The sequence below is a fragment of the Callionymus lyra genome, chromosome 18 (assembly GCF_982586985.1).
Source record: "Callionymus lyra chromosome 18, fCalLyr1.hap1.1, whole genome shotgun sequence".
Taxonomy (NCBI): Eukaryota; Metazoa; Chordata; class Actinopteri; order Syngnathiformes; family Callionymidae; genus Callionymus; species Callionymus lyra.
Genome location: NC_141835.1, coordinates 7,375,701 through 7,442,397, shown reverse-complemented (window position 1 = coordinate 7,442,397; position 66,697 = coordinate 7,375,701). Strand labels below are relative to the sequence as shown.

Sequence of the window (66,697 nt, the reverse complement as noted above, 5' to 3'; positions counted from 1 at the left end):
AGTGTGAATCACAGATCGATCCTCATCCTCTTCATCGTCTCGACCTCCAACTCTCAAGTGCCACTTCAGGAGGTCAAACCCTCTCTCCGCAAGGTCAACGACAGGATTAACCCCCACCACGTGACCTCGGCACTTCCTGCCCGGGAGGAACCCGGGCGGTCCGAGGGTCTCCCCCTTGCGCTGGAGGGTCCCGCGGAGCCCCTCGGTCACCGGAGCCACCTCTGGACTCGCAGCAATTACTGGTCAGCTGCAGTCGCCGCGGTCGGAGGTTGTGTTGAAGGTCGACTGGAGCGCGTGAATGATCCGCCGCACATTTCCATGTTAACACTCATGTGTCGCCCCCCGACACCCCCCTACCTAATTGCCACATCTCCCTCTCTCTCCATCTCCCTCTCGCTCTCGCTCCCCTTCTCTCATATTTGATGTGTTTCTCCTCCTAAAGTGTCTCATTAAAATTAATCACAGACTGATTCCATCGCAACCTGCAGAGAAAAGTGACAGATTTGCCGATTGCTGCCGTTCACTGGAGTGTGTGTGTCCGTGTGTGCGTTAGTACGTGTGTGTGTCTGTGTGTGCGTTAGTACGTGTGTGTCTGTGTGTGCGTTAGTACGTGTGTGTGTCTGTGTGTGCGTTAGTACGTGTGTGTCTGTGTGTGCGTTTGTACGTGTGTGTCCGTGTGTGCGTTAGTACGTGTGTGTCTGTGTGTGCGTTAGTACGTGTGTGTGTCCGTGTGTGCGTTAACACGTGTGTTTCTTCTTGTGAGTCTGTTTGTGTGTGTAAGTATGTTTGTGTCTCTTCTTGTGTGCGTTAGTATGTGTGTGTCTTTTCTTGTGTGTCTGAGTGTGCGTTAGTACACGTGTGTCTCTTCTTGTGTGTCTGTGTGTGCGTTAGTACGTGTGTGTCTTTCTTGTGTGTCTGTGTGTGCATTAGTATGTGTGTGTCTCTTCTTGTGTGTTTGTTTGTGCGTTAGTACGTGTGTCTCTTCTTGTGTGTCTGTTTATGTAAGTATGTGTGTCTCTTCTTGTGTGTCTGTTTATGTAAGTATGTGTGTCTCTTCTTGTGTGTCTGTTTGTGCGTTAGTACGTGTGTGTCTCTTCTTGTGTGTCTCTTCTTGTGTGTCTGTTTATGTTAGTATATGTATCTCTTCTTGTGTGTCTGTTTGTGCATTAATACGTGTGTGTCTCTTCTTGTGTGTCTGTTTGCGTTAGTACGTGTGTCTCTTCTTTTGTGTCTGTGTGTGCGTTAATACGAGTGTGTCTCTTCTTGTGTGTCTGTGTGTGCGTTAGTAAGTGTGTTCTCTTCTTGTGTGTCCGAGTGTGTGTTAGCAAGTATGTACTCTTCTTGTGTGTCTGTGTGTGCATATGTCACAGTGTGTGTGTATGTATCTCTTCTTGTGTGTCTATGTGTGCGTTTGTCAATGTGTGTGTATGTGCTTATGTACCTGTTTGTGTCTTCTTCTTTGTCTGTGTGTGCGTTTGTAAATGTGTGAGACTGTATGTGCTTATGTACGTGTGTGTCTTCTTGTGTATCTGTGTGTGTGTGTGTCTTCTTGTGTGTCTGTGTAGGCATTTGTCCATATGTGTGTCCCTCATTGTGAGTGCTAGTTTGTGTGCGTACGTGGCGTGGTTATGTAAGTCTGTGTCTCTTCTTGTGCTTGTGTGTTTTCAGGATGTGTGTGTGTGCGTCTGTGTGTCTCCATCGTGCCCTCCATTAATATACTTAGACAGAGGGTCACATGACCCTTCCTGTCACATGATCAAAAGTGAGCAGGAAGTGACATCAACATTTTGAGCTAAAAAACTTCCAACATGGGAGTTTGTTTTGCTTCTAAGTGCAGCAGCAGACAATACGGGCTGGTATTTGCACACAGCCGTCCAGACACACTCGCGCGCTCCTGGCGGCGCGGTAATGCGGTCGCGCAGTCGTTAGCATTGATTTCCTGCCGCTGGCTTTAATAAACGTCTTCCAGTGTGAAGAATGCTGAGCGGCATCGACCGCCTCAGTTCATCAAACACAATCTGCACTATTTACTGTGATCACATGATCAACCCCCGGGTCACATGACCACACTTTACCGAGCGAGGTTCCTGCCGTCCGGCTCGATGTGTGTGTGTGTGTGTGTGTGTGTGTGTGTGTGTGTACAAGTGTGGGAGCAAGTGTCTCACTGATCCTTGAAATCCTCACTCATGTAAATTGATACACACTTCTATTATACTCCCTGGCTGTGTGTGTGTGCGTGTGTGTGTGTTTGCGTGTGTGAGTCGGCATGTGTGTGTGGCCTGGGTAAGTCAAGTAGCTGCCTGTGTGACCTTTGACCTTACTTAACCACTGCAGATGTTGCCTCATAGCTGAAGATCCTGTAGGGCAGATCCTTGTTGGAATGAAGGAGCTGAACGACCTTGAGATTGACGACCTTGACAGGTGAGTTCGGCCGCTCCAGGTATGGAGGTTGTTTTTTCATCAAATAATAAAGTCTCAGAGGCGCCATCTTAGGGACACAAATATTCGATGGGGGGGATTGGAGATTTCTTTTTTTTGATATAATTGAATATCGCATTTGAATCAATGAAATCCCACGAGATCTGTGACTGAGGACGAGAGGATACAGTGACTCCAGCGGCTTTTGAAGCTGATGTTTGTACATATTCTTGTTTCAAAACCAATTTAAGTAGTTACGACTTCGTCAAGAGTCATGTGGTCTGTAAATTATGCAATGACTGAGGATGAGAGGATACAGTGGACTCCAGCAGCTTTTAAAGCTAATGTTTGTATATATTCTGGTTTCAAAACAATGAAAGTAGTAACGACTTAGTCAAGAGTCATGTGGTCTGTAAATTGTGCAATGACTGAGGATGAGAGGATACAGTCGACTCCGGCAGCTTTTAAAGCTGAAGTTTGGACATATTTTGGTTTCAAAACAAATTTAAGTAGTAACGACTTAGTCAAGAGTCATGTGGTCTGTAAATTATGCAATGACTGAGGACGAGAGGATACAGTCGACTCCGGCAGCTTTTAAAGCTGACGTTTGGACCTATTTGGGTTTCAAAACAAATCAAAGCTGTTATGACTTCGTCAAGAGTCATGTAGATACTGCAACACCAGAGTCAAGTACTCGACAATACTACCTACAGTATAAGTATCGTATCGTTGCCCCAGTATCTTGATACGTATCGTAATCACCTGATTCGTTTTGTCGTCCACCTCGTGTTTGGTGTCAGGAGTTCCGTGTGAGGATGAGGAAAGGAAACCAATGTAGAAAAGGTCACAAGTTTTGTTTGTTTAAGTCATAACAATAATTTTATTTCCGCTAATGCTTTCATGAAAAACAGCCTGTTTGCCTTTAAAAAGGTTGGGTCACCCGACCTTCTGATGAGTTGTGTCATCGTCTTAGCCACGCCCCCCCGCGACTCTCCGTCACATTAGTCGTAATTACTGCCTTGAAATGTCAGAGCGCCGCAGGGGCGCGCCGGACGGCGTGCTGGGCCAGAGAGCTAGCACATGCTAATGGTTAAACCACACGGTCCGAGGGCTGTTTGCAATTTGCCGCCATTAGGGTCGACGATGCGCTCGTGTCAGAGAGCGCCCGCCAGGCCTTCATTATCATCGCCTCGTTAGCACGTGGAAGCCCGACTCCAGTTCTGACAACAAACTAGTGGTCGCCGTGGTAACCCCCAGTTTCATCAGAAGAAAAGTTGCAGGACCTGGAGGAGCTAGGTGGAACTCAAAGGTTCCTCTTCACCTTCGCCACGGTGTTTGTGAAACCGGTAGGTTAGCTTTGAGCGAAGGGTCCGGCTCCCGCAGCCGGTCCTGATGCTGTAATGGTACCCACTCCGGTTCCCACCTGACGACGCGGTGATTACAGCCGAGGCCGAGTCACAACCCGGGGTAAGCTCTTCACTTGTCGCCACGATCTGAAAGTCAAATGTGTGTGTTTGCTAACAGGTGAGGAAGGGAAGACAGGAGCCGTCAGCGGTGCAGGTGCCTGAGTTTAAAGTGCCGTCTCCATGGCAACAGCAGGCGGCAGGATGAGCACGAACTTGCGGCGTGTACCAGGCCCCGGTGCATGCTGGGTAGCCATTAGTCTCTGCTAGTGCACCCTCTGGTGAAGTGTGCGTGTGCGTGCGGGTGTGTGTGCGTGTGTGTGAAGGTGACTAGCTCCACTTTGCATCAGGTGCGAACACTCAACACACATCCAGAGTATAACAAGTGTGTGTATGTGTGTGTGTGTGTGTGTGTGTGTGTGTCTGTGTGTGGACATGAACAGCAGAAGCGAGGTCTGACTGTGCAGTCACAAAAGAAATCAACGGTTCTGTTGCTCAATTTAGGGACCATGTGACCGTCTGAAGAGGGCGGAGCCTGCAGAGCCAGGTTAGGTGTGGACTGTACAACAGACGGGGGAGGAAGATGAAGATGAAGATGAAGATGCAGATGAAGATGAAGATGAAGATGAAGATGAAGATGAAGGTGAAGATGAAGATGAAGATGAAGATGAAGGTGAAGGTGAAGATGAAGATGAAGATGAAGATGAAGGTGAAGGTGAAGGTGAAGATGAAGATGAAGATGAAGATGAAGGTGAAGGTGAAGATGAAGATGAAGATGAAGATGAAGATGAAGATGAAGATGAAGGTGAAGGTGAAGATGAAGATGAAGATTGAAGATGAAGATGAAGATGGAGATGAAGATGAAGATGAAGATGAAGATGAAGATGAAGGTGAAGGTGAAGATGAAGATGAAGATGAAGATGAAGATGAAGATGAAGGTGAAGGTGAAGATGAAGATGAAGATGAAGATGAAGGTGAAGGTGAAGATGAAGATGAAGATGAAGGTGAAGATGAAGATGAAGATGAAGATGAAGATGAAGATGGAGATGAAGATGGAGATGAAGTTGAAAGTGAAGATGAAGATGAAGATGAAGATGAAGATGAAGATGAAGATTGAAGATGAAGATGAAGATGAAGATGGAGATGAAGATGAAGATGAAGATGAAGATGAAGATGAAGATGAAGGTGAAGGTGAAGATGAAGGTGAAGGTGAAGATGAAGATGAAGATGAAGATGAAGATGAAGGTGAAGGTGAAGGTGAAGGTGAAGGTGAAGATGAAGATGAAGATGAAGATGAAGATGAAGATGAAGATGAAGGTGAAGGTGAAGGTGAAGATGAAGATGAAGATGAAGATGAAGATGAAGATTGAATATGAAGATGAAGATGAAGATGAAGATGAAGATGAAGATGAAGATGAAGGTGAAGGTGAAGGTGAAGATGAAGATGAAGATGAAGATGAAGATGAAGGTGAAGGTGAAGGTGAAGGTGAAGATGAAGATGAAGATGAAGATGAAGATGAAGGTGAAGATGAAGGTGAAGGTGAAGATGAAGATGAAGATGAAGATGAAGATTGAATATGAAGATGAAGATGAAGATGAAGATGAAGATGAAGATGAAGATGAAGATGAAGGTGAAGATGAAGATGAAGATGAAGATGAAGATGAAGATTGAAGATGAGGTTAAAAAGAAGATGAAGATGAAGATGAAGACGAAGGTGAAGGTGAAGGTGAAGGTGAAGGTGAAGGTGAAGGTGAAGGTGAAGGTGAAGGTGAAGGTGAAGGTGAAGATCAAGATGAAGATGAAGACGAAGACGAAGGTGAAGGTGAAGGTGAAGGTGAAGGTGAAGATGAAGATGAAGATGAAGATGAAGATGAAGATGAAGATGACGATGAAGATGAAGATGAAGATTGAAGATGAGGTTAAAAAGAAGATGAAGATGAAGATGAAGATGAAGACGAAGGTGAAGGTGAAGGTGAAGGTGAAGATGAAGATGAAGACGAAGGTGAAGGTGAAGGTGAAGGTGAAGGTGAAGGTGAAGATCAAGATCAAGATCAAGATCAAGATCAAGATGAAGACGAAGGTGAAGACGATGATGATGATGATGATGATGATGATAAAAGTGAATTAATTCATTTGATTCATGAACAATTAATAAATATATTAATAAATAAAAAAATCACTGTACTACTTGCTACATATTTGTGCTTTTCTCCGACACATTTATTAACAATGTTACCCAAGATGTTTTGTTATTGTTAAGGCATTAAAGTTAATTTAATTTCTGTCAATCAACAGTTCTTCTGACGCTGCCGCTCTCTTGACTGACAGTGTTGATGGGAGGAGTCGAGCTCAGCTGCAGCGAGGAGCCTCAGAGGTCAAGGAGCAAAGTGGTGAGAAACTCGGGCAATACGACCAGAGTGTGAAGTGAAACTTAATTCCCGTGTTGACAAGTTGTTTCTGAACTGACAAGCGTCAACAGAGAAGCACTGTCGGGCGCTAACGTCTGTTAGCATGTAGCTAAGTGCTCCTCTGGTCTGTGCGTGTGTGGAAGACAAAAGCAATCAATTCTAGAAACATGAATCAATCTCCTATACCTTACATGTACCTTATGAAGAGAATTATCATCTTATTTTAAAGTCAATATTAAAGTAAATTACTGTAATCTTTTGTCTAAAACATCCTCACTTTAACTTTCAATAAATAATAAAGTGATTTTTCTGTTAACTGATTATTATGACTATTAATATGTGAGTGTCAGTGAGTATTGTCATTTATGTTTATATATATATATAGATATATATACAGTATATAGTGTTGGGGTGTGTCTTTGTTATGTATACATTTGACTTCGTAGAATGTGATTTAGGAAAATAAAGCCATGGTTTTACATTTAAAAAATAATTTAAATGTTGATAAAAGTTAATATTTTGTAGATCAAACTTCTTTAAGTAATCGCCGAATACAAATAAACCTCCTAAACAGATCAATTCCTTTTCAAACAAATGACTTGTTGACAAACATTTTTTTATGATTCCTTCAATCATAGCAATGGATAAAAAATAAAAATAAAGTACGGCGCCACATTTTGTTTTAAGCTAACATTGATTATTCTGACACTGAAGGTATTTTAAATAAAGTTTTTCTTCCAATAAAATGGAGCTGAAGCGTCACAAACCTTTTTTTGAAAAGAAAAACTTTATTGACAACCTGTACAGTGTCAAAGCAATTGTATTATACTGTGACCGTCTCCTAGCTTAGCTTAAGCTTAATTTCTAAATCACTTACAAGAGTCTTGTCTCATTTTTATTCACTAGTTGTGTCTCAAATACGTTCTCTTTGGCTGGAGGTGTGTCTGTGATGTTGTGTTGAAGACCCCCTCGAGTCCCCCCTTCTGGACTAGCTTGGCGGCGGCCATGTTGGAGACGTGGACACACACACACACATGTGAGTCGGCGAAGCTCACACTCCTCGGATCAGCGGGGCGACGTGTCACCTGGACATCACCTGATGGTGACGCCGGTACTCCCGCCTGCGTTTTTGTGCTTAAACCTGCCCGGGTGACACTTCACAACCACATGTGTCAGATGTGGTTGTGTGTCTATGTGTGTGTGTGTTTTTTTTTTTTCTTTCCCCCAATCAAATATTGGAAAACCTATTTGTGTAAAGGAGGCCTGCGAGTGTGTGTTGCTATTGTGTGTCGGTGAGTCACCGTGAGTGTGTTTTGTCTCTGTGTGGGTCAATGTGTGTGTTTGTGAGTCACTGTGTGTGTTTTCTCCATATTTATTTGACGCACGTCCATATTTGATCGTCTGCAGGCAAATGACGGTTTAAGCCTTTTTATATCGTCTGACTTGTGTGTGTGTGTGTGTGTACGTGTGTGTGTGTGTGTGTGTGTGTGTCTCTAAGTGTGAATTGAACAGAGCCAGGACCAGATGGGTTCTGTAGATCAGGTTACCTGTTTATAGAGCAGCATCTGTCCGCTCTGTCAATCAAACTGATGGATGTGTGTGAGTGTGTGTAGTGTGTGTGTGTGTGTCGGGCGGGCGGGGGGGTGCGGGGCGGTAGTGTTGGAGCTTGATTCTGTTTCTGATCATCATTTAACACTCCCCAGCCTCAAGTATTGACGTTTCAAAACAGGCCGGGCTAATGAGCAGGAACAGGTCACGGGGATGTTCTGGTGTCGACCCGGAACCGAAACCTCGGATCGATCCGGAGCAACTGGAACCCTCGTGGTCCTCCTCCTCATCGTCGGCTCCTTCATAGATATTTCTCAAACTTTACTTTTTTTTTTGGGCTGGACCTCATGGGGATGTCGGGGGGGTCGAAGAAGAAGAAGAACAAAAAAAAAACTCCACCTTTTTTATTAAACTTCCCTCCTCACACCCACTTCCTCCCGCCTCCCTCCCATCACACCTCTGATTGCTGCGTTTATCTTGTAATTGAAATAATGAGAGAAGATTACTCTGTGCTTCGAGTCATCTCGTCCTCTCCACCAATCAGCTGTGTGTGTGCGTGTGTGCGCGCGCGAGTGTGTGTGTGTGTGTTGTGGCCATGTTTGTTGCCCGCAGCAGTGTGTTTGTGTGTTCCATCTCTGTATTGATCGGAGCCTCGACAACAAACCTGCTGTTTGTGTGTTAAGAGTGTGTCGCTGACCTCGTGAGGACCGATCTGCCTTTCCCGTCCACTGTAAACACACACCAGTGCTGCACGAGTGTGTTCTCGGATCGGTTAAGACAATGATGACATCATCAGTAATGGCGGGGGGGTTCACTGGGCTGTGGGGTGGTGATGTGGGTGGGGGGGGGAAATCAACACCATTTAATATCGCAATAATATTTAACGAAACAGTATTTATAATTAACATCTTAATCATTTTCCTTTGGTTTTCAATTTTATTTATTTTATTGTCATATTTTAAATGACGATGACTGAGGACGAGGGGATACAGTGACTCCAGTAGCTTTTAAAGCTGATATTTGGACATATTTTAGTTTTAAAAACTAATAAAAGTAGTTACGACTTCGTCAAGAGTCATGTGGTCTGTAAATTCCATAACACCAGAGTCAAATACTCGGACAATACCACAAATATATCCTTGTTACTACAGTATCACAATATATTTTATAGTTGTCCCTCTATCACCTTTGGTTTTCAATTTTTTTCAATTTTATTGTCATATTTTAAATGACGATGACTGAGAACGAGAGGATACGGTTGACTCCAGCAGCTTTTAAAGCTGATATTTGGACATATTTTAGGTTTAAAAACTAATAAAAGTAGTTACAACTTCATCAAGAGTCATGTGGTCTGTAAATTCCGTAACACCAGAGTCAAATACTCGGACAATACCACAAATATATCCTTGTTACTACAGTATCACAATATATTTTATAGTTGCCCCTCTATCACCTTTGGTTTTCATTTTTTTTTATTTTATTGTCATATTTTAAATGACGATGACTGAGGACGAGAGGATACGGTTGACTCCAGCAGCTTTTAAAGCTGATATTTGGACATATTTTAGTTTTAAAAACTAATAAAAGTAGTTACAACTTCATCAAGAGTCATGTGGTCTGAAAATTCCGTAACACCAGAGTCAAACACTCGGACAATACTACAAATATATCCTTGTTACTACAGTATCACAATATATTTTATAGTTGTCCCTCTATCGCCTTTGGTTTTCATTTATTTTTATTTTATTGTCATATTTTAAATGACGATGACTGAGGACGAGAGGATACGGTTGACTCCAGCAGCTTTTAAAGCTGATATTTGGACATATTTTAGGTTTAAAAACGAATAAAAGTATTTTCGACTTCGTCAAGAGTCATGTGGTCTGTAAATTCCGTAACACCAGAGTAAAATATTTGTACAATACCACAAATATATCCTTGTTACTACAGTATCACAATATATTTTATAGTTGTCCCTCTATCGCCTTTGGTTTTCAATTTTTTTTTATTTTATTGTCATATTTAAATGACGTTGACTGAGGACGAGAGGATACAGTCGACTCCAGCAGCTTTTAAAGCTGATACTTGGACATATTTTAGTTTTAAAAACTAATAAAAGTAGCTACAACTTTGTCAAGAGTCATGTGGTCTGAAAATACCGTAACACCAGAGTCAAACACTCGGACAATACCACAAATATATCCTTCTTACTACAGTATCAAAATATATTTTATAGGGATTTGCTTTGGGGGGAGTGCATGGGTCAGACCAAGCAGGAAAAAAGGCGAACTTCGTCAGCAACTGTGACGATGTCTGAGAAGGAAAAACAACTCAAAGACCAAACTTGGACTTGGCTGTTGTGGAACACTTGGAGTCGTTGACTCTTCTTCCACGCGGTCCTGCTGAGACCCGGACGCCCGTCCCAGTGTCTTGTCCAGCCGGTACCGCGTCTCTCCGTCCACTCGCACAGCATGAGAAGCTTTTAGCCGTCGCAGATAACCAGCGCCGCGGCTGCTTCTCCGGATCCTCCCTTGTGCGGCCAAATGTCGCAACGCCACAAACGTATAATTAAGAGCTCTGAGTGAGGCGCATGAAAATGCGAAGCAATTTGGAACGAGGCAAGAGACCGGAGGAAGGGGGGGGGGGGCGAGTTTGAATCTATTTGCGCTATATCAATTAAGCTGCATTTGTGAAATGTCACATCCTGATGTGAAGCTAACAGCATCTTCCAGTCCTGACCTGACCACGCAGCCCACTCTCACCTGCAGGGGGCAGTGCCAGCAGACCGAGGGTGGGGCCGTGAATCTGTGAGCAACGGTGAAGACGACAATCGTACGAACAATCATCGTCCTCTGGGTCACGTTATAGGTCGGAAACTTTGAAAACTTTGAAACTAGCCACGAACATGCCTGTATTCTGGATGGTTCCAGGTGAGAACCATGGCTTCAGAGCTCGAGGAGCTGATTTGACCACATTTGTATTGGACAATGTTTGGAGGAAAATGTAACTTTTCAAGTAAAGTTAAAGTTATTGATGCATAAATAGATGGAAAGTAAAAAAAAAATTGTTTTAAGTAATATTGAATAGAGTCAAAATTGCATATTGAGCAAAAACTCTCTTGAATCTAAAAAAAATGTCATAAGTGAAAAGATGTTTAGAAGTCAAAAAGTTGTTTACAGGTCAAATGTTGTTCAAAAGTCCAAAGTTGTTAAGAAGTTTAAAAGTCAAAGATTTGTTTATAATACAAACGTTTTTTAAAAGTAAAAAAAAAAAGTCAAAGTCAAAGGTTGTTTGGAAGACAATAGTTGTTTACAAGGAGAAGTTGGTTAGAAGTCAAAAGTTATTTAAATTTCAAAAGTTGTTTACAAGACAAACGTTGTTTACAAGACTGAGGTGTTTAAAAGTCAAATGTTCTTTAAGAGTTCAAGGTTGTTTAGAAGACAAAGTGGTTTAGAAGTCAAAAGTTATTTAGAAGTCAAAAGTTGTTTACAAGACAAAAGTTGTTTACAAGAAAAAGTTGTTTACAAGTTCAAGGTTCTTTACGAGTTCAAGGTTGTTTACAAGTTCAAGGTTGTTTACAAGTTCAAGGTTGTTTAGAAGACAAGGTTGTTTACAAGTTCAAGGTTGTTTACAAGTTCAAGGTTGTTTAGAAGACAAGGTTGTTTACGAGAAAAGTAAAAACGTGTTTACAGGACAACATTTGTTTACAAAGACAAAAGTTGTTTAAAGTTGTTGATAAGTCAAAAGATGTTTAAAAGTCAAAGTTTTTTTACGAGTTCAAGGTTGTTTACAAGAAAAGTAAAAACGTGTTTACAGGACAACATTTGTTTACAAAGACAAAAGTTGTTTAAAGTTGTTGATAAGTCAAAAGTAGTTTAAAAGTCAAAGGTTTTTTACGAGTTCAAGGTTGTTTAGAGGACAAGGTTGTTTACAAGGAAAGTTATGTACATGTAAATATGTGGTTAGAGGACAACAATAGTTAACAAGATAAAAGGTGTTTAAAGTTGTTGATAATTCAAAAGTAGTTTAAAATGCGAAGGTTGTTTAGAAGGCGAAGTTGTTTCCAAGACAAAAAATATGTACAAGTCTTCATGCCAGTTTAAAGCGTTTGTGTAATCCGTTCGGAATATCTGATGAGATGGATCAGATTTGTATCAAATGAGATTGATTGCGTCAGTGTTCTGATCCAGTTGGGGAGTGGGCGGGCCCTCCTGACACAGTACACTGACTCAAATGGGAAGTGACATCACAGGAGGGGGAGTCTCGCGTCCACATTCCTGGACCCGAAGAGACGATTTGTGCGAGTCAAATGTCAAAGTGCTTCAGCGGGTGTTTGCTAAACACTTGTGAGCGTCAAAACGGCGAGAATGAACTTCACGCTCGTCGCTCACAAGAGCGTCTAATTGCTCCGATAGAGAAGTGTCAACAGACGAGAGAGGGGGCTCCGGAGACCTGGACCTGCTGGACCTCCCGACTACTGTTGGACCCATGGGTGTAGAGGCATTAATGCGTCATAGATCAGGACTAAGGTCGGTGCAAGATGGTGGTCCAGGATCAAAAAAAGGTCAAGTTCAGGACATATCCCACATTTTTGGTGGATTTAGACCCCAAATCTTACTTGTTGGTCAATCCTTTGGTCACGATGTTGACACCATAGCGGCAGAAGTACTCTTCAGTGTATAGCAATGTGCGGTTGCGTTCCCTCGCGGTCCAGCGGCGTAGACCGGTGTAATCAGTTGCATTGTGTTGTTGAGATGCATAAATGAAGTGCAACACAAACACTTGAGCAGCCGCCACTTACCGGCCCCTCCACCTGAGCCCTCAATAACGGCTGTAATCAGACGTGACCGGGCGAAACAACAGCCCCGGAAGGTGTGATTATCGTCCAACAACACGGACCGGTTTCTCGTCCAACATAATCTACTTCAGGTGGAAGCCCCGCCCCCTTTTTCCCTTCGAAACCACGCACAGGTACTTACTCTGAGTAATCACGACAACACTCTCAGAACTCTCAACACAACACTTGGTATTCACAACAACTCTCTTGTTGAAGAACAATACCCAAGTGCAGTGGACCCCGGTCCTGGGACCGGTACCGGGCCTGACGGAAAGAAAAATATATTTATATAATTTTCATTATATTGATTATTAATGTCTAAAAAGGTGTTTTATTTTGAAAAAATAATGTATATTCAGCCTGTGACACATCAAGATGCATGTTTCAGTCAAGTTTACTTAAAAAATAAACAACTAAACTTGTCAAAATAAGTGAAACACAAACTCTATTTTTGTTTTTTGGTACTTTTTAATGTTGGGGACCCCTGCACAAGAGTACTGGCAACACACCAATACTCACATAGGACTCGCACCGAGACACGTTTGCGAGTACGGGCCTGCGACCGACGCGTCGTGGCTTCTTGCGCCCTTGTCATCGTGTCCACCAGGTGATCTCGGCTCCGCCCACCGACCGTTTTCCCGCCTTCTCGACCCTTTTGAAGTGGAAAGATGAACCCCGCATGAGGCAGCGGCCCCGGGGCCGACACTAATATGTGAACACAATACACCTTACATTCATTAGAGGGAGCCATCAGTCACTGTCTGAGTGAGACACACACACACACACACACACACAGTCAGGTAATATCCTCCTGCTAGTTGGGATGTTAACCTTTTTATTTAGTTTGTCGGTTCAATTCCCTCAATCAACTCTTACTTTACATTTTTTTTGGATTAGTATTGATGAAGGTATTTGTCTGGAGAGCAAACAGTCTTCTCAACACTACACTTTCACAGAATGATGAAGTACACACAAACACACACACACACACACGCCCACACACACACCTGCACAGGTGGATCAGGTTCAGGTCCTCAGAAAGTTGACGTGTCGGCTCATTTCTTCTCCTCCCTCAAATTTACCCTCCGTCTCCTTTGTTGTCTAACTTTCCTCTCTGTCAGACGACTTCAGCCCACACAAACATGACAGCACACACACACACACACACACACACACACTTACACACACACACACATCTTTCTTTGTAGCCGGTGTAAGATGTCACCTGAGTGGCTGTAATTATGTTCAGGGTGTTAATAACATTTCTGTCACCTCACTTGGAGTCGCCCAGTGTGTGTGTGTGTGTGTGTGCACGTATGTGTGCGCCATTGTGTGTGAGTGTGTGTGAGATGGAGAGGAAAGGTGATGGGGGCTGCTGTTGTGTTTGAGTTTCATGTTAACCTCCTGAACTTTTTTTTTTTCAAAAGAGAAGCACAAGCGTGCATTTGCGTTTATGTGTGTGTAGGTGTGTGTGTGTGTGTGTGTCGACTGGACTCGAGGTGACGTTGCTCTTGCGGTGAAGCTTGTGACCTTGTCAGATGATCACATGTCAGAAGCTATGAGCAGATCACCGAGTGACCCGTGTCTTCTGGCTATGATCAAATCATTATTCACCTCAGAAAAAACTTTATTCGTTCATTAATTATCAACAATTAATTCCCAGGTCTTTGGGGTGTCCTGCAGGCTCCGGAGTGAGGACCCCCTGCTTCCCCGGTTCAGAGACATCCGGAACCAGACGACAAGTGATGTTGGACCCAGAAACAATCCCTTCCTTTTGGTTCTTCCGTGACCCGGTTGCAGAAGAAACATCAGAACCTTCAGTTTGTTTCCAGACATCTCGGTTTCAGAGCTCGTGTTGGCGAAACCAGGAAACAAAGAGTCAATTAAGTTTATGTAAAGATGTCAAACAGCAGGATGATGTTACACACACGCACTCACACACACCCTCCAACACACACACACACACACACACACACACACAAACAAAGCTTTCATTCATCAAGAGAAAACCTCTTCCTCTTCTTCGACTCGTTGGGAAACCAACTCACCTGGAACCAGAAGCTGTCACAGACGCACACACACGCACACACACACACACACACACACACAAACAAGCTATCATTGAGGTTGTTGAGGCTGAGACAGGTATGTCGAGACACACATTGTTGGCAGAGAGATGGACCAGGACACCACAGTGTGTGTGCGTCTGTGTGTGTGTGTGTGTAACCCTCTCCCGCAGCAGTTGACTGATGATCTCTTCAAACACACACTCGAGAACGACGAACAACACAAACATCGGTCACATGACCTTCGGCGGAGTACCGGTCCGGACCAGGGTTCCTGCCCGAGCGGCCACCGCATTCCTGCGGTTGATAATTCTCTCCGAGGAGCCGCCATGTTTACATACTTTGTGCTTCTAAGTACGTGTGTGTGTTTCTTTTCTTCAGTGACAACACAACAACTGCTCCGCGACATGACAGCACGTCCTGCCCCGGGGAGACGCACACACACAACCACAAAAGTTCTGTTGCTTTTAAGGGTGAGTCCTACCTGGATCGTCTTACCTCCCTCTTCAAGTCATTTGTCCCCCCCCCCCTCCTCCCCTCCCACCATCATTAACAGCTAGAGTTACTCCCCCCCACCCACCCCCCCGTCAGCCCAACCATCCCGAGGTGTGTGTCGGTATGTTCACCTGCAGTTTGTTTACCTGATCCCACTTGTTTATTTGTTGTCGTGTCACGTGACTTCCTGCACTCATCTCCCGAGTCCACTTTTACCAAAACAACACACAGCTGGAGACCAGGATAGGAGACAAGGAGGCGAGAAGGCAAGGAGGTAAGGGAACATTGGGGGGGGGGGGTGAGAGGACTAGTGGGTGAGGAGAAAGGGAGGTAAGGAAACAAGTGGGTGAGGAGGCCATGACATAAGGGAAGTGTAGGAGATATGGAAGCTTGGCGTTGAGATACTAGGAGTTGATGAGGAGGTAAGGAGACATGGACGTTATGGGATAAGGGGACTAGGAGGTGAAAAGACAAGTAGGTAAGGAGACGACGGCACGAGATGACTAGGAGATAAGAAGTTTAGTAGACAAGGAGGTGAGGATAGGAGGTTTGACCTGCCTTGAGGTGGGAGGAAAAGGAGGTGAGGAGACAAGAGGACTTGGAGGTGAGGAGACAAAAAGGTGAGGACACAAGAGGACTAGGAGGTGAGGATATCTGGAGGTGAGGAGACTAAAAGAGAAGGACCCATGGAGCAGAGGACACTAGGACAAGAGGCCTAGGGGTAAGGGGAAAGGGAGGTAAGGAAACTAGTGGGTGAGGAGACCATGACATTAGGGAAGTGTAGGAGATATGGATATTGATAAGGAGGTAAGGAGACATGGACGTTATGGGGTAAGGGGACTAGGAGGTGAAATAGACAAGTAGGTAAGGAGACGACGGCCCGAGATAACTAGGAGATAAGAAGTTAAGGAGACAAGGTGGTGAGGATAGGAGGTTTGACCTGCCTTGAGGTGGGAGGACAAGGAGGTAAGGAGACAAAGAGGTGAGGACACAAGAGGACTAGGAGGTGAGGAGACAAAGAGGTGAGGACACAAGAGGAGTAGGAGGTGAGGAGACAAAGAGGTGAGGACACAAGAGGACTAGGAGGTGAGGAGACAAAGAGGTGAGGACACAAGAGGACTAGGAGGTGAGGAGACAAAGAGGTGAGGACACAAGAGGACTAGGACGTGAGGAGACAAAGAGGTGAGGACACAAGAGGACTAGGAGGTGAGGATATCTGGAGGTGAGGGGACTAAAAGAAAAGGACACATGGAGCAGAGGAGACTAGGACAAAAGTGGCCTAGGAGGTGAAGAGATTAGGGGATAAGGAAACTAGAAGGTGGGGAAACTTGGAGGCAAGAGGACTGGGAGCTGAGAAGACAAGGAGGTTAGGACATGGGGGTGAGGAAACTAGGTTACGAGGACACAAGAGGAAAAGAAGGTTAGGAGACTAGGTGATAAGGAAACTAGGAAGGCGAGGAGGTAAGGACACATGGAGTTAAGGAAACTATAACAAGAGGGGACAAGGAGATAAATAAACTATAAGATCTGGAGGTTGAGAATTAGGATGTGAGAAGACTAGAAGGTAAGGAGACTAGGATGTGGGAGGACAAGGAGGTATGGCACCAAGAGGACAAGATGGTGAGGAAACTAGGAGAATAAGGACCTGGAGGGGCGGTGACTAGGAGCTAAAAGGACTAGGGCGTGAGGATCCTAGAAACCTGGAGGTGAGAGGATAGTTAAGTGAGGACAAGTACACTTTAGGAGGTAAGAAAACTAGTGTGAGAGATCTAGGAGGTGAGGACACCAAGAATCCTACATTAACACCTACAGGGTCACGTGATGGAGGCGTGACTCACCGGGACCAAAACGGAGTTCATCCAAAACATCAGCCCTGAGTTCAGCTTGACCCAGGTCCGGTGCCAGTGACACCAGGTGTAACCCTCAGGTGGGTGTGGTCTTCGAAGAGGAGGAGGACGCGTCCGGACTCGTCCCCTCAGGTGTTCCCGCGTCAGAGGATTAGTCTCGCCAAACGCCGCGTTCCCTGACGAGCGAGCGGCTTATCGTCAAACACTCGAAGGAAAACAAGCAGCAGACGTGTCACCTGTGCCCCCCGAGTCCCGGACATTCTCACGACCTCTGAGGGTTGACACCGTCAGATCTTTGTTCCAACTTTTGTTGACGTCGCACCAGGAAGTGATGTCGGCGGGTCGAGCCGAGCCTCTTTTACAAACGTGTCCGTCGATCCCTCTCTAAGACCGAGGTCTGGAATTTCAATGTCGGTATTTTTCTCGTGACGCTTCAGCTCCTCGCCGACCAACAAAGACACAAAACCTCGGCAGGGGCGGGGTCACGCTGAGGGGGGACTTTTGTCCAGAAGGTCAAAGGTGAGAGGCCCTTAAACTAACACTCCAGTCTCCAGAGCTTCAGGCAATTAGAGCTCTTGTTGAGTCAAGCACCTCTGAGGAGAGGAAACAGGAGAGAGGAGAGGAAGATGGAGTGAGACGAGACAAATTGTGTGTCTGCAGGTTTTCACACAATTAAGTATTCTGTGTGGTGTGTGCGTGTGTGCGTGTGTAGATTATAATGTGGGCAAATATCTGCTCCTTGTAACACCGTGTGTGTGTGGTGTTAATGTAGTCATGTGACTTCTCTCTGTGTGTAAATTCTCGTCACATCAAGTGAAACCTAAAAAATCACCAGGCTTTTAATTTAGCGGGTCGGCTGTGACTTCCTGCGGCTCGGTTCTGGTTGTGCACTTCGACAGGGCAACGTTGACGAGCGATAATCACGTCTCAGCGCCGTTCACACCGACATCGCAGTCATTACGACGTCTTTATCTCGCAAATGTGCGACGAGAGACGTGATTATGGCGAGCTCGCTGACACGTCGTGATTTAATTTGCCTTCATTTCCCGCTTCGCTGCAGCGCCGGAGAAGATCCTCACGTGCAGGGGACCACAGAGGCTCCATGTCGGGTTCCTCTTCCAGAGTGTGACCTTTGTGCCACCATGACCAGTCTAGAATTCTAGGAGATAAAGGAAACCAGGACATGAGGAGACTAGGAGGTAAGGAGTCTAAGAAGTTGGGCAACGAAGGAATCTAGAGGGTAGGTAAACTAGGAGGTGAGGACACTGTCAATTGAGGAGCCTAGGAGGTGTGGAAACTAAGAGGTTAATAAATTAGGAGGTAAGGAAACAAGGTGTCAAGACCTGGAGGTAAGTAAGTGGGAGGACGTGGCGGTAAGGAGACAAGGAAGTAAGGACACTAGGTGGTGAGAAGACAAGGAAATGAGGAGACTAGTAATTCAAGGAAAGAAGAAAGTGAAAAGACTAGAAGGTGAGGAGATTAGGAGGTAATGAAAACTAGAAGGTGTGTGGACTAGCAGGGAAGTATAGAAGGAGGTGAGGAGACTAGGCGATGAGGAGATTAAAGGGTAAGTAAACAAAGAGGTGGGGAGACTTTGAGGTTTTGCAGCTATGAGCAGAGGAGAGTATAAAGTAAGTAAACAAGAAGGTGAGGGGACTAGAAGGTGAGGTCACAAGGAGGAGAGAAGAGATAAGGAGATGAGGAGACGAAAGGGTAAGGTAACAAGGAGGTGAAGAGACTAGGAGGTGAGGAGACCTTAAGGGCAGGGGACCAGGAGGTGAGGGGACTAGAAGGTAAGGTTACTAAGAGGTGAGGAGACTAGAGATAAGGAGTTGAGGAGGCTAAAAGGTAAGGTAACAAGGAGGTGAGGAGACTAGAGACGAGGAGACTAAAAGGTAAGGTAACAAGGAGATGAGGAGACTAGAGATGAGGAGACTAAAAGGTAGGTCACAAGGAGGTGAGGAGACTAGAGATGAGGAGACTAAAAGGTAAGGTAACAAGGAGGTGAGGAGACTAGAGATAAGGAGATGAGGAGGCTAGAAGGTAAGGTAACAAGGAGGTGAGGAGACTAGAGATAAGGAGATGAGGAGGCTAAAAGGTAAGGTAACAAGGAGGTGAGGAGACTAGAGATAAGGAGATGAGGAGGCTAAAAGGTAAGGTAACAAGGAGGTGAGGAGACTAGAGATAAGGAGATGAGGAGGCTAGAAGGTAAGGTAACAAGGAGATGAGGAGACTAAGAGATAAGGAGATGAGGAGGCTAGAAGGTAAGGTAACACGGAGGTGAGGAGACTAGAGATAAGGAGATGAGGAGGCTAAAAGGTAAGGTAACAATGAGGGAGGAGACTAGAGATAAGGAAAAAGGAGGTGAGGAAACTAAAAGGTAAGGTAACAAGGAGGTGAGGGGACTAGAAGGTAAGGTAACTAGGAGATGAGGAGACTAAGAGATAAGGAGATGAGGAGGCTAGAAGGTAAGGTAACAAGGAGGTGAGGAGACTAAGAGATAAGGAGATGAGGAGGCTAGAAGGTAAGGTAACAAGGAGGTGAGGAGACTAGAGATAAGGAGATGAGGAGGCTAAAAGGTAAGGTAACAAGGAGGTGAGGAGACTAGAGATAAGGAAATGAGGAGGCTAAAAGGTAAGGTAACAAGGAGGTGAGGAGACTAGAGATAAGGAGATGAGGAGGCTAAAAGGCAAGGTAACAAGGAGGTGAGGAAACTAGAGATAAGGAGATGAGGAGGTGAGGAAACTAAAAGGTAAGGTAACAAGGAGGTGAGGAAACTAGAGATAAGGAGATGAGGAGGCTAAAAGTTAAGGTAACAAGGAGGTGAGGAGACTAGAGATAAGGAAAAAGGAGGTGAGGAAACTAAAAGGTAAGGTAACAAGGAGGTGAGGAGACTAGGAAGTCTACCCTTGGTGCAGACCAAACGGGAGCGCCCCCTATAGTCCAACTACCAGTGGCTTTAAGGATTTTCTTCTGCTAGTTTAAATAGTGTGAGTTTAATTCTAATTTAGTTTTATCTTCAGCAGTCCAGGTGGATCTGGTCCCAGGTTCCTTCACAGCAGTTTTTGGTCAAAGATCTGATCCGGACCACCTGATCCAGAGGTCCCAGGGGCTGGTGGTCCCCCCCCCCCCCCAACCCTCCGAGTGTGTGTGATAGATGAGTCTCAATATTTACTCAGTTTTAATCAGCAGATCTAAATGAGCCTCACTCGTCCGTCTCATGCTCATCGTTCTTCCGCGGGCGTCGAACCCACGACCGCCAGCTGATCCCGCCGATGTTTGGAGCCAGACTTCAGCTGGTCCTGACGAATGGTCCCCCGATGTGTGTGTGCGAGCAACAGATTCTTCTCCTCCGTCAGCAGATGATCGGTGGTCCGTCGAGAGTCAGATGACCCCGCCGCCCTGCAGCTGGACGCTTGTTTGGTTAAGTGAGCAAATCACTTGCACTCGCACAGAAATACAACACAGAGAGAGAGAGATGGATGTAGTGACGTGTGTCTCCGACAGGAACCTGTTGTTATGTCAGATTATGAAACTTTCATTTTACTTTAATGAAATCTGTGAAGTAGTGACTGCTTTTCAGTATTAGAAACATGATGTGACCTCGTTTATCAACCTTTCCCGAGCTGTCGTCTTCCACATTCTCACACAGTTGATAAAAACGACTTCTATATTATTATTATTATTATTATTATCTTTATTGAATTTTAACAAGTAAATGGACAAAGCTCCAAAAATGCTTTGCCGCCCACCTGTCGATCTCATTTGACGTAGCAACGTAGACGTATCATTTCAACACAGTATCGTAGCAACCAATCAGCATTCACTCAATAGAGACGTGTGTAGAACGGCATCATGGGAGTTCAATGTTTTGTGTTTTTTACCATTCTGCAGTGTTCTAATACTTATTAAATGGCTAGGGGATTTCTGTAGTTATTACTTAGTTATACTTTGTTTTTTTCAGTCGGTCAAATCTCCTGTAGGTGGCGACAAGTGTCATTATAATTGTTGTCAGTAGGGGGTGTTTGTTAGCATGAATCTATATGTTGAGAGAGAGAGAATATATGGGTAGTATTGTCGAGTACTTGACTCTGGTGTTGTTTACAGACCACATGACTCTCGATGAACTGCTCTCGTTTGTTTCGGAACTAAAAATATGTCCCAACATCAGCTTTGAAATCTGAGGGAGTCGACTGTATCCTCTCGTCCTCAGTCGCTACGGAATTGAATCACTCGTGACGTAACGACCGCTGCCATATAGTTGCCGGAAGTTTAATTGCAGCGTAAAAATGAACAAACGTTTTCAAATAAATGCATGTTAACTGTGAATAAAGAAAATTCGATCATTTTATTTTGTAAACACTTTATTGAAATATGAACTATAACAAAACTATGATAAACTTTAAATTTAAATACATTTCAAACATTTTTTAATCGATGAAGTGCTGCTTAATATCGATATCCTATCATGAAGAGAAATATTGCGATTGTTTAATTTGATCTTTGTTTTCTTACCTCACGTGCAGAAGACCTAGAACCTCCTCTCCGGGCCTCTCCTTCTCCCATCTCCACTCTGGCGCAGGAACACCTGCAACTCTCTCTCCTTCGGCTCCCAGTTCAGCCATTATCTTAACTCATGTTGGGGGGGTTTTATTTAGTCGGCGCCGGGTACTCAGCCAGTTAACGTCGGTGTGACTTTTTTGTTCGCTGCTTAACTAATAATAATCATTTTTCCCTTTTTGTTTCCACACCTCCCGCTGGTGGTGTGACGTGTCCTCTCACGCCGCTCCTTCAGGTATTAACACACATTGTTCTTCAGGTGCGACACGTGTGTGCGCGTCCAACACGTGCGTGTTTTTCCTGCCGCCGCGCCGCTTTTGTCCTGAGTTGAATTATTTCCCGCAGAACCGGAGCTGATAGACTGACACGTTCTGACAAAAGAACTCGCAGGAGAATTTCCCCGCCGCTAATATCTGCTGTCAGCTGGGCCGCATCTAAAACGCTGCTAATGCATCGGCGCAGTGGCCCCTCTGCCCCCCCCCCCCCCCCCCGGCCCCCCACAACACCCCGGCCCCTGCTCGCTGCAGAGTGATATGAATACTCGCCGCCTCACAATGATCCGCACAGAGGAAGAAATCCCTCTAATGGCGGCGACAAATAGCGAAACATATTTATTCTGACAAAAGGGGCTTCACGTCTTCAATCTTCGCAGGTGTCAGCGGCGGGAAGATGGCGCCAGACGCCCCGACACGCGCCGAATGCCACAAGTGAATCCTAAGTAGGGATGATGATGGTGATGATGATGATGATGATAGTGCAGCGATTTTTGGTTCTGATGCCCTGGTTTTGTGGCGCCGCCTCGGTGTTTTCGAGAGGAACGGCGAGAAAACAAAAGCGGAGAATTCACGCTCCGACGACGGAGGGTCAACGGGGTCACGGGTCTGGGGTTCGGCTGAGTTGAACTTTCAGCTCGCGATGATCCCCGTTTACCTCTTTAGGTCACTTCCCGCTCTCATTGATCAACTTTTTACTATGTGAAGTAACTTCCTGTTTTTGACAATTAACAATTTACTTTTTTCATTGATGTTTATAGACATCAATGATGTCACTTCCTGCTCTAATTGATGAACATTACAGGTTTTTTTAATGTCAAAACGATCAACGATAACTTTCACCTTTTAACCAACAACTTTTTACTCTTCCAGGTCACTTCCTCTTCTAATGGATCAACCTTAGGTCTTCCATACCACTTCCTCTTTATACTGATCAATAATTACCTCTTTCATGTCACTTCCTCCTGTAACTTTTTACTATGTGAAGTAACTTCCTGTTTTTGACAATTAACAATATACTTTTTTCATTGATTGACATTTAAGTCTTTCATATCACTTCCTGTGTGTAAACATCAATGATTGATGTCACTTCCTGCTTTCTTTTCAAAACGATCAACGATAACTTTCACTTTTTAACCAACAACTTTTTACTCTTCCAGGTCACTTCCTCTTCTAATGGATCAACCTTAGGTCTTCCATACCACTTCCTCTTTATACTGATCAATAAATACCTCTTTCATGTCACTTCCTCCTGTAACTTTTTACTATGTGAAGTTATTTCCTGTTTTTTTACGATTACTGTCATGTCACTCTGTGCTCTAACTGATAACCGTTAAATTATTTCATTTCACTTTCTCAGTACTGATGTCACTTGTGGTTCTCATTGATGAACTTTGAACTTTTACAAACCACTTCTTGTCGGTCGTTAACAATAATTACCTCTTTCATGTCACTTCCTGTTTGTTACGACAAGTGATTAACGTCACTTCCTGCCCTCTTTGATTAACTTTTTACCACGTGAATTTTCTTAAAAAAAAAAAAAAAAATGCAAGACAAGTTTGGCGCCGAATATTAATGGATCGGCTTTTTCCACTTCACCACAACAAATTCTTACATCACTGGCAAATAAAGCTGATTCTGATTACTTCCTGTTTTTCTCAATTAACTCTTTTGTATGACTTCCTGTTTGAAACTATCAATGATAGAATCCTCCAAGTCTCATCCTGCTTTAATTGATGAATTAAAGAGTTTCTTGGCATTTCCTGCTCGTAACAATTAAAGCAGTTTTACCTTTTCACTTTTCATTGTCACATCTGGTTCTCATTGATCCACTTTAACTCTTTCATATCACTTCCTGTTCTAATGAAATAACATTTAACTCATTCATGTAACTTCCTGTTTAAATAATGAACATTTGACTCTTTCATGTCACTTCGTGTTCTAATTAATTCAAATTTAACTCTTTCATGTCACTTCCTGTACTAATTAATTAACATTAAACTCATTCATGTCACTTCCTGTTCTAATTAATTAACATTTAACTCATTCAGTTCACTTCCTGTACTAATTCATCAATATATAACTCTTTCATGTCACTTCCTGTTCTAATTCATCAATATATAACTCTTTCATGTCACTTCCTGTTCTAATTCATCAATATATAACTCTTTCATGTCACTTCCTGTTCTAATTCATCAATATATAACTCTTTCATGTCACTTCCTGTACTAATTAATTAACATTAAACTCTTTCATGTCACTTCCTGTACTAATTCATCAATATAGAACTCTTTCATGTCACTTCCTGTTCTAATTCATCAATATAGAACTCTTTCATGTCACTTCCTGTTCTAATTCATCAATATATAACTCTTTCATGTCACTTCCTGTACTAATTCATCAATATATAACTCTTTCATGTCACTTCCTGTACTAATTCATCAATATATAACTCTTTCATGTCACTTCCTGTACTAATTCATCAATATATAACTCTTTCATGTCACTTCCTGTACTAATTCATCAATATATAACTCTTTCATGTCACTTCCTGTACTAATTCATCAATATATAACTCTTTCATGTCACTTCCTGTTCTAATTCATCAATATATAACTCTTTCAAGTCACTTCCTGTTCTAATTCATCAATATATAACTCTTTCATGTCACTTCCTGTACTAATTCATCAATATATAACTCTTTCATGTCACTTCCTGTACTAATTAATTAACATTAAACTCTTTCATGTCACTTCCTGTACTAATTCATCAATATATAACTCTTTCATGTCACTTCCTGTACTAATTCTTCAATATATAACTCTTTCATGTCACTTCCTGTTCTAATTCATCAATATAGAACTCTTTCATGTCACTTCCTGTACTAATTCATCAATATATAACTCTTCCATGTCACTTCCTGTTCTAATTCATCAATATATAACTCTTTCATGTCACTTCCTGTTCTAATTCATCAATATATAACTCTTTCATGTCACTTCCTGTTCTAATTCATCAATATATAACTCTTTCATGTCACTTCCTGTACTAATTCTTCAATATATAACTCTTTCAAGTCACTTCCTGTACTAATTCTTCAATATATAACTCTTTCAAGTCACTTCCTGTACTAATTCTTCAATATATAACTCTTTCAAGTCACTTCCTGTTCTAATTCTTCAATATATAACTCTTTCAAGTCACTTCCTGTACTAATTCTTCAATATATAACTCTTTCATGTCACTTCCTGTACTAATTCATCAATATATAACTCTTTCATGTCACTTCCTGTTCTAATTCATCAATATATAACTCTTTCATGTCACTTCCTGTTCTAATTCATCAATATATAACTCTTTCATGTCACTTCCTCTTGTAATTCATCAATATATAACTCTTTCATGTCACTTCCTGTTCTAATTCATCAATATATAACTCTTTCATGTCACTTCCTGTACTAATTCTTCAATATATAACTCTTTCATGTCACTTCCTGTTCTAATTCATCAATATATAACTCTTTCATGTCACTTCCTGTTCTAATTCATCAATATATAACTCTTTCATGTCACTTCCTCTTGTAATTCATCAATATATAACTCTTTCATGTCACTTCCTGTTCTAATTCATCAATATAGAACTCTTTCATGTCACTTCCTGTACTAATTCATCAATATATAACTCTTTCATGTCACTTCCTGTTCTAATTCATCAATATATAACTCTTTCATGTCACTTCCTGTTCTAATTCATCAATATATAACTCTTTCATGTCACTTCCTGTACTAATTCTTCAATATATAACTCTTTCAAGTCACTTCCTGTACTAATTCTTCAATATATAACTCTTTCAAGTCACTTCCTGTACTAATTCTTCAATATATAACTCTTTCAAGTCACTTCCTGTTCTAATTCTTCAATATATAACTCTTTCATGTCACTTCCTGTACTAATTCTTCAATATATAACTCTTTCATGTCACTTCCTGTACTAATTCATCAATATATAACTCTTTCATGTCACTTCCTGTACTAATTCATCAATATATAACTCTTTCAAGTCACTTCCTGTACTAATTCTTCAATATATAACTCTTTCATGTCACTTCCTGTACTAATTCATCAATATATAACTCTTTCATGTCACTTCCTGTACTAATTCATCAATATATAACTCTTTCAAGTCACTTCCTGTACTAATTCTTCAATATATAACTCTTTCATGTCACTTCCTGTACTAATTCATCAATATATAACTCTTTCATGTCACTTCCTGTACTAATTCATCAATATATAACTCTTTCAAGTCACTTCCTGTACTAATTCTTCAATATATGACTCTTTCATGTCACTTCCTGTACTAATTCATCAATATATAACTCTTTCATGTCACTTCCTGTACTAATTCTTCAACATATAACTCTTTCAAGTCACTTCCTGTACTAATTCATCAATATATAACTCTTTCATGTCACTTCCTGTACTAATTCTTCAACATATAACTCTTTCAAGTCACTTCCTGTACTAATTGAGCATTTAATTCTTCACTATCAATTCCTGCTTTCATTGATCAACGTTTAACTCTTTCACGTTACTTCTCATGTGTCTCCATCATTGCCATCAATCAAGCATCCAGTAACCATGGCGACTGTCGCTGAGGCTGCTGTGCATTTTCAGTCTTTTCGCTATAGATAGACCCCATTTACACACTCGCTCACCCTCGCACACCGAACACACACATTAGATATCTCACCCCAATCTCAATATCTTATGTTCCAGTCCACAGCGTCGTCATGGCGACGCCGAATTAGCATATGTTGAAATGCACCGCAATGTTTTCTGATGTCTGAATCTTCTTCACACTCGACACGCGACGTTGGGACCAAATTTAGAGTCGGGAATTGTCTTCATCGGTGGCAGTGTTTTTTGGGGGCGGGGGGTCTAGTCCTGTGGTCCTGTCTCGCTCTTTACATCACCTGTCTCGCTCTCTACATCACCTGTCTCGCTCTCTACATCACCAGAGACACCTGACAGTGAGTCATCAGACACAGACGTGTTTCACACCTGAAGAACTTCATTGTGAGGAGATCAAGAGTCCAGTGAAGAAACGATGTCAACTCCTCAACATCTACATGAAGATGTAGGACACACACACACACACACACACACACACACACACACACACACACACACACACACACACACACACACACACACACACACAGGGTGTACACAACAATAGCAATCCATTGAAGAAACACATCCAATGTTTGTCCATCACAACTGTGTGTGTGTGTGTGTGTGAGTGTCTGTGTGCAGATCGGGGGGTTCGGCCCCCGCCCACTCGGTGTAGGCCCCTGTCTCATCCCGTCGGCCTGGAGACGGTTGCCATGGCAATAGAGAGAGCAACACCAGTTGATTGGCAGTAGGACTCTGCTCGTCTCCTGCTGTTTAATAATCTCCATTTACTGGTGAGACGCATCGATCCCCAAAACACACACACACCAATGAACAAACACACACACACACACACACACACACACACACGAGTGAACACCGCAGCCAGCCAGCTCTGGGTCTGATGCAGCGAAATAATTATGGGATGTCAAGTTTTTTTTCTTCATTGTAACTTCACATTGGAAATTAATCCTTTTGGATGCATGAGTTCTCTGAAGATAAATAACTTCACATGATTCAAAACTTGAATTTTTGGGTCCAAATTTGGATCCAGACAAAGAAAAACTGAAATGTTAAAACCAAGTCCCACACACACACACACACACACACACACACACACACACACACACACACACACGCAAATCTATTTCTTAGTGCAACAAAAAAAAACATGTTGTCTAAACAGATGTACAACACAGAGTCTGGGTTTTCCCAGAGCATCATGGGAAAAAAGAGCGAGGGATGAGGGTTAGATAGAGAAAAAAGGATGAGCTCTGCGGGGAAATTGCGCCGTGTGAAAATTCACACACTCTTACAAACAACAGTGGCAAGATATATGGCGGCGAAGGACGAGGGTGCGGAGGTGTGACTGGAGTGGGGGGGCGGCGGAGGGGCAGGAACCTCACCACAGCCCCCAGAGGAGAGGATCATCAACCACATCCCAAGACACTCGCACACACACACACACACACACACAGTGATTAGTTAGAGCAGGTACAGCTGGGACTCAGATGTAAAGACAACACCACCTGCCCTGATGCTTGTCTGACACTGATTAACACACACACACACACTCACACACACACTGCTTATGGAACAGACTCCCCCCCCAAAAAAAGATGTGTCACACACACACGCTCACTATGAGACAGGATTTGAGGGTTTGCGTGTGTCCGCGCATTTGTGTGTTTGTGTGCGCAAATGTAAATGACATCGCACCTCACGACGACGTAAAGACAAACACTTGCATGGTCTCTGATTACTGAGGTAAATACTCAGCGTGTGAGTGTGAGAGTGTGTGTGTGTGTGTGTGTGTGTGTGTGTGAAGACAATGATGAATCTGCGGCGGCGTCTTGTCCCCGCGTTTGTGGGTAAACACGCTGATGTTAGAAGTTAAACAGACGCAGAGAATCCTTTTCTGATTGACTGGATTGATGCCACGACGGCACTTCCTGTCGCTCTCGCCGCGTCGTCGGTCCACTTCCTGTCGCTCTCGCCGCGTCGTCGGTCCACTTCCTGTCGCTCTCACCGTGTCGTCGGTCCACTTCCTGTCGCTCTTGCCGCGTCGTCGGTCCACTTCCTGTCGCTCTCGCCGTGTCGTCGGTCCACTTCCTGTCGCTCTCGCCGCGTCGTCGGTCCACTTCCTGTCGCTCTCGCCGCGTCGTCGGTCCACTTCCTGTCGCTCTCGCCGCGTCGTCGGTCCACTTCCTGTCGCTCTCGCGGTGTCGTCGGTCCACTTCCTGTCGCTCTCGCCGTGTCGTCGGTCCACTTCCTGTCGCTCTCACCGTGTTGTCAGTCCACTTCCTGTCGCTCTCGCCGCGTCGTCGGTCCACTTCCTGTCGCTCTCGCCGCGTCGTCGGTCCACTTCCTGTCGCTCTCGCCGCGTCGTCGGTCCACTTCCTGTCGCTCTCGCCGTGTCGTTGGTCCACTTCCTGTCTCTCTCGCCGCGTCGTCGGTCCACTTCCTGTCGCTCTCGCCGCGTCGTCGGTCCACTTCCTGTCGCTCTCGCCGCGTCGTCGGTCCACTTCCTGTCGCTCTCGCAGTGTCGTCGGTCCACTTCCTGTCGCTCTCGGCGCGCCGTCGGTCCACTTCCTGTCGCTCTCGCCGCGTCGTCGGTCCACTCCCTGTCGCTCTCGCCGTGTCGTCGGTCCACTTCCTGTCGCTCTCGCCGGGTCGTCGGTCCAATTCCTGTCGCTCTCGCCGTGTTGTCGTTCCACTTCCTGTCGCTCTCGCCGCGTCGTCGGTCCACTTCCTGTCGCTCTCGCGGTGTCGTCGGTCCACTTCCTGTCGCTCTCGCCGTGTCGTCGGTCCACTTCCTGTCGCTCTCACCGTGTTGTCAGTCCACTTCCTGTCGCTCTCGCCGTGTCGTCGGTCCACTTCCTGTCGCTCTCGCCGCGTCGTCGGTCCACTCCCTGTCGCTCTCGTCGTGTCATCGGTCCACTTCCTGTCGCTCTCACCGTGTAGTCGGTCCACTTCCTGTCGCTCTCACCGTGTCGTCGGTCCACTTCCTGTCGCTCTCGCCGCGTCGTCGGTCGACTTCCTGTTGCTCTCGCCGTGTCGTCGGTCCACTTCCTGTCTCTCTCACAGTGTTGTCAGTCCACTTCCTGTCGCTCTCGCCGTGTCGTCGGTCCACTTCCTGTCACTCTCGCCGTGTCGTCGGTCCACTTCCTGTCGCTCTCGCCGCGTCGTCGGTCCACTTCCTGTCGCTCTCGCCGCGTCATCGGTCCACTTCCTGTCGCTCTCGCCGTGTCGTCGGTCCACTTCCTGTCGCTCTCGCCGCGTCGTCGGTCCACTTCCTGTCGCTCTCGCCGTGTCGTCGGTCCACTTCCTGTCGCTCTCGCCGCGTCGTCGGTCCACTTCCTGTCGCTCTCGCCGCGTCATCGGTCCACTTCCTGTCAGCTGACGCGTCGCTCGACAGGCTAACGTTGTACCGTTGTACATTGTTGTTTTAATACGACCTCCGGTTGTTTGTTTATTTGCCGGTCAAGTGTTTGTTTTCCTCCTGCGACAAGTCAGCTGTTTATCTCATGAATAATGAACTCACCTGTGACCTCTGCTTCACCTGTGTCTGTGCAGGAGTGAGTGTGTGTGTGTGTGTCTGTGTGTGTGTGTTTTGGAAACAATTCTGATGTGGAATCAGCCAACAGAATCCCACACACACAAACACTGATAAATAATTAAAAACCATTTAGTAACTTGAGTGTGTATTTGTGTGTGCACGCAAGTGCGTGTGTGATATCTGTGTGTGGGGTAGTGTGTGTGTACGGTTGTCGGAGTCTTTGTGTGTATGCGTGTGTGTTTTGTGTGTATTTGAGTTCCTGGGTGTGTGTGTGTATGAATGTATATTAATGTGTATGTATGTATGTGTCAGTGTGTGTTTGTATGATTGTGTGTGTGTATTTATGTGTCTTTATTTTGTTTATGTGTGAGCAAGTTTATGATATATGTGTATGAATATGTGCGTAGTTTTGCATGAATGTGTGCGTCTAAGTGTGTGTCTCTAAGTATGTTAATGTATGTGTGTTACTGTAACCAGATCTGTGTGTGTGTGTGTGTTTGGTAACAAGTGTACATGGGAATCTTTGTGTACAAGTTTGTACGTATGAATGCATAGGTCATTGCGTGTGTGTTTGAGTGTGTGCATGTTTTGTATGTGTTGTGTGAGTCTGTGTGTGCATGAATTGTATGTGTGATCAAATGAATGTGTGCGTGTGTGTAACTGTGTTTAAAGGAATATGTGCATGAGAGGGTGCGTATTTGCATGACCGTGTGTGAGTCTGTGTGCTTGTTTCCATGAACATGTGCATGATAGTGTGTGTATGCACGAATGTGTATGTGTAAGAGTGTGTGTTTGTATGTATGTGTGCATGCATCAGTGTATATGCATTTGAGCATGTGTTTTGTGTCTTGAGTTTTATTTGTGTGTCAATTTGTGAGCAAGTTTGTAGTCTCGTGTGTGTGTGAGTATGTGTTAGAATGAATGTGACTGTGTGTGCTTGCATGAGTGTGTGTGAGTCTGTGTGTGTTTAAATATGTGCATTTGTTTACAAGAATATGCCCGTGATTGTGTGTTTGCATGAGTCTGTGCAAGTGTGTGTGTAAGCTTGTGTCTATAAGAATCTCTTTGTGCTTTTGCATGAATAAGTGTGTAAGTCTGTACATTTGAATGAGAGTGTGTGAGTCTCTTTGTGTTTGAATCTGTGTGTGCGTTTGCATGAATCTGTGCACGAGAGTGTGTGTAAGCCTTTGTGTTTATGAATCCGTTTGTGCCTTTTGCATGAATAAGTACATTAGTCTGTACATTTGAATGAGTACGTGTGAGTCTGTGTGTGTATGAATCTGTGCGTATATGTTCGCATGAATATGTGTGTGAGTGTGTATGTGCATGTGTGTGTGTTAGTGTGTGTATGTTCTCATAATGGACTAATTAGTTGTATTTCACGTTAACTGATATTGGAAACTCTGCTACTGAGAAGCCACTATCAGTTCGGGGGCCTCAGCCCGGGGGCCCAATGTGGGAGTGAGGGGTGAGGCGGGGGGGGGTGTTCCGGTGGGGAGCGTGTGTGTGTGTGTGTGTGTGTGGGTGGAAGGAGGTAGCTGGCGGGGGGGGGGGGGGTCAATGACCGCTACCAGGTATCAAAGGGTCCACAATCCCTCTGACGGAAACAAATCCAGTAAATACACAAACTGACAAAGTGCCCGAGATGAGGGGGAGGAGGGCGAGGGGAGGGCGGGTGATGAAAACAGGTGAGGCTTTGTTGGGCTGCTCAGGTAGATCCATATCAGGAATCCTCCACTGCTCTGCTGCGCGCTCTCTCTGAGCCGGATCGGCTTACGGCGAGGAGACTCGCTGTCGCCTCGGAGGAGGCTGACGGACGGGGGAGGAGGGGGGAGGAGGGAGGGGAGGAAATCTGTCATGAACCAGTGAAGGTAGAGGTGTGATGATCCCTAAAGGGGACGTGGGTCCGATAAGAACCAGAACAAGCGAGCAGATGTAAACACGCCGGGCCACATGACGCTGTGATCATGTGACCTGAGCGCTCCACTTCTGCACCGGACCAGAGACATTCCCCTGTCAGAGTGTGATGAGGTGATGCTGAGGTAGAGCTACTGTCGGCTCTCTTAGCACTCGTACGATGATGACTGTTAGCTTCGGTCCAGAGGGTCAGATCCCAGACTAGAAATCCTCTACACCTGTCAATCAAATGACACTCTGTTTAAAGAAAGAATGATTTTTGATCATTTAAGGCTGACATTGATGTCTGATGGATCACATTGATGATTGATGGAACAAATTGATGGATCACATTGATGATTGATGGATTACATTGATGACTGATGGATCACATTGATGATTGATGGATCACATTGATGATTGATGGATCACATTGATGACTGATGGATCACATTGATGATTGATGGAACAAATTGATGGATCACATTGATGATTGATGGATTACATTGATGACTGATGGATCACATTGATGATTGATGGATCACATTGATGACTGATGGATCACATTGATGACTGATGGATCACATTGATGACTGATGGATCACATTGATGATTGATGGATCACTTTGATGATTGATGGATCACGTTGATGATTCATGGATCACTTTGATGATTCATGGATCATTTTGCCGATTCATGGCTCACATTGATGATTGATGGATCACTTTGCTGATTCATGGATCACATTGATGATTGATGGATCACATTGATGATTCATGGATCACATTGATGATTGATGGATCACATTGATGATTTATGGATCACATTGATGGATCACATTGATGATTCATGGGTCACTTTGATGATTCATGGATCACTTTGATATTTGATGGATCACATTGATGATTGATGGATCACTTTGATATTTGATGGATCACATTGATGATTGGTGGATCACTTTGATGATTCATGGATCACTTTGATGGATCACATTGATGATTGATGGATCACTTTGATGATTCAAGGATCACTTTGATATTTGATGGATCACATTGATGATTGGTGGATCACTATGATGATTCATGGATCACTTTGATATTTGATGGATCACATTGATGATTGATGGATCACTTTGATGATTCATGGATCACTTTGATATTTGATGGATCACATTGATGATTGGTGGATCACATTGGTGATTGATGAAACAAATTGATGATTCATGTGTCACTTTGATATTTGATGGATCACATTGATGATTGATGGATCACTTTGATGATTCATGGATCACTTTGATATTTGATGGATCACTTTGATGATTCATGGATCACTTTGATGATTCATGGATCACTTTGATGATTCATGGATCACTTTGATGATTCATGGATTCACATTGATGATTGATGGATCAAGTTGATGACTGATGGATCACATTGATGATTGATGGATCACTTTAATGATTGATGGATCACTTTGATATTTGATGGATCATATTGATTATTGATGGGTCACTTTGCTGATTCATGGATTCACATTGATGATTGATGGATCACGTTGATGACTGATGGATCACTTTGCTGATTGATGGATCACATTGATGATTGATGGATAACTTTGATGATTGATGCATCACATTGATGATTCATGGATCACTTTGGTGATTGATGGATCACATTGATGATTCATGGATCACGTTGATGACTGATGGATCACTTTGATGATTGATGGATCACTTTGATGATTGATGCATCACATTGATGATTCATGGATCACTTTGGTGATTGATGGATCACTTTGCTGATTGATGCATCACATTGATGATTCATGGATCACGTTGATGACTGATGGATCACTTTGATGATTGATGGATCACTTTGATATTTGATGGATCATATTGATTATTGATGGATCACTTTGATGATTGATGGATCACTTTGATATTTGATGGATCATATTTATTATTGATGGATCACTTTGATGATTGATGGATCACATTGTTGATTGATGGATCATATTGATTATTGATGGATCACTTTGATGATTGATGGATCACATTTATAGTGACAGGATCCTCCTTCCATGTTTGGGTTTATTGTGTCAGTTCACTTAAAGTTTTCTGTCTCAGGGCAATCAGATGAAAGTCATAATTAGGGAGATGACCACATGATTACCCACAATACTCTTGGGTGCGACCTCGTGAAGATGCTTACGGTATCGACTCCACCTAGAGGTGACCCAGCGTCGCGGCACGATTTTCCAGTGAGCGGCCGAAGCAAAGATCACGACGGGTTTAAGAAAACATGAGTGCGTCTTAATTGGTGAAGGCTGACCCGGGACGGGAAAGGGGGGCTCGTCGTGTTGGGGGGGTCAGATTGAAGCGACACCACTTTGCACTTTGACAATCGGATTAGCGAAGTTTGTTTAACCCGACAGGCCGAGCCGCCGGCTTTGACTCATTACAGCGATTATTAACGAGCCGTCGAGCGTTTCCTGGCTCGTTCACATGGACCCGCCCCCCCGCTGGTTAAACCCACCACCACCGCTCCCGCCGAACCGGTGACAAACACGGACCCTGACGTCCGTTACAAACTTTAAAAGTGCAAGTTCATCTCTGATTTTGCAGCACATGTCAATCACGTGACTACTCTGGCCACGCCCCCCTTCCACAATGGCCGCTGGTGTCTTGATTGGCAGCGGCACTCGTTGCCATAGTGACATTTGTGTTGATGACGCAATGATGATGATGATGACCACACGTGTGGTCAGTGTCATACTTGTGCTAGCACATTTTAGCGTTAAGTTTAGTAGTCCACGTTCTCACGAAACAGGACACACTCTTGGATTATATCAGCCTCCAGTAGAACGAAAGTCATCATTTTTTAATATTTGTGTGTTTTTTTTCATTGATGACATGTTTAATCTGAATTATTTAAAATTGTTTGACTCTGCCGCCTTAAACTATATATACATCTTTTATTTAGTCTAAGTGCGTTCACGAAGTGTTGTTTTACCTATGCTTTATGTTTTGTGTTGTTGTTATTGTGTTGATATTGTTTAAATATGTGCTTATGCGTTGTTTTTTTCTTCATCTAATCAAATGATTCACCGAGCATTAAGTTTAACTTTGATTTTCGTAATTTATTAGTAAACGCCTGCATTTAAACACACACCAAAGCAATGTCATCTGAAAGACCAGATGGATAAACATTTTGTTCACTATTTATTTATTTATTTATTATCTTTGCTAATCTTATTATTTATATTTTTGTTTGATCCCATGTTACTTTTTTTTTTCTTTTTTATCACCTCCTAATACCTTTTATATATATATAGAAATACTGTACATGTTTTAATTTTCTACCTGCAAGAGTATACAACTAACAATTAGGAGGACATGTAGTAGGGGGTATTTTATGTTTGTATATTGTGTATGTTTAGAATTATATTGAAAAAAACTCCATAAAAAATGTGACAAACTTAAGACAAATGTTTGTTTGATGAGCTTCTGAATGTTTGTTTGTTTCATACGTGTCATCTCTGGTCGTGATCATTTCCCGTCTGGCATGAAATGTCTCTTGTTTATTAAATGAAATTTGACTTTGGGAATAAAAGTTTCCTGAATCCCTCTGTTCTCTCGGCAGTGACCCGACGTTCCTCCAGGACCAAGTCTGGCAAAAGGCTTCTTCCCCCGGAAAAAAAACCCAGTGGCAAAGCCAGTGCAGCGGCCTTTTGACCCGGCCGTGACCTCTGATCAGCGAACCACCAACATTTCCGCTCGTCTGTCCTTTTGATCAGTTGTGTTTGATCCTTCCGGCGGCTCCTTGACCCGGCGCTCCACCGGCCTTTATCTTCCCGGAAGAAGAACGCGAACATCGACATTTAATGACTTTGAAGATGGGCCCAGAGCCCAGCCCTGAGGAACGCCGCACGTAAACATGTGAGATTAGTTGGTAAAATAGTTTCTTAACGTTGGGTTATCTTTGGTTTTTCTTCGTTCATTTCCATCTGAGGGAAAAATCATGAACGGAGGAAGGCATGCTAACCAGAACCTGCTAACCAGAACTTTCTTTGTTCATGGACAAGTCCTAGTTTGGCTGTGGAACTGCTGTCCCCCCCTCCAGTGTGAGGTAAGTTACTATATACTACAACTTATTACTTGTAATAAATATTTAATTACATCGTAATGATACTGTTTTTGATGTGTAACTATGTACTTTCCTTAATTACATAATAACTCTTGGAATAATGTCAGTATTCTTTTTTAAATTTATGGATACACAGGAACTAATTATCCATTTTCATCCTGTTAAACTGTTTTATTCGTAATGTATTTTTATTCTGCATCTTCACAGTCGAGTGAAAATAGTTCCTACATTTATCTGATCTGTGGCTCAAACAAGATTAAGTTACGTAGTTTCAGTTTTATTTTACACATTTCAAACATTCACTGTGTCACTTTTTCAGTGTTGTGTGGAAAACAACAACATATGTTTGACACTCATTTATAATTAATAGCTATTTTTGGGTTCAATGTAGCTTAGTTCAAGTTTCAAGTTTATAGAAGAAAAACACACGTCTTACTTTCAGGTTTAAACTGGAACCCGCGTCACTGAAAAATATGAAGAATCTCATTTAACCGGTTTTATTTTTGCAATGTCTACAGCATCAAGCAATGCTTTACACCTATTGCATTACTTTTGGAAGGTGACTTGCCAACACTGTCCCCTCCACTCCCCCTTGTCAACCGGGTTAACTGGACTTTGATAAAATCGCCGGTTCAGGTTCACTTTCTTTGTTCGCAGCTTCTCAAATTTCACTGCGACGTTCTGGGATGAAACGAAACAAATTACTGATGAAAGATTTCCTTTCTCGCTGCTGCATGTCCCTGAATGCAACACTCACTAATTCTGCCCCGTCCCTGAACGCAACACTCACTGATCCTGCCGGTCCCTGAACGCAACACTCGCGGATACAAAACGCTGCGGGCGCCGAACATTGATACTGCTGGTCCCTGAATGCATCACATATCTGCCGGTGCTAACAGGAACAACGCATGCCTCCGGGGCCCCGAACTCACCACCTCACCGCACGTCCCTGAACGCATCAGTACTTATTTTGGTGTTCGAGTGATTTTATCATTAAATATTTTTTTCTGCAATCTGACGTCACTGGTGCCTAACCTACATTTCCGTTCGATGGCGGTATCTAGGGGGATTTTCACTGCCACGATGAAATAACGTCAATAATTCGAAGAAAACGGCCATCCGATAATAATTTCGTAAACTGACCAATATGATGTAATTTGACTTGTTTTTTGGATTAAAGTTGCCGTAAAAAAAATACAAAAAACGAACAAAACACTCAACCAAAATGAATGATCTTTGTTTAAACGGTCGTTTTCACGGTTCGTTTAGTGCTGTCGTGTGTCGTCTAGCGGGCCCTCAGAATAATGGACCGTCAATGTCGTTGTTTAAAACGCAATACATCGTTGTTGACGGTTAAAATATATTTTATTCTTTTTCCTTAAATTAAATAAATGCAATGCAAATTATAACAGTAAATATATTTTTATGCCAAGCAAAAGAAACGTTGTTTTGGAGGTTTGTTTTCCAAAATAAAAATGAATATATATTTTTTAATTTCGTAAGAAAAAATAGCGTAAAAATTCATTATTTTAACAAAAAGAACAATGGGGTCTTTTCGTATTTTCTTTTTCAAATTATTAATATTTTAGACGGGTCTAGTGATTTTATTCGACTGTGGGATCGATGATGTAAAGGGACACAATACATGAGATTCCTGTGTTTGTCTTATGTGTCTTGGCCTTTTATTGTATATAGTTTTAACTGTGTATTTTATTTGATTGTTAAAGCGCTTTGTGACCCTGGTCTAGAAAGGCGTTTTAGAAATAACCATTACTTACTTACTTACTTAAATACATTGAGACATTTCTTAACTATAGGAAAGAAACCCAAAATGTCAAATTCTGGTTTCTTTTTAATTTAAATACTTTGATTAAATAATTTTTGTTCTGAAAATATTTAAACGAATACGAACGTGCTCCCAATATTTAAAAGTTCATTTAAAAAATAACGAAAAAAACGAGTAGAACTGAGTAGAAAACTCAAAACCAAGAAGCAGCTTCGAGCCGAACAATTTTAAAATTCAAAATATAGATGACCGGTTGGTTTTCAAGTGAATTAAAAAAATTATGATCCAGAACTATTTATCACAGTTAAAAAAAAACATAACGAAATCAAAAATATTGTTTTGTCTTGTTTATAATAAGAACTAAATCGATTTGAGATAAAAAATTAAAAACGTTTTTTTATTATTAAAAATAAATAACCATAACTATAATCACCGGCGGCAGTCAACCAGTAGCAAAGCGTGGACCCAAAATCCATTCGTAGATTAAACCATAGCCATCATGAACCAAAACCAGAACCGTGAAATATCCACCAACAACCGGATTTAAAAGACGGGCAAAACTCACATATTTAAATTCATGTTTAACGTTTTTTGCAGACCTTAAAAAAATCAAAGAAAATCTAGAAAATAAACCGAAAACAAATATTCAGTCAATGTGTTTTTATGAATGAGTTCCGGTGAGAGAAAGTGAGGAGGTTCCATAGTTCAGGGTCAGGTGCGGTTTTCGTTAGAAATTAATTTACAGATGACGTGTAAACGTGTTTGGTCTTGATCGATCGTTAAAAAAGTCAACAAGATCCTATGTTTAAAGTAGTAAAATAAAAGAGTGTAAAAAAAAAAATTCAATTCAATTAAATAAATAAAATAAACCAATAAAATTAAAAACTAGATTTTTAAATGAATGTTTTTTTCTAGTGTTAAAAATATATTTATTTATTTAACGAAATATTCGGTTAAATAATACATGAATTATTGATAAGAAAAAATATATTACACGCAACACGGCCTCCGTGTAGTTTGACGTTAAAAGTTATGCGAATTAAATTGTCTAGAGATCCCGCACTGTTCTTGAACGCATCACGAATGTTGTCGCTCACAGATAATAATAATACATTTAATTCAAAGATCACTTTTGTCACTCAAGAGAATTAAAAAGGCCAGAAATTGGCGGGAACCATCGGGAAAATCAGAAACATTTATTATTTACACATGAAAAGAAAGACAGAAGATGACGTCACAGATAAACGTAACCTACTCTTTTTATTTTATCATTAAAACATTTCCTCTTTTAAACTTTTGAGCACGAGAACAGAAGCACGAGAGTCACGAGCTCGACGACAGAGACATTCAGGTGTTTTACATTCTAAAACAAACAGGTCTACAAATCAAAACGACAGCAGGTGTGACGCAGCTTTTGTTTACAAACAACTGAAGAAAACAACGAGGCGAAGTTTCTCTTTTTTTTAGCGACTTTAAGGCAGAAACCTCCAGAACATTCCAGAGCGACGATGGAGAACAGCGGGATCTGTTAATAGACATTTTCTGCGTGTTCTCTATCGGTAACACACACACACACACACACTGTCATACACACTCACGAACACACACTCTCCCTTTCTCTCTCTCTCTCTCTCTCCCTCACACACACTCAGAATACTGAAATCTCCTAAAAGTCTTTGGTCGATTGAACGTGTTGAATGATAAAATGGCGTCACGTGTGTGTTCAAGGTAAATCGAGTCAGTTTAATACTGCACACACACACACACACACACACACCTTCTCTTTTAATCTCAAAAAATCAGACCAAACTATTTAAATACACATGAAGTGACGTCACGCTCCTGCAACAACAACAACAACAGAAATAAAACCATCTGTACAGACACTCTATTTACAAACAAAACTGCCATGAAATAATAATAATAATATTAAAAAATACCTGGACGGCGCTTCTCTTGTTTTTAACTCTCCTGGTTCTACTTTATCACATGTTCTACAGTCCAGACCGGGTCAGTTCGGCACCGGGCGTTAGTGTATCAGCGGGTTCGAGCCGGAGCTCTGGTTCTGGTGCGTGAAGTAGTCACTGAGGCCTCCGGACAGTCCCGAGGAGAAGGCGGGCAGCGCGGCTCCGAGCGGCGGCCGCAGGGCGTCGCAGGCTCCGGGCGCCTGCGGGGAGCTGGAGGACGAGGCGCGGCTCTGGAGCGCGCCGCCGCCCTGCGCGCTCATGGACGGGTGCGGGACGTGCGGGAAGAAGTAGCTGGTCTGACCCGCCAGCAGGTTGACGGAGCACGGGTTGAGGGAGTAGGTGGCCCCGGAGCAGGGCACCGAGAGCCCGCAGGGCACCGCCGAGGCCGCCAGGGCCGCCGCCGTCAGGTGGTGCGTGGCGTACGGCAGGTCCGAGCCCACCAGCCGGTCCATGCTGAGGCCGTTGGAGGTCGGGAACGACGAGTGGTTGGAGGCCATGTTCTGGGTCAGCATGGTGCTGTAGGACATGGGGTGGCCCGGGTAGCCCGCGGAGGTCCCGTTGTAGCCCATGGCGGCTCCGGCCCGCGGGTGATGCAGCGACAGGAAGGGCGACATGGGCCAGTAGAGGGAGCCGGCCCGGTCCATGAAGGTGAGTCCCGAGGTGAGCCGCGCGCCCCGCTTGAAGGCGAGCTTGGCCCGGGACGTGGTGGAGCGCCGCCGCAGCTTCCCGGTGGTGCCGCCGATGAAGACGTCGTCGCTGCTCGGGTCCAGCATCCAGTAGTTGCCCTTGCCCGGGTCGTCGTAGTGCCGCGGGACCTTAACGAAGCACTTGTTGAGGCTCAGGTTGTGGCGGATGGAGTTCTGCCAGCCCTGCTTGTTCTCCCGGTAGTACGGGAAGTTCTTCATGATGAACTCGTAGATCCCGTTCAGGGTCAGTCTCTTCTCCGGACTCTGCCGGATCGCCATCATGATGAGCGCGTTGTAGCTGAACGGAGGCTTCTCGAACTTCCCGCTCTTCTTATCGTCCTTGGTTCCGTCCGGGTCCTTCGGGTCCTTCTTCTCGTCGCCCTTCTCATCCGGGCTGATCTCCTCGCTCTTCGGTTCCGCTTTGCTCTCCTGCGGCGCGACCGCAGCTGGAACTTTCTGCTCGGCGTCGTCGGTGCCGGTGCCGGCGGCGGCGGCTCGGTGCTGGACGTGCAGGTGGTGTTGGTGGTGGTGGTTCTGGTTGTCGCTCTGCACGGCCTCCGGCACCAGGCTGTTGATGGTGAAGGAGGATTTGGGGATCATTTTCACCTCTTTGCGCTCTCCCATGTCCAACATCACCGAGGCTGCGACGGGGCCGAACTCAGCTGGGTCTCGGTCTGGTTCCGAACTCTTGCCGGAGCGAACAGACGGGGAGAGGAAGAGGAAGGAAGGAAGGAAAGGAAAGGAAGGGGGGGACAGACGGGAAGAAAGAAAGTATGGCCCAACAAACTATTTCATGTTCGGTTTGGGGGAGAAAAGAGGAAACACACACACACACACAACACACACGCACACACACATCGATAGGAGACAGATAGCAGCAATTAATTAGCGAACCGAGACCGCAGCGGCGACGACAAACATTGGCCGAACCTCCCCGTCCTCCACCAACCAGAGGAACCCAACTATTAAATATTAAGACGTCCTCCGAGCCCGCAGCCAATCGAGGGGCTGGAAAAGAAACACACACACACTCGCTCACACACAAACACGCGCAGACACTTACACACACACACACACGCACGAGGAAATGGACCTGAACTAACTGGAGATTGAAGCGCTCAACAAAGATCGACATGCTTTAGTCAAGTTAAAAAATATTTGAAAGAAATATCTAGTTTTATTACATTTATTTAAATCATTTTTCTTCTAAATTAATTCATGTAAACGTGAAATATTGACGCGCACGATGGAATTAAATGAGCTGTCACGTCACTAGGAGTGTTATGTTTGAAATATGCAAGATTTATACGCCCGGTGTGTGTATATATATATATTTAAATAATTATATTTTTTAGAAATTCATTTGTTACAGATGTATGGTTTTATCTTCGCACGCCTACGAAGTGAGTGGCGTGCACGAACACACACACACACACACACCTCCTCACCCATCTAACCAAAGATGATCGCGAGCAGAGCATGCGCGTTCTGCTCACATTAACACAAATATTTTCTAGACAACTGTTTACATCGATAAACAGTGGGGAGACGGAAGCGTGCGTGCGAAAGGGGGCGTGGCCACACACACACACACACACACACTCGGTCAAACGCATCCAAGTGAAATGTTTAATAACGTGATCTGAAAGATTATTTTCAACACAATAAATAATATGGTGTGGCGTAAATAGACGTTTGAATATCATTTTTATTTCTCTCGCCCCACACACACATTATGCCTTATCTACATCACCTATGTATGTATGTATGTATGCATGTATGTATGTATATACATATATATATATATATAAAACAACAATCATAGCAGATCAGCGTCCACCATTTCACTTCATATTTTATATTCATATATATATATATATATATATATATATATATATATATATATATATATATATATATATATATAGTTGTATACATATTATACATCATTGAATATTGTTATTTATGTGCAGTGATATTTTTTGATCATCTTTATATATGATCTAATTTTGTAGTCGAACCTATATTACGTGTTTAAATACTTGCAACTGAATGTTGATTTTACAAAAGTTTAAAAACCAGTTGTTTAAATATCTCCGAGTTTCCAAGTTTGTTCACGAGTGAAGGGAGGGAAGTAGCATCAGGACCGGACTTTCGCTTCTGGCTTGGACCGATTGTTCGATACGAGCTGAGCTATAAGACTCGGCTGGACTGGTTCTGGTCTCCTTTACGTGCGCTTTTCGTAAAAGCTGTGAGGAGGCCCAAGACAGAGCAGATGGTGCTGGATGGGTCATCGCTTGGGTTTAAGCTTGGCTGTGGTGACCCAAAGTGACTTTAGGAAGTGACCCTCTGACCTATGAACCCGTCCAGTTTTCAATCATGACCGAGGACGCCACCTGGTGGCGGACAGGACATTGTCGCGTGGTTTTTAAATAAACTAATGGGCCAACATCGACTCTTAAGCGAAATCTAGTCAAGATCCGGAGCTGTACTGAAGTGTATTCTCCATAAGTCTAGATAAAAAAGGGTCACCTGTCCACTCACCTGTCTGCAGATGACTAAAATATTTAAGGGGGCTCTTCTTCCGTCCCGAGGTTGGCTGTGGCGTGGACACGTATCCGAGGGAGGCGACTAACTTGTAGGAACCACCAGGCTTCTTCTCTGGGTCGTGATTCACCCCTTCGAACAGTAATTCACTCATTTTCATTTATTTATGTATTTATTTTTCTGGGGCCGCAAATATTCTGTTGTAAGAAACGAGAAAGTCTCGTGTTACGCTCTCAACATGTTTAGTCTGGGCTCACGTGCCGCAGAATAAACGGTTTACTTTCCATTCACTCATGACCACGAGTCCCGTGTGTCTGCCACGTTTATCTTTTACTTGTTTCATTGTGATTTTTTTTTTTTTTTTTTCCACGTCAGGTGGAAGTGAAGGTTTGCAGCTGCGCAGCTTATTACTGTGCGGACAGCGGCGCTGCGTGGCCATTTTGAGTTACTGCAACACGAGTACAACGCTGGAAATCTCTCCCGACACAGGTTTCTATTCTAATTCTTCCTCTTGTGAAGCAGTTATTTAGTGTTTATTAATGTGATGCATACTTTCTTACTTCTGCACTGTTATTTAGAATATGCGTTCTCATCCACAGTCTCAAAAATGTTCAAGATGAGGTTGAAAAACAATGTATGTCAAAATCATCTTTAATTTTTATAAGTATATGAAGTTTGATCAGCACATTTTTCCGTGTTAAAATGATCACTGTTCACAGCTGCCCGTGTCTCCATTTGGACACATGTTGATTGTCGTATAAGACTTATAAAGGCACAAAAGCTAGCATGCTAACACATTGATTCAAAGCTCATCTGAGAAAAGGACACAACAATCATAGCGAACCATATCACTTTCGCCGTCTATTTCTTGGTGAAAAACTTTCGGAAGACGTTCCGATTGGACTTATCCTTGGCCTCTTCCATTGCTTCAGCCTCAGAAGGTGGAGGGGGTGGAGGCACTGAGGGGGGTGGAGGCACTGACAGGCTATATCTGCTGGACGCACCTGACGACAACAAACATAATGAATGTTAGCACGTATTGCTAGCTAGCATGTTAACAAAGGGACACAGTCGTGGCTAATGGCTGAAGCTTCAACAGATCGCCCCAAATATCCAGGACTTTAAATCTACGAAAAACATAGCAGTGACCCTTGACCTGGGTCAGTGTTCCCATTTCCCTCCCGGTACCGGTGCTTGTTGTAGTAGGTGTGGGGGGGTTTTGGCGGTGGCTGGCTCTCTGTGGGCCCGCGTCGCCCGCCGCGCTCACTTCCCTGTTCAGACGTGAGCGCAGCATCAGAGTGCTTCTCCACACTCAAGGCGAGCGACGACTCACTCCTGTACACCAATGAAGAGACGCCTGGCGTTAGCATCTCAGCTAACAAACCGTCAGGCATGTCTAAGCTCAGTTTAGGACCAACTTCCAAAAAAAATGACAAATTGTTGAAAATGACAAAAAAAAAGGTTTGGTAAAGAGGAATCACACCTTAACCACAGTCCGGAAGTGAAGCCTATTAGTTACTAAATCATTCCTTTATGAACTTTGGGTTAAACAAACTTCGGCATCAACCTGTTGTTCTACCATGGGACACAAGGGGGCGTCAACCACACTGTAAGTAAGTAAGTAAGTAAGTCATTTTTATTTGTATAGCGCTTTTCCAGACCAGGGTCACAAAGCGCTTAAACAATCAAAACAATATTCCACAAAGTATATACTTTAAAGGTCAAGATAAAACTGACTGTGCATGTGTGTGTGGGGTTGGAGGGCACCTTGAATCTTCAGAGTCGCTGCTCGATGTCTGGTCGCAGGTCTGAAGTTTTTTCACCCACAGCCTCTGCAGGTCAGGGGTGGAAGCTGCAAGCAGATACTGACTTCCATCTCCCAATCTGCACACACACACAAACACACTTGTTATTTGTGCACAAAACCAAAGAAGCGAATGTGACTCACATGAGTCTGAAGGTGTTTTCCCTCCTCCTGTAGTAGACGCTCTCTCTGCAGACAGACCCGCTCACACTGATGGGAGGCCACTTGGAGGTTTTCTGAGTTTCATGAATATAAGCAGAGCTTGAAAAATGTCTTTATTTCTGAAAGACCTAAATCACAGCAGCAGTGGACCAATTTAATTGGATAAAATTTCTAAAAATGGAGACAGCATTTGAGCAGATATACCTGTGCCGCAGCGTTTATGTCCGAGTAGAGACTCAGAATCTGTTTGTCAAGGACGGCAAACACTTCCTCCCAGTTGTCCTGACCCTAAGTCACACAACGCAGTCAAGCATGACACCGTGAACAGTACCTTATCATAACCTACCAAGCTGCCGCTCCTCTTCAGCTTGATCTGAAGCAGACCCTCCATCCGAGGTCTCCCCTGAGGAGCAGAAGAGGTCAGTAAAAGGAAAGTCTCAACAGGACCTCAGGAGGAGAGAAAATACCTCGATGGTGGTTGTCGCACTGAAACCTGACTCTGGCTCTTGCACCACCTTCACCATCTGCACTCTGAGTGGAGGGGATGGGGGAGCAGCCAAAGCAGTTTTAGAAAACTCCTCAGATAGTTGTAGATTCAAATTAGGGGGGTATGAATCCAAATCAATTAGCTGCTCATCGATCTGTACTTCCATGTGTTTGTCCTCCGCTAGGTGAAAAGGAGGAGAGAGGGAGGCAGGAGTTGATAGAGAGGGTGGAAGGGAAGTAGGTTCAATCTTCAGCATCTTTGGCACAGGGGGAGGAGGCTCAGTAGGTGCAACTAGTTTACGACTTTGGACCGAAGAATGTTTGCAACTGGGGGCCAGAGATTCCAGGATCTGCTCTGGAGTGGATTTTGGCGAAACAGGAGGATTTGTAGTGGGACTATCCACCTCAGTGGACCATCTGGTATTACTCTTGGGTTCTGGAGGAAACATGGATTCTTTTAGGGCTTCATCCATTCTACCCCTTACGGAACTGGATTTGTCTGAAAAGGACAATCTTCTAGGGGGACTGGAGGTTCTGTCCCTGAGATACATTGATGTCTTAGGAGGCTTCTGGTCGCTTGGCATACGGAGGGAAGACACACGAGCTGGAGGTTGTCTGTCTGAAGTGTCTTTTTGTTCAAGAAGACCAAGGCGTTTCTCTCTCTGTCAGAGGCACAGAGGAAGGACATGGTTAGCTTTACATGTTTTTTTAATCTATATACCAGTCAATCTTTATAGACATACTTATGCAACCCAAACATTCCCCCCTGTGACCAACCTGAGTGCGTTTCTGCTGGAGGGCAAGAAAGCGCTCGCTCTGTGCCTCTATCATGGCCTCCACATCCTCCTGTCGTTTAAGCAGGTCCAAGACATCAGACACTGAGTCCTGAAGAGAAACCAGTGGTAATTAGAATATCTGACTCTAGCTGCCTGTTAAGAAGGCGACCCTACTGTGGGACCCATTGATATAATTCAATAACTGAGCAAAACTGATTATTGTCAAGTAAATGTCATTGCAGTTTTAAACACACGATAATCAAAGAAAAGAGGCAGAAATACAAGATTTGATGGTGGTTGAAATCTCTAGAGAGAACCGCTTTATATGGACTCACCCCATAGTCATTTGCGATCAGCGATCCCTCATTGGTGCTTAGCCAACGATCTGCTTGCTCTAGCTCCCTCTGCAGGACTAATATCTCCAGCTCCTCCTCGTACCTCTGCCGAGTCTCCTCCCAGACGTGCTCCACCTGCCACTCTAGCTCCTGCAGCTCACTCAGCCGCTGCTCCACCTGCATCAAGTTGTTGGAGGTCAGGTACGCCTGGTCAAAGGTCCCGCTGATCTTACCTCCTGGGTTAGGAAGTTCCCGTCGTTCATCAGTCGCTTTCCGTCATCCTTCACCACCTGTGACCTGACCAGGAGCCGCTCCATTTGCACTCTCAATTCTTGATGTTTCTTGAGAAGATGTTCCAGGTCTAAACCTTTAACACCATGGACCTCCCCGTGGGCCAGGGTCAACATCTCCCTCAAGCGCGACCTGGATAAACGGACACACACCAAGACCAGTCCATCACATGTTGTGTGCACTCCTAATTAGTATACAAATATGCCAAAATATTGAGCCAACTATATTTACTGTACGTATCAGTCTTTTGGGCAACAAAATATTATCTGTCCTACCAGATTTGGCTCTGTGCCAAACTTTTTGGTGTAAGCTAAGGGTGAGACAATGAATGTGTGACCTGGAGAACCTACATGAGTTCAGTACAGTGTGAGAAGTATCTCTGGACGAGTTCCGCCTGGTCCAACCAGTTTCGTCGCTGGCTGGTCTTGTCCTGGATCTTGGTCCAGTGGACCTCTAGCTCCTCAAGCCTTTGAGCTACAGCAAATTTGGCCTGGGGCTGTCTGATTGTCAGTGTCTGTCCCTCTTCATGAACCTTGGTCACCTCTTGTAAGATCAGCTCCAGGTCTCTCTGGTGGGAGACACAAGTATGACTATACTGACCTGCTGAGACGGTTAATTATTGGACATGTTCTTGAGCAATATTTCACCTCAACAGTTTTGTGTTGCTGCAGCAGAGTCTGTACAGACAGCAGATCCTGTTCTTCTGAGTCTAGAATTACATCCTTTTCAGACATCCAGCCCTTTAGCTCGTCTACATCATGGTGGAACTGCTGGAGCTGCTTCGCTGATTGAAGTTTCTTATAATAAAGAGGAGACAGATGTTGGTCACTCACCATTTATTCCCAGTACACTTAACTGATAGGAGCAATACCTCCTCTCTGTTTCTGATGGCACTGTTGAGGTCATCCCACAACTGAGCAAGAGCCTCATCAGTTCTCCGAGCCTGACTGTCCTGCTGTAGGCCATGACCCAGCTGCTGAACCGTTGTTAGTCGGCTGCGACCCAGGTTACCCACCTCTGACACCAGAACTTCTAACTTTTTCAATAGAATCTGTGGAAGAAGAGGAAGAGATAAATGTTCTGAAGGGCCAAGTCAAAAAAAGTGTCTACCTCCACATCCTCCAGGTCCTGGCCGAAGTCCTCCGACTGCACAACATTCATTTTAGCAGTCAGCCATGATTGGAGTTCCTTGGCTTGTCTATCAAATTCAAAGAGGCGGAGCTTGTCTTCAAGGTCAGTTCGCCGGGCACCTGATAGACGGTGCAGAGTTTCCAAGAGTACGGTAACAGCTGGGAGACTCTCAGCCACGAGGTGACTGCAGAGACATGAAAGCTCAGCAACGACATCCCAAACTCTGGAAACAGAGCAATTCTTGATGGTCACCTGCTTGGATTTCTTAAGTTCTGTAGTGATGCTCCCGTCTCCACCAGCCGATTAAGAGTTCTCCTCTGGTTCACCATTTCCCCATTCAAAATGTCCAGTTTTCTCAGCAGACTCTCAACTGTCTCCTGACTCCGCCCACAGTCTTGAGACTCGAGTAGGAGGTGCTGCTCGTCTAACCAGTGGTTCAGTTCAGACACCTGAACAAGTGCACACACCCAAAAATTAAACATATAGATCAGAAGGTAATACATTTAATCATCAGCTTTGTACCCTTACCTCAGCCAGAAAGGTGTGGATCCCAAGTGCCCCCTGCAAGTCCTTCCCTTTTTGCTGTGCCTCCGTCTGCAGCTCATTGTGAAGGCGCTTCAGCTCTTCTAGACGCTCCTGGATGTCATGTGATGCAAAGTGGCGACCTCTCACCTGGTTTTGGAGGACTTGAATTGAGCATGATATAGAAAAAAGGAAACAAGTATATCAACTGCTCACCAAACTCCTTCCTGTCTCCTTGACCGCCTGAACCAACTGGCTGCGAACTGAAATCTCCTGCGTCAGCATCTACAATGCGCAGCGTCAGAGTTGACTGGTAAATATGGCTGATGTGTAGATAACTTCCCAGATCCCAACAGTTACAAATTCATACCATGTTTTGTTAATGTTTTACCTGGTGTTTGTGCAGCAGCTGCTGAGTGCCATTCAAGGTACTGCCGAGGTCTTTAGCAGTGACAATAGGCAGTCGTTCTCTGACCCACACCAGCTCATCCTCAAGGTCTCTGGAGAACTGAAAGAGTAGCTGCCAGGATTCCAGACTTTCACCTCTTCGCTGCAGCAGCACAGACAGACTGTTGTACCTGTAGCAGGTGTCAATAAGATTCAACTTTAGTTGCATCACATTGTGAGTGTATAATTACAGTGACAAACTATAGCTAGCATTTGTCAGCCGTATCATCTTGGCAGCCAATTGGTAGCTTTCTCAAGTACGAGGTCAAGCTAAGCTGTCAAGCTCAATTTTTTAATTTTAATGTGTAATAAAGTAGACCAGTGGAGTCCTCAAACCTGTGGATGTTGTTGGCCACTCTGGTCTGGACTTCCTCAGCCCGAAAGTTCCCCTCTGTCTGGAATTTCTGAGCAGACTCCATTAAGTTCTGAACAGAAACCCACAACTGTATGAGTACTTCTTCAGGTGACAGACTTGTTTGGCTTTTATAGACGTAACCTGGATCCTGTCCCGTTGTCCATCGACCTCCTGCTCTAGTCCCTGCTGAGTCTTCAGAAGCCTGATGACAGACTGCAGGTCACTTCCACAGTCCTCAGTGCTCAGCTGCTTCTCTACTGACAGAATCCACTCGTCCATGTCGTCCAGTGCGCGCAAGAACTGCAGTGCCTGAAGGGAACATATCGCCGTCAGTTCAGACAACTTTCGGGTGGCCTAAATCAAAAGGGCCCACCGTACCTGGTGTGCCTCTTGCAGCCGAATCCTCTTTTCCTTGCAGTTCTCAACTAAAACATTCCAGCTGTCCGACAGCTCCTGAAGCCGCAGTCTTAACTTTGAGTCCATTGACCCTTGGCCCAACAGAAGATGTTCTGCCTCCTGTAGAGACATTTTACTTGTAACAACCAATTAGAGACCTGGTGTAACCTCCCATAATGCAGATATTCATGCCAGTCATTCTCAACGGTTCAACAATGTCAACACTAAGGCAGGACTAGATGATTGTGTCATGAACACACTAACACACCTTGGTCACATGGTCCACTCTATAGCGGTTTGCGAGAATTTCAGCCTCAAAACTTTGATGTTTCAGGAGTTTGGACTGCAGGTTGATTGGTTCTCTCCAATTCTCATCCAATGCGACTGCGTTACGCTCATTCAGCCAGACACACACCTGAGAGAACACATAAAGGCACTTTAATATTGCAACCATGTGAAGTGAAGTGCAGTACAGTCTAAGTCCCGTAGAGTTTAGCAGAGTCCAAGACTAGTATAGCAAAGTTCTAGTAATGTTTTAGTCTACTAGGGTCCAGGTCCAGTCTAGATCAAGTAAGGCTTAAATCCAGCAGAGTCCACTTTTGTAGAGTAGAGGATGAGCACCTGGTAGCTGCCATAAAGACATTTTTGAAGAATCAGTGATTGCGTCAGAGCTTCGTGTCGAGAGACAGTCTTCTGCAACAGCTTAGTTTGTCTAAATAAGAGGAGAAAGGTGTAAACATACAAGTCAACAAATATGTACGTAGATAAGTCAGATCAGGTCACTGTGTGTTACCTAGTGAATAGTGCATTGCTCATGGCCCGGATGTTATCTGAGTCATAGTGGTGCTGTTTGATCAAGCTCTGGGCCAGCTCTTCCACCTGTTCCACCTGCCCACCCTCTGACTCCAGAGTTTCCTGGAACTGAGCATGTTTTCTCTGCAGAATCTCCACTTCATCCACCGAGGCCTGTGGACCCATAAATTAACATGAATCCGGGACAACTGAGACCTTCTAAGGTAAGTTTGTTACCCCGAGATCCAGGTTGGTCAGAAAGGCCTCCTTGTTGTTTATCCAGCTCTCGCACTGGTCAACAGAAAGCAGGAAGAGCTGCAAAGAGCGGGCCTGCTGCAGAGTCCTGTTCTGCTCCTGCCAGGCCTGGTCCAGTCTAGCTTGAGCATCCTCTAGTTCCTTCAGTGCCTTGTTGATATCAGCCTTTGAAGTGTGATGGGACTGGATTAGCCTCAGACCAAAGTCCCTGACTGAGGCCACACGTTCTGCCCGAGCATCAATCTCGGTCTGGAAAATGAACTGTGAGTGACATGGACCTTGGGATGTCTTGGTTCTTGTCCATTCTTTTGTGTCTTACCTTCCACTCCTGATGCTCTGCCAGAAGTTTCTCTGACTCAGTTCTGGTTTTGGGCAGACCCTTGTCTGCCATCTCAGTTAACTGTTTATGGCTCCAGTCCAGCAGCTGGCGCTGGTTTGCCTTGAAAAGCTGCAGCTGGTGGGACTCCTGCAGTTTCTCCATCCTAAATGAAGAAAAGGGACATCTTAGCGTGTCTGTGTCTCTCTTCATATAACTCTAACTGTCCCTGTATGAGTCTCTATGAGTGTTTTTTCAGTACCTCAACTGCACCTCCTGATTCAGGGTCTTCAGGGTCATCTGCACCGTGTTGTGTTTCACCTTCAGTTTGTCACTCAGCACTGATCCAGAAGACATGTGGCCATGAAGAGCTGCCTCCAGGGTCTGCAGATGAGGTCATGTCTCTCATGCTGGAGTTGTGTGACTGTTTTCTTTTTAGTGTAACCACAAACTGACCTTGAACCTCTCCTGGATCAGACACACTTCTCTTTCTGCCTCTTCATGACGTCGGATTAAATTCTCTACACTCTCCACATCCATGCCGCAGTCAAGCTGTTGTAGCAAAAGCAACTGCGAACCCACACACCCACATACACATATATATATATATATATATATATATATATATATATATATATATATATATATCATCAACAATGAGTCTCAGCACTTAAAAGCATTGCATGATCCAGGATACTGACCTTCCCGTTGGCTTGGTCTCTGACCTCTTCAAGCTCTTGAATAAGCTTGTGGATAAACAGCGCCCCCTCCAGTCTCTTTTTGTAGGTGTTAAGGTCACCTTGAAACTTGCTCCACCTGAGGCAGTTAAGAAAAAGGTAATTAAAAAGGTGCCCTCTGTGGTGGTGGAGTGTGTGTTATCAGGTTCACCGATCATTTAGCTGTTTACTCCTCTGTTGCACGGTAGCCAGTTCATCAGCCCCTCCTTTCTTCTCCAGATGTGATGCCATCCGGTTGATGGCAGTAATGTGGGCATCATCCACAGTGACCTCCTTTTAAATTAACATCACATACTCTGTCAACTGGACACTGGTCCAGGAACTGCTTTGGAGCACTCCAACTGCTGGAGCAGCAACAGTAAGGCCTTAAGAAACTGTTTACTCACCCGGTCGGTAGTACCACGAAATTCTGCCAGTTTCTTCAGCAGTTGAAGACCATGCTCATAGTCCTTCCCAAGATCTCCCACATTCACCATCACCTCCTGAAGTAGGTACAACACACTTTCAATTATACTGGTCCTATGTTGTATGTTATCTTTTTGTCCCGGATGTGAATGGCAAGAACCATGAGCTTCTAGAGAAATCTTCCCACCTTGTGTCGGATCCAGGTCTCCACCTCCTCAACCTTCTGCAGGAATTCCAAGAAGTCTCTATTGCCCTTAAGGACTCTGCCTCGCGCAGCCACACTATTCTTTAGTTCCTTCCAGTGGAGCCTTAGTGTTCTGGCGCTGCAACTCACAGCTGATGAGTTGGAGTGGTGAAGAGCCTCTAGCTGCTCTGCCGCCTACAAAAAAAAAATCTGGAGTCTTTAGGCAGCTGCCCACATTCATTCTCAGATCAGGTTGCTCACCTGTAGCACAGCATGGATAATAGGCCGGTGGGCCAAAATCTCTGCTTCAAACACCTGATGCTTCTGCAGCAACTTCATCTTGATCTGCAGGCTGCTGAGATCCATTTTGCTGTCCTCAGACATCTTCTGCATCCGCTCGCTTACCCACTCCTCAGCCTTCAGAGAAACTCATATACAGTAATAATACTCCACGCAAATAGTTTGCCATCAGCTTTTACCTCAGTAACATCCCTGTTGAAGATGTATAGTATCAACGAGAGCTCCAGCTCTTCTCTGCGACTGCTGGACAGCTCTCTGACATTAGCACGTCTTTGTTTAAGGGTTTGCACCTCCTGGTGGATCTGTACGCTCTTTTCTTTGCTCACTAGATTCTTCAGCTGCTCGCCCAGGTGCCTCAGAGTCGACAACTGAGAAGAAACCACAGCTTCTTTAGTTTATTGAAAAATAGCCTTCTTATCATAACATGGGTTCCACACATTTACAGACACCACAATAATCATAATAACTTTCTTGTATTCAAGCAAGGTGACACTGTTGCGTGGCCTGGCAGTGGTTCTCACAATAAACTAGACACTACCAATGCCCTCACCTTATCATCCTGAGAGATCAGAATCTTCTCAAAAGCTTCATGTTTTTTTATCAAACTTTCTGTCTCATCCACTGTTTTTCCAAGATTGCTGTTCAGGAGGAGAATCTGTAAAACACAGAAGAACTCGCACTTGGCTCTTTATCAAGGTTCTTGTCAAGACCTACTCCATACCTCCTGTGCGGAACTAGTTTTTTCCAGACTTCGCACATCTCTGTAGAAGACCTGCTCAAGGTGGACCAAATCCAGCCAATCATGCTTCCTGTTCCACTCCTCCACCAGAGCATTGCGATGACTCTGTAGCATTTCTAGCTTCTCGGAAACCTGAGAAAGTGCGAGAGCTTTGTCTCTGAGCCTGGACGTGGACTCAGATAAAGTCTTGGCTACTTGGCCCTTGACAGAACTGACCTCTCTTTGTTGAGCAGGGTTCAGTCCCTGCAGCTCCTCAGCCAGGTCCAGAATCTGCTGGTACGTCTCTTGCCGGGCCTCCATCTCAGCCCACAGGTGCTGGTGTTGACCCAACTGGAGGTCTGACGTTACCACATCAGTGATGCTTTCCCTTACCGCCATAGAGCAGGTCAGTTGACTACACCACAGAAAGAAGTCCTGTGCCTGCAGCCACATGACCATAACATTTTCACATGTATTCCATTCACTTGATCACCTGACTGTCCTTCTTACCGCATTAAAAAATGTGTATCTTTTACAAGTGAGTTTAAGCTCATCCTCTCTCTGCTCTGCCACTAGTTTTAGCTCCTCCCAGCGGTCAACAACTTCCTGCTGTACTTGCTGGAGACGGAGCCTTAGCTCTGGGGAACATCGCTCCAGCACAGAGTCCACGTGGTCCAGCTGATCCTGCAACTGATACACCAGAAAGGGAATCAACCATGTGACATATGTTCATTAAAGGTTGCCTTTGTGGTACCTGCTGCTCTGTGGCGGCCAGCTCATACAACAGCGCCTCGTGTCTCTTTAGTTGAGCTGTTGCTCCCCGAAAATCTTTTGCCACATCATCCGGGATGCTCTTGAGTCGCTCCTTCAGGTGAAAGAAGAAAAACACAAGAACATGTATCATGACACACTAATACAAATGTTGTACACAGGACTTCCGCTCTCTGATTTAAAAGAAAAGTCCTTCTTTAAAGTTGTTGAAGTGTTGAGACCTTAATGAGTGTCAGAGCTTCACTCAGCTCACTATGAGCACGGTGACCTTCTTCTGCCTGCTGCAATTGATCCTGGCGGTCCTTGGCTTTGGCCCTCAGCTGATCCCAGCATGTACTGTTGGGAGTAACATCATCACACCACAAGTAGACATGCGCACAGACGGATAACACCTGAAAGACAAACCTGAGGTTTTGTAGTGTCTCTCTGACCGAGGAGCTCTGAGGGTGTTTGTTGTTAATCAGTCGAGTACCCAGCTCTCTGCACATACTCAGTCGCTTCTCCCCGACTTCCAGCTGCTTATAGAATCCTGAGAACTTTCCGAGTAGTATCTAGAACATACATAAGGGGATGAGTGGATTACGAAAAATTGTTGACTTGAGTGGTATATATCATGCAAGGGGTGAGATACCTGCAGGTGCTGAAAGTCTCCACCCAGATCTGATGACTCAGCAGTCCGTCTCTGCTCTTTCATCCAATCACTAAACTCTGAAGAATCTCGTTTGAACTCGTGCAGCACCAGAGCTTCTCTTAACCTCTGAACCCTGAAATCGACATAATATGACTGTAGAATCTCCTCATTGGTGTGTCTGCACGTTTCTCACCTGAGGCCACCTCGATGGTGTAACTGCTGGTTCTGGTCTTGCAGCCTGTTGAATGTTCTGTTAAGTTGTTCCAGATTCCACTTGTGAACGGCCTGCTGCACCTGGACCTCCAGCTGGCCCAGCTCCACCTGCAGAACATTCAACTGGGCCTCCATCACCTGGAGAACAAACTTGTTTAGCATCATAGTGACAGTCATTGAATGAGTTTGATTCTGGGATTTTCCTCGGGTTTAACAGCAGGTCAACTACACTTTGTTTGTGTAAGTATATGTGTGTACCTGATGTTTGGTGATCAGTTTCTGCGTAGCAGTTAAGTCCTTGCCAAAGTCGTCTGAGTCCATCAGTCCAAGTGCTTCAGTAAGTCGAGCCTCCAGTTCAGAGCAGTCCAGTAGCAGCTGTTAAGAGTATGAATCGGATCTTCACATCAAAACAAAAAAACCCACATCAACCATCACCACTCACTTGTTCTCTGGTCATTGCCTTGCTCAGGTGAGCTGTCCTCATGCTGCAAGCCTCGTGTAGCTCCTCCCACTCTGTACTTAGGTGGCTGCACCTATCAAACCAGAATCAGAGCAGAAACAGAAGAAGACATTGGGTATTGTTGTTTGTTCAAGAGAAGATGAGTTGAAAAGTACCGTGCAAGGACTTCCTCTCTGTCTGTTGGCTGTTCTTGAGCGAGCCCTTGCCCCTTTTTCATGACATAATTAAGGTGTTTTGAGTGGGCTTGAACTTCTGCCAGCAGCTCCTGCATACACAACAGCAATCAGGTATTTTTACAGGGTTTTGGATGGGATCCCTGTATATACCTTGTGTTTCTTCATCATGCTGGTGGCTCCTGCCAGTGTTTTGTCGTAGCCCGTCGACCCAGATGCAGGGAGATGTTCTAAAATCCAGCTCAGCTCTAGATCCACGTCATGAAAAAACCCGAATAACTGCACAGAAGCCTCTAGCTGTGCCCTGCGGGAGTCGAGCGGGTTCTGCAGGGATTTGAACCTGGGACAAATATTCCTTATTTTCTGAAAAACACCTGAAGCTCTTCATCAGCAGTGGACAGACTCTTACAAGTTCAGGTAGATGTCAGTCTCCCGATGGATGCGCTCTGAGTCAAAGTGGTTTGAGGCAAGATGTTTGGCTCTGCTGACGATGGAATTGATCTTGTCTGCCAGCTCCTGTGCCTCCTGCTCCAGCTGCTGATGCTCCTGCAAACATAAACATCAGCTACAAATCACTTAGTCTTACAGCATTGTCACATGTCTACATCCGACCTTCAACAGCTGCCGACTGGAGCGAAGGTCGTGACCTTTAGGAGCATTTGTCAACATCCACTGGATTGTTTCGATCTTTAGTTTGGCATCCTGATAGGAAGACAGAATTCAGCGAGAAGATCAAGCAAAAGCCATGGGCCTTGTGGGGTAGTTTGTCGTTTATGACTTGCCTGTAGCAGCTCCATTAGCTGCTCCTGCTGACCTGCCTGCCTCAGCTTGTCTCCTTGTGCTGTCATCTTCTGCTGCAGTCTTCTCCAACTAGTGCTGAGCTCCGACGACTTCCTGCTGATAGTCTGGCTGTTGAAGTGCCCATGGGCAACCATCTCCTGTCCATGCTGAATGCGCATATCAAGATCATTAGCCAGGTGTCAGCAGCAAAAGGGTTTGGTCTCCGGGTAGAACCTTACCTGGACTAGACTGTCCAACCGGACCTGGTTAGCCTGCATCTCCTTCTCTGCAGCTTCGTGTCTCTTCAGCCTCCTCAGAATGTTGGGCGCATCTCTGTGAAACTCGTCTTCAGCTACTTTCACCTTCTCACCCATCCAGATGGTCAACTCATCACAGTCCCGAAGGAACTCCTATTCCCAAGAGCTGTGTGAGTCTATGTGTGTGAGTGAAGTGTATGTAAGTTTCTCACCTGAAACTTCCTGGAGTCCAGCAGAAGACTCCTCTTCTCTCTGCACATCTCCTTCAGTCTCTTGTGTGTGTTCTGGATGTCCTGACTTCTGTTTTTGATGCTGATGACAAACAAGATGTTTTTCATCACCTCCACCCATTGATAAGTCAGTAGATGATTGTGTGCTCACAGTTCGGCATCTGGGTGTTTCTGATGAATCAGGTCAATGCCCCGATCGATGAATCTATCAACTCGTTGTTCCAAAACCTTTAGTTGAACCTCGAGTTGCTCTTGGCGACCCAAAAGAGTGTGTACACTGTCAACTGACTCCTAAAACACGAACATGCACACTTATAACATACAAGGTGACTCAGAGCTGTGTCCACAGTTCACGTGATTTCATTCTCACCCCAACATCCTGGACCTGAAGCCGGGCCTCGTGTCCTATCAGTGTTGCCTTAATTTGGTCAGCCTCGCGGTTAAACCTCTGAAATTCCACCTCCTCCTCCAGACGCTGATTCTTATGTGTCCACAGATGCTCCAGTTTGGACCAATCAGCTGTCAGCTGGTTCAATGACCTCTCAACATCTTCTCTCCCCATCGTCAGACTGCTCCCTGACTTTTTAATCTCCACTAGCCTAGGAAGAACAAGGGGATTGATGAACATGATGCCTCCCACTGTCACCTTGTCTAGTGAGCCATACCTTCTTCTCTGCTCCTCCAACTCCAGCCACAGCTCCTTGTGTTGCTCCAGAAGAGCAACAGTGGAGGCCAGGTCAGCCCCTGCCTCCTTCTGCAGGAGGCGCTCTTTAATCGAGCCCAACAAGATCTGCTGTTCCTTCACCTGAAGCTGGAAACTGTGCAGCCTGCGTGCCTCCTCCAAGTGGTGCTGTTTCTTTGCAGTCTCACTCTTAACCTGCAGATCAAGATTGGTGAAGCTGCTGATGTCAGCTGTGATGGTTAGTTTGTCACCTTTTTCAGCAGGAGCTCCAGTTTCTCCACTTCTTGCATGATGGCAAGGCTCTCTTCAGGACTACATTCTTGCTTCCTGGAAGAGAGGAAATGTTGTCACTAAAATTTCAGTTACACAAATCTGGTTTCCGGGTCCTACATTCTGGCGACACTTTTCAGGTAGGCGATCTTGGCCTCCAGCGTCTGAAGTTCCCTGAGGTTCTGGATGTGGGTCTCCTCTCGGGCCTGGAGTGACAAGGAGCTTGACTCTGCTGCAACCAAGTGAGAATGCAGCTGCATGCGCGTCTCCTCGCAGCTGAGCAGGAATGACTGCACATCTGCCGTGCTCAGCAACTCCCGACCCTTCTGCTCCTTCAGCTCTTGGATCAGTTCCCATCTAGCCACAATGTTGGCTCATCAGTAGTTATTATCATTGTAAAGTTTAGACACATGGGCCAGAGCCATAAGCATGATGTAAATAAGATATCAGTGTTCTTACCTCCTGCTGACTCTCTTCTGTCTGTTCTGGATCTCCTTGAAGTCTCTGTGTTGGTTGAGCTCCTGTCCTGTCTTTATGATGTCATCAAGACGATCATGCCCACTCACCAACTCTGTCAGAAAGTTCTAGATTTAAAAAGCAAGGTGATCGTTGAGAAACACATTCTATGTTTTTGATGCTCAATATCAAGAGACAGTCCATTGTTGTCATGATTATTATTAACACCACCAACATCAATATTTTGATCACGATCATCAACAATATCATCACCACATCTAAGTAACATTTTGTGCATCACGCTGTTGCTTAGTGATCACTGCCAAGGTCACCTCATATTTTGCTTGCAGGACCCCCAGGTTGTCATTTTCAGTATGGAAGGTTTTCAGCACGTTCTCCTTGTCCTCCATCCATGATTCGAACTCCTGGCAGCTATTGTAGAAACGATGCAGCAGCAGTGCCTCCTGGAGGGCCTTTGTTTTCGACTGTAGAATAAGACATCGACTTGAGAAAAAGAATGTGACATTGTACATAGTTTGGCTGTTCCTCTGGTGCCCTCTCACCTGGATCATATGATACAAGGACCTGTAGTCCTGGTCCAGACGGTTCTGTGCCCCTTCTATGGTTTCTCGCTTATACTCCGGGTCAGGGAGCCATGTGGTCTGTATCTCAGTGGTTCTGCGACGCGTTGAGCGCTTCCACCTTTTGCTCTGTGACTTCAAGCTCTTGCTCACTGACACCCCATTGGCAGAGGCTAAAGGAGACTGAACAGATTGAATGATCTGTTTAACACTCATAGAAAACATTCAAGGTGTTTGTGGATATGTGTTGCATCTATCTCTGGTCAGTGCACCAACATGTCTGCAAAAAAGATGTGAAGACTGTGAAGCAACAAAGGGCTTTATCTCTGATGAGACACTTTTAAGCAAACACCTGGTTGCACTGAGCATTAATGTTGTCAAGAGTTTGGATTCCCACCGCTGCTGGGAGAATCATCAGAAATGTCTTGGGTATTAACTGCTGGTTCCCCCGACTGTCGCAGGCCAGGACCTGGTCATTAGCTGGGTCGGTGCCAACAACAGTCACCATTTCGTTCCTGTCCCATAGAAACTGACCTGATGACCCAGAAATTAGACTTTTAACTCTGAGGCAGGTCCAGCTCTCTGAGGAAGAGATCCACAAAGTGATTTGGATTGTTACCTCGACTGAATCTGAATCGGACCTTGGCCTGGATTTCCTCCCTTTGGCTGCCTACAGAATGGACGCTAGTTGATGATGCCATGACTCCTTGACCATCGTCCTCATCCGAGGACTCGCTAGATGGGAACACCATGACATTGGGTGGCCCGACCTGGTTTTAAAGGGGAGACCATTTTGTTTTCTGGACATGAGGTTCACAGGTAAGAACTCACGGTCAAAGCTGTGAGTGTGGCAGCACTGGCGGCCTGCTCGGACAAACGCTTCATTTCCAAAGTATATGCTGACATTTCCTTTTCCAACCATTGGTGACGCTGCAGCAGCGCTAATGAACTGGACTCATCCTTGCCCAAATCCCCACTGGTCAGCAATGGCTTCTTGTCTGCCAGCCAGGATTCTGCCTCAGCAGCATCTGCAAAGTACTGGGCACATGAGGTTTAGTGTGAGGTTATGCGACACATGTCTGCAGGACCTACTTGTTTGATGGTTGCAGCTGCATGCAACATTTGCCGACGTGCATTCGCCTCTTCTCTCAGATGACCCCACTGCTTCTTTAGGGTTCTGACCCACTTCTGGACAAATGGTTGGCTCTCTGGACCCTGTCTGGAGAGCAGATCCTGACCACGACCAAGGACACCCTGGTACAGAGCTTCTTGGGCTTGTAGCTCCGCCTCCAGTACCTGGTGAAAAACCAGAGTCTCATTCCAGAAGTTCAACTATCTACCAGTATCCATCACGCAACCTTGTGCTTGAGATGAGCCTGCATGATCTGGTTGAGATCTCGGCCGAGTCCCACTGAGTGCAGCCGCAGCCAGCGCTCATACAGCCATGACTCCAACTCCTCGCAGTCATGGAAAAACTCAAAGAACCTTAGCTGAGACTCCAACTGTCTTCTCCTGAAGCAAGGAGAACGTGTACATTTGACCGGGGTGAGTCAACTTTACATACAAAGGCACAAACCTGCTGCTGCCAAGAGAACACAGGGATTTGTACTGTGTGTGAAGAGCTCTCACTCTGCTCTCCAACTGGTGGCTGACTTTTCTCTGTAAAGACAGATGACAACACAATTGTTAGTCAAAACATATGAAGATGGGCAGGACTGCAACCATGCTTGTGCCAGACTTTGAGTGCTTTGTTGCTGATGGTGTTGATGGTTTCACCGTGGGCAGAGATCTGAGCTTCCAGAAGGTCCTGAGCCTGCAGAAGAGATTCCACCTCTGCTAGATGCTTCCCCAGGTCAGTGCTCTCAGCCTGAGACTAAAGAACACAAACTAGGCATGGGCAAATCGGATGGCTTTCAAGACCCAGTTCATTGAATCACGACTCACCTGTAGTTCCTTTAGGTCTTGTGAGACCAACTCCACATCTCTAAGGATGCTTAGTGTCTCTACTACGTTTCCCAGAATCCCTTTCTGCTCCTGCAGCTGCTGCAGTAGATCTATCCATCGCTGGCTGATGATCTGCTGCCTGAACACAGAGAAAGTTGTATGTGTGGTCATGTGAGTTAATGTGTCAGTGTAGGTTAAGTCTGACCTCCTAACGATCTGGTCTTGACTGTGGTAGTTTCCTCTTTGGATATCCTCTGCCATGTCTCGGAGAGCAGAGAAACGCGGCTCTCTGGCCAGAGCGTCAGTGGCCAGCGCCTCTAGACGGCGAGCAGCGGCATGAGCTTCCTCCAGAGTTGACAGTCCTCGGAAGTCCTGCCTGCGGATCAGACGCAGGGTGTCGTCTAAGAAGCCCTCCCTCAGCGTCGCCTGTGAGAGAGTCAAATAATTGTGGAGATGGCAAATGGTCCAGCGAGGGAAACGTTACCTTCCTGGCAAACTTCTGGGCCAGCTGCTCCAGGTTCTCCAGATGCAGCAGTGCCTCCTGCATGGCACGCTCACGCTCATGCTCAGCTTTCTCCAGCAACAACCAGCTTTTCTCGATGTCACTTAAAGTTTTACCTTCAAAGAGGAAGTGTCCACAAAGTCTTGTAGATATTCATGTTTCAAACTTATAATATTGTAACCACATTTATAATAATTTAATAAATAAATTGCTTGAATCTTGAAAAATGTATATCCTTTTTGACTCTGCAGTGGTCTACCTTCAGGTGGGTTGTAAGCCCATTGGTTACTAGCAGCCAGCTGAGTCTTGAGGGAGAAGAGGTGAGCCTCGATTGCCCCCCGCTCCTGCAAGAGAGACGACATCATCAGGTGGTTACAGGAGCGTAACTATTGGGTCCGGTCTTACCTGGTACTTTGGTGGTTTCTCCACAGTCCTGTAAGACTTGAACGCTCCCATCAGCACCTGCATCTCCTTCACAGAGTTAGGAAACCTGCGATCATTCAGCTGAACCACCTGACGACAAAAAACACCAGTGAGTGGCATTATACCCACCTGTCTCACCGGGCATTGCGACTGGTCTGTGGTGTTCAGTAGCTGTTGTTAATGTACCTGGTCAGAAACAGAGTTGACCCGTTTACAATGCACTATGAGCCATGTTAATTTATTGAAGAATCAGTCTAATCTGTTGGAGAAGGCTTCAAATATCTGCTGAAGGATGTTTGGAAAGGCTCAGGATCAAGTGAGAGTAGGTGACATGTAACACATAGGTTTCTCCGGCTAACACTTTCAGAAAAGTTCTAACCTTGGTTCTGATCCAGTGAAGCAGGTCCGAGACCAGCCGCTCATACTGGGCCTTCATGGCGTCCAGGTCCATCAGCATCCCAACGATCTGAAAATAAATGGAGAAATTAGTCTTTTGAAGTTTATCTAAAGATACAGGATGGAAAGCCAAAGACAAAAACAATCCTTGAGAATGATGAGAATAAGCAAGAACTTCCAGGTAAAGAGAAGTAGGTGCTGGACTGTCAGAATAATATGGGTCAACAACAGGATGGAAATATGCCAAGAATTGGGGTAGAGCATCGGTACAAACCTTTTGCAAAGATTTGGCAGATGATTCTCTTCTGTGTCCTCTCTTTAACCATTGATAACTCAGACTTCCTCCAAGTGACATTCCGACACTGTAGGACTAAGATAGAACCAATCCGGGTTGCCACCTTGCTCAATGCCCTTATCACATATCCCTGCATTCACTGGTGAGCCACACACCTGGAGCTACCAGCTTGCCTAAGAGACGCTTGAATCACTCACTCTTGGACACGGAGACAGACCGGAACCTTCTTTACACTTGGCGTGACCTCACGCCAAGTCACTCTCAAGTGACTCCAGGTGATACGCTGCAAACCACGCACATGTTAAACCTGGAACTAATCCATCAGTAGCTGTCTCAGATTCACTCGTCTCACTATATAAACCATCAAATTCCTTAAAATCCTCCTGCTGAGTTCAGCTCCCGCCACTGCAGACACTGATCTAATCTGATAAGATTAGCCGCTTAACCCACCTTTCCTAATGTCACGTGACCCTGATCTTCACCTGAGCCGTCACATGGCAACACTATTCCTGTATCTTCATGTATGAACACAACTACACTTGTGTGTAATTCAGATAAGGAAGGTTAGACACAATAACAGCAGCAACCCTCAGACCAACCTTGGCCAGGCGCTTTTGCAGGGTTTGCTCCTGCCTCATCCTGGAGAAGTAGTGGTAGTAGAGTGACACATAGGTCATGATGGACTTCTCCTCGGGCTGAGCGACCAACATGTCGTCCACCTCCAGCAGCTGCATGATTCCGAACTCTCGCTCTGCCAGAGAGAAGGCGTGGTCCAGGTTACGCCGTGGCTCGTCGCCACGGAAACGGTGGTAGTCGAACAGATCGGGTCTGTGGAAGATGACGTGGTTGAGTCGGGTGTGTATTCTCAAAGCGAGGTCGTTACCGGTGGGCGTGGATCAGGGCGTTGAAGGCGAGTCCGTCTCTCCAGCTGCGGGAAAAGTCCTGAACGTTGACGTCACGGTATCCAGCTGTTTTCCTCTGACACCAGATCAGTAGAGCCTCTTTGGCCGAGCGTCGAGCCACGCTGGTTCCGCCATCGGGCTGAGGCCAAAACAAGAAGGACGTGAAGTGACGTCTCGAGAGAGAAAAGGCGCACAGGAGGTTCTCACCTCATCCAGCTGGATGGGTCCGATCTGGAACCTGAGTATGATGATCCACAGCAGACCAAGGATCAGAGTCCGATCTCCATCGACGATGTTCTCTGGGCCGATCAGGTTCACCGGGATCTGAGGAGCGATGAACTTTCAGTCTCACTTCATACATTTATCCTCTTCCTTATGTGAATTTTTTCTAGGATCTATGTTTTCATGAAAAGGCAACTGATTCTCAAATGACGCACACTATTGTTTTACTGCTAATGTCGAGATATTCTTGTAACGGTTTGTAACACTTTTATTTTTCATCGTGTTGTACACACTTTCGCCACCAGATGGCAGCATTGCTCCGGTTATCGATACGTGTGATCGCCACTTGGGTGAAATGACGATTGAAAGATCAGTGTGTGAGTTCATGTTTCATGACACTTCATCATTAAAAGAGTCATTAAACATTTCAAAGTGATGATTGACAGTTCTGAGGGTGATTATTATCAGTTCAGAGTCTGATGATTGACAGTTCTAAGAGTTATGATTGTCAGGTCTAAAAGTGATGATTGACAGTTTGTTCAGAGGGGGATGATCGACAGTTCTGAAAGTGATGATTGACAGTTCAGAGGGTGATTATTGTCAGTTCAGAGTCTGATGATTGACAGTTCTAAGAGTTATGATTGTCAGGTCTAAAAGTGATGATTGACAGCTCTTTCAGAGTCTGATGATTGACAGTTCTAAGAGTTATGATTGACAGGTCTAAAAGTGATGATTGACAGTTTGTTCAGGGGGTGATAATTGACAGTTCTAGAACTGTTAATTGACAGTTCAGAGAGTGATGATTGACAGTTTGTTCAGAGGGTGATAATTGACAGTTTAGAGATTGATGATGGACAGTTCTAAAAGGGATGATTGACAGTTCACAGGGATGATGATTTACAATTCAAAGGGTGACAGTTTGATTGACAGTTTGTTTCGAGGATGATGATTGGCAGTAAAAGTGATGATTGACATTCCGGAGGGTGAGGGTATGATTGACAGTTTGTTCAGAGCGTGGTTATTGATGGTTTGAAGGGTAATGATTTACAGTTTTAAGTGTAATGATTGACAATTCGGAGGGCGAGACAATGCAGTCACAGAACCTCCTTGGTCTTGAGGAAGTTGATGGCCTTGCTGTTGTTCTCCAGGAAGTGAACCCTCATTCGGCCGCGGCTCCGAGGAGGCAGCTTTTCCCCCGAGATGAGCTCCAGCAAGCGAATCAGAACCAGACCAGACTTGAGCTCGGTGTACACGTCCTCCACCCTCAGGTCCTCCTGTCATAATACACTTGAGTGTCCAGCAGAGGCAGATGAGGATTTTCCGACTCATCGAGAACTGACCTGGTTCTTCTGAAAAATGCTGTTGACCCACTTAGTGAAGGTTTTCTTCTGGATTGTCATTCTCTGCCCCTGCAGCTCCCGCACTCGGCCCAGTCCGTCCTCGTCCACCTCCATGATGCCACCTGCAGGGCTTCACTTGCACAACAAACCACACAAAGACGTGCGACCATTATAATTATTGAATCTCTTTAAAACATTTTATGTACTCCCTATTTTAAGGTTTCATTTGAGGAAGTTGCGAGGATGAGCACAGAGGTTTCGACGACCGGTTGTAAACGCTCCACACCTTCTTGTGTCACCTCTCCTTATCTGACTTAATAAAACCTGGCTCTGATTTTGGGTCGGACTTTGAGTCCGACATGAACGTTTTCCGGCTGAAGCGACTCATTCCTGAGCTCACTGACCGAACCTGCTTGGTCTGCTGCCGCATCTGAGTGAACATCCTGCACATGGATCTCACATATGTCATGTCAAGTTTCTGAGGAAACTTTTGACATATTTGTGTTTATATATCAAGTGTTTTCCTGAGGCGGGGGATCCTCCAACACTTGAGCTGCTTCCTCTTAACGTACACTGGCTCCAGTGCAGGAAGAACACCAACAATGAAACAACTTTAAATAACATGACAACTATCAGTCAATTATCTCAGAGGAAGATTCTAGTAGTTCTCACCTTCTTCAGTTCAAGAAAAGACGCCCGACGACTTTGGGATTTTGAGGGACCCCCCGCTGCGCCGAGATCTGACGTCCAGACCTGTAGATTCATGTGATGAGGATCGTGTGAGACCTTTGAAGCCATTGGATTTACAGCATGAGCACACACACACACACACACACATAATGGTCACTGTAGTCAATGTGTAACCACAGAGACAATAATACTAAAACTAAATCAAAATTGAACAGAGAATAAAAATAGTTTTACTCTCATTTAAAGCATTATAATAGGCTAGCAAGTTAGCATTAGCCCTTATTGATGAGATTGCATCTGAAAATAAATTCATAAAGCTCACGCCAAAAAATGTAAAATCATGAACCTTTATCAAAAGGAAATTAAGAGTTACTTGAGTTGTTATTTGTTTCTAGCTAGCCGGTTGTTAGCCGCAGCTTCGGTGCTAATCGACATTAGCACTATTGTGATCCAAGAATCGTTAAAAAGAGTATTTTAATTGATTTTGACGAAAATAAATAAACACACAGCAACATTGCACATACAAGTCAACTTTTTTAGATGTTCAGTGAATAATAATAATAATAATAATAATCTCTATTTATATAGCGCCTTTCTAGACCAGGGTCACAAAGCGCTTTGACAGCCAATGCAGCTTTTCTGATAAAGAAAAGTATAAACAATAAATAATAAAGGAAAATTACGAAAATATATGTTTGGTGTGATGAGATTGACTCCCTTTGAGACCAAATACCAAATACTTAACTTGTTTTTTCAGAAGTGTGTTACAAATATTCAAAGTGTTCCAGGTGGCAAATTTCACCTCAGCTAGCATGCTATTGACTAACTTGGCCTCCGACGTATGAGTCCTTCACTTTACTGTACAGTTGAAAATGTAATAATCCATTATTTTACACTCATAATAGATGCAGATCCGAGGTACTATCATCTATTGTGTGTTTATGTTAGT

At 44.6% G+C, this 66,697-nt stretch overlaps 2 protein-coding genes across 2 annotated transcripts; both read right to left on the bottom strand.

The window, feature by feature from the left end:
- Positions 1–39,159: 39,159 nt before the first annotated feature.
- foxg1a (forkhead box G1a) lies at positions 39,160–41,574 on the bottom strand. The gene has a single exon (XM_087780294.1). It carries the CDS (start codon positions 41,202–41,204, stop codon positions 39,948–39,950), a length of 1,257 nt encoding a protein of 418 aa, XP_087636420.1. The 5' UTR covers positions 41,205–41,574; the 3' UTR covers positions 39,160–39,947.
- A 2,226-nt stretch (positions 41,575–43,800) lies between these two features.
- On the bottom strand, positions 43,801–65,172 carry sptbn5 (spectrin, beta, non-erythrocytic 5). The gene is made up of 78 exons (XM_087780579.1): positions 65,059–65,172; positions 64,822–64,992; positions 63,704–63,820; positions 63,478–63,635; positions 63,194–63,422; positions 62,283–62,369; positions 61,886–61,993; positions 61,740–61,824; positions 61,463–61,596; positions 61,184–61,404; positions 60,979–61,117; positions 60,773–60,907; positions 60,611–60,693; positions 60,393–60,546; positions 60,127–60,330; positions 59,866–60,072; positions 59,654–59,804; positions 59,432–59,568; positions 59,017–59,217; positions 58,786–58,938; positions 58,457–58,581; positions 58,118–58,354; positions 57,979–58,054; positions 57,711–57,922; positions 57,416–57,644; positions 57,197–57,336; positions 57,028–57,127; positions 56,798–56,968; positions 56,561–56,725; positions 56,391–56,480; positions 56,188–56,324; positions 55,932–56,118; positions 55,761–55,870; positions 55,588–55,678; positions 55,404–55,520; positions 55,126–55,283; positions 54,933–55,065; positions 54,707–54,852; positions 54,523–54,637; positions 54,285–54,395; positions 54,041–54,220; positions 53,768–53,971; positions 53,534–53,683; positions 53,363–53,467; positions 52,992–53,180; positions 52,774–52,929; positions 52,516–52,707; positions 52,310–52,405; positions 52,075–52,196; positions 51,888–52,002; positions 51,643–51,756; positions 51,449–51,570; positions 51,190–51,352; positions 50,853–51,119; positions 50,617–50,789; positions 50,445–50,535; positions 50,092–50,238; positions 49,806–49,943; positions 49,569–49,736; positions 49,409–49,497; positions 49,017–49,203; positions 48,842–48,910; positions 48,632–48,775; positions 48,356–48,552; positions 48,083–48,287; positions 47,844–48,023; positions 47,620–47,769; positions 47,323–47,540; positions 46,915–47,104; positions 46,682–46,858; positions 46,348–46,455; positions 45,552–46,232; positions 45,431–45,487; positions 45,289–45,372; positions 45,067–45,158; positions 44,886–45,002; positions 44,275–44,453; positions 43,801–44,122 (listed from the first exon to the last, which is right to left on the bottom strand). Exons 1-78 carry the CDS (start codon positions 65,170–65,172, stop codon positions 43,980–43,982), a joined length of 11,997 nt encoding a protein of 3,998 aa, XP_087636705.1. The 3' UTR covers positions 43,801–43,979.
- Between the last annotated feature and the right edge of the window lie 1,525 nt (positions 65,173–66,697).

Excerpts from the sequence above, each read along its gene's own strand:
- sptbn5 (XM_087780579.1), bottom strand. The coding sequence starts at position 65,172 with ATGGAGGTGGACGAGGACGGACTGGGCCGAGTGCGGGAGCTGCAGGGG. Across the intron at positions 58,055-58,117 it reads CTGAAAAGTGTCGCCAGAAT|GAAGCAAGAATGTAGTCCTG; the intron begins GTAGGACCCGGA and ends CCTCTCTTCCAG. Across the intron at positions 52,003-52,074 it reads AGTAAACAGCTAAATGATCG|GTGGAGCAAGTTTCAAGGTG; the intron begins GTGAACCTGATA and ends TAACTGCCTCAG.
- foxg1a (XM_087780294.1), bottom strand. The coding sequence starts at position 41,204 with ATGTTGGACATGGGAGAGCGCAAAGAGGTGAAAATGATCCCCAAATCC.